The 72,089-nt window shown below is 41.9% G+C and overlaps 2 protein-coding genes across 2 annotated transcripts; one reads left to right on the top strand and one right to left on the bottom strand.

Annotated features, from left to right (window-relative positions):
* Positions 1-7,677: 7,677 nt before the first annotated feature.
* On the bottom strand, positions 7,678-16,774 carry LOC308302874 (OX-2 membrane glycoprotein-like; the record flags this gene model as incomplete). Its single annotated transcript, XM_080747192.1, has 4 exons — positions 16,703-16,774; positions 12,939-13,277; positions 8,895-9,179; positions 7,678-7,748 (listed from the first exon to the last, which is right to left on the bottom strand). Exons 1-4 carry the CDS (start codon positions 16,749-16,751, stop codon positions 7,678-7,680), a joined length of 744 nt encoding a protein of 247 aa, XP_080603318.1. The 5' UTR covers positions 16,752-16,774.
* A 29,622-nt stretch (positions 16,775-46,396) lies between these two features.
* LOC308302875 (uncharacterized protein) lies at positions 46,397-57,684 on the top strand (the record flags this gene model as incomplete). The annotated part of the gene is made up of 9 exons (XM_080747193.1): positions 46,397-46,508; positions 49,124-49,278; positions 49,791-49,929; positions 50,797-50,955; positions 51,380-51,548; positions 53,878-54,078; positions 54,504-54,633; positions 56,049-56,320; positions 57,332-57,684. Exons 3-9 carry the CDS (start codon positions 49,807-49,809, stop codon positions 57,682-57,684), a joined length of 1,407 nt encoding a protein of 468 aa, XP_080603319.1. The 5' UTR covers positions 46,397-46,508; positions 49,124-49,278; positions 49,791-49,806.
* Between the last annotated feature and the right edge of the window lie 14,405 nt (positions 57,685-72,089).

Consider the following 72,089-nt stretch of genomic DNA (forward strand, 5'->3'; position numbering starts at 1 on the left):
CTAACTTAAATTTACACCTATTTCCTGTTAATAATAACCTGTGAAAATGTGCATGGGGAGTTAAACGGAAGATAGTTACTGGCAAATCGTCGCATAGAGTAGAATTATTAGTTGGCATTTGAAATGCAAGTTTGCCGCATCTCAGGGAGAGAGAGCGAGATGTACACCTACAGGGGGTCCCTCTCTCTCCAACTCTTTAGTAAACTGAAAATCTATTTTTGGGTCAGGATACCACTTTAAATCAATACACACACGATAAACAAGTGCAATTGGAAGACACAAAGGAACTGGAATAATATGTTTTCTGTTTATTAATTAAAGGGCTACAGAAATGAGAGCCCTGTAAAACACTGTATAGCAATGATCATTCAGACTAATAGAGCTTTAGTTTTTTAACTATTTACAATGTAGGCATTTAGCAGACGCTCTTAAAGGAGTAGTTCACCCCCAAAATGACTTTTTCTTCTATTGATTAGTCACGCCATGGAGACTTGAGTTCAATAATATAGATATATAGATTCCAGATGGGGACCCAAATGCATTTGGGTCCCCATCCGGAATCATTGGCGGTAAATGTACTATAATCACATTTTTGTCTTAGGAATTCGACAAATACAAAAAAACATTATTGAACTCAAGTCTCCATGGCGTGAGTAAAGGGCTTTGCATACAGGACCGTTGCATTTCTTTCCGTTTGCTGCATGATTAAAACACACTGCGGATCCGAAAAGGGGTGATAAAAGACGACTGGGTTTGATCGGGAAAAAAACGCACAGCCGCAGCCACCTGCCGCATGGCAAATTCGGAGCCGGTGTGCATGAGGTCATAGAGAATCATTGTTTTCTTTAAAAAAATGAAATTGTCTGTTTTTTTCGTGCGAAAAAAAAAAAAAAACATGTCTGTGTGCAAAGGGCTTAATCAATAGAAAAAAAAAATTTGGGGGGTGAACTACTCCTTTAATCCAGAGCGATTTAGAATAATCAAGGATAGCACAAGGTAATACATCAAATGCATAGAAGTGGTTATTCAAATACATCACTTACTTTTCTTTAACACATTTATTTTTCAAAAATAAATGTGATTAATGGTAAATGGTGCATTTATAGAGTGCCTTTATCCAAGGCACTTTACATGGATTGTGCATTACATTCACCCATTCACACAGACACGTTCATACACCGATGGTGGAGGAAACCATGCAAGGCACCAACCTGCTCACTGGGAGCAGAGTCTTGCTTAAGGACTCTTGACACTAACTCTGGGTGAGCCCGGGATCGAACTGGGAACCCTCTGTGTTCTAAGGCGGAAATTCTACTACCCCTGAGCTACTGCTGCCCCCATCTATCTATGTATCCATAATGATAACAATGTTATGATCAAAATGATTTGCTGACACAGTCTTACGTCTCAATTAGATGCGGCGCCAGTGAATATTAAAGTCATCTATGAACCAGGACGCCCCCGGGACGCTGTCCTTCAGCGAAGATGATGACCACACTCCCCAAACCCCAGGGTTTCTTTTACTTCGATTTTCAGGCTTTATTGTTGTTACGAAAATATGAGTTTAAAGCCTTTTTAATGACAAGCTTCAAGGTATCACACATGTTTTAACTCCTCAGTCAAATAAAATACTATCATCATTTCCGCAGTCTTCCAGAACCAACATGGTATCATGTATAATGCAATTTAAAGCCACAACACATAAAGATATGCAGTTTTAATTAATCCACAAGTTGTCTCAATGTTTTAATAACAACTTGTTTTTAAGACCTTGAGATTTTTGCCAATGAGTTCCTCCGTACACACATTTCTATTGCAATCAATTTATACAGTCATTTTTCTTCTGGGCTGTATATGCTTTTGTAAATATAATAATATATCTACCAGGCAGGAACCAGCCATGTTCAAAAAAAATATTAACTTTTATAGGAACACAATGACACAATGCTGCCTCATCAAAATTGGTATGGTGACTTTATACATTGTCAGATACTTGAATGTGTCCTTATGTTATCATCACTTTCACCCAAATACATTTCAAGCAGAGTTTGCATTCTAATCAATGAAGGACAAAACAACTAACTCACAAGTTGGAGTTAGGTTAAATATATTGCGATTCCTCAAATTTCATTTGCTTTTTATATTCCAAACATCTTTAAACAATTATAAACAATATAAACCATGAAAAGTTAAACACTTCAATGCAGCCAGATAACGTCCGTCAGTCTTTCTGACAAAAAATAAATAATATATTTTGAACTTAGCGATTTGATTTTATCGTGGGATTAAAAATCATGAATATTTGAGTAAAAATCTTTGCCCACCTCTATTGGTTTGAACGACAGTTTTGAGGATACAATGGAGCTAGGTTTAGTCAGAAAAGTGCTTTTTAAGACTTACACACAGATGTAAAGGGTAAAGCACTGATTCATAAAAAATTAAGTTGAAAAATGGACATAGCTGGTTTCTGCCTTACAGTGAAGATATTTTTCTTCTAGCCTGTATTATTGAGCTCTTGTAAATGTTTTGAAAGAAAGGTATAATATATAATACAGTATTATAAATTGCTGAAAGTTCAATTGTCACACAGAGTTGCCACTGGTGTCAAGATTACACAAAATAACTTATATGTGGCGTGTGTTCACTGTTTCAGTTGAATGTAATGTTTTTCATTTGTACATTATTGTAGGGTGAGCTTAGCTTTATCTATTTATGAATTATTTAACTGTTACCTTTATTTTACGTCTTCTTTCTGTGCTTTATTTTGTAAATACTATTGAAGGAGACATTTTGTCTGAGTGCCTTGAACCAGATCCCTCTAAAAAAATATATATTTTGGCAAGGTAAATTTTCTTCTGTAATATAATTCTAAAATCGAACCTTTTGTGTATTATAGATACATTGCACTTGTGATGACGTATTCGTCACCTTTTTTGTTTTAATTTTTTATTTTATGGCAAACGGCTCCATATCTCAAGAGATCCACTCACCCAAATCAAGGATTTATAATACAGAAATGTCAACATGCTTGAAGTCCAATGTGTCCAGTTTCCGCAGTCTGATGATTATGGATGCTATGGTATCTGCTGCTTTTTTAGACAATATTCAAATGTTTTGAGAGGGATTTGTACATCAACAAAACCTTGCTGTGATTCATGTTACACATAATAAATGGCAACCTCTCCCGACAGCAATTACAGTTTGGACATTCAGTTATTTAACGAGTCAAAAACTTTTCCCTGTGGCTGTGCCCAGCCGACTGGCTAAAGGTTTGTTCAAGATGGTCACTGCAACTAAAGTTTACCTTGCAAAGTCATCTTTTTTTGTTATACCAAAATACATTTTGGCATTTGACAGAGTTAAACGTTACTTACCCTACCTTTTCAAACAGGCCTAGCTTTGCAGACAAAAAACAAAACAAAAAATCTAATATTTTTAACTTGGACAAAATGTCAGAACAATTGTCCACTAGATGGTGCACTTTTACCACATAATCACTTCTGTGTGCCTCAGCATTTTGCATGGGTACTTTGATAAGAGAGCAGACCATTGATGCATGATTCTGGGGGTATGATGTCCAATATGCCATGCCATGAGGCACAGTAAAATACTTTATGTATTTATTCTTTGCATCAGTCATTCACTGAGCCCTAATGAATTAACTAGTACAGTAGGTCTCAATGCCTCGCAATGCAGGTTTATTAATATGGCATGTTTTCTCCAGACATGTAGTGCAATTGAACACTACTTTAGTTCTGATTCTAGGGAAAGAAAGCAGACCTGTCCCAGATAACCTGACCATACTGTATATGGATGGTTCATGTAGTGCGAGATAAGACATTTATTTTGAAACCAACAGTATGTTTAAAGGGTCATTCCCACCGGGAAAGATAAAAATATATCGTTTTCAATTGAAGTGGATGGTAGTGTCCACACTGGATGCTACCATCCACTTCAATTGAGAAAGATATTTTTATCTTTATCTTGTGGTGGGAATGATGCTTAAAATAATTATTTGACAGATAAGAAGCCAGTGTAAAGATCTGAGAACAGGAGTGATAAGCTTTAACTCAGGGGTTTTCAGGCCAAGGACCCCTTAGTTGAGAGAGATGAAGCAGGGACCGCCACAACCTTTTCATAGATTCCATATAGGTTCATCGTTTGACAGCCCAATCATCAGTGTATTTTGGATTCATGTCAATTTGTGTTTTCAGATAATAAACTTGGACCTTTCACTCTGTACTTATTCTTTTCCCCCTCTACACCAAACCTCTTGCCGTTGTAGATCTGCTATTTTTGGCTAATGTTCTCAGAATATGGATGCTGGGGTTCAAGTGATTAATATAAAAAAAGGAGAAAAAAGGTTTCTATCACACAAAGATTTTGAGGACCCCCTGAGGTAACTGAGGACCCGGACCCCCTGTTGAAGACCCCTGCTTTACTTTAGAGCAGCAGTGTTCTGAATGAACTGCATTTAACAGTTCAATTGTTTGTGAGACCTGTCAAGACACTGCTCAAGTCAAGTCCACTGAAGATGAATGCATGGACACATTTTTTAACCTGCTGAGACATAAGTCATAGGACATTTAAAGTTGTTTTAATGCACAAATCAAAGTCATTTGGGTTAGTTTCCAGTACCAATCTCTGGTCACACACACACACACACACACACACACACACACACACACACACACACACACACACACACACACACAGTGTGATTGACTCATTGACCAGTATGTCACCAAATCAGCATGTGGCTGTCTCTTGTGGGCTTGCTGTACTTTTTAGCTGTCACCTAGCTATAGTGGCTATTACTTTCCATCTGATAATATTCAAACTGGAGGAGCAGTTCAAATCAGAAATCCACTTTTTCTACATCAATTTACTTGGTGAAATTGGTCAGGGATCTCTTCAACAACAACTGAAATCGACCTGTACAGCTGATTATTTTGGATTTATTTCACACTGCAATCATGGCCCTTGGCACACATTCTTTACTGTAAATGGACAGAAAACACACACATCACTTAATTTAACAACTGACACCAACTAAAGGTTTTTCTTTCTTTTTCTTGGTAGAAGTTAAAACAACTCTATTTTCAACTTCTCTTGTGTCCCAGTCACCTAAATCTGGTCAAATACTGTTCAATGTGTCTTGGTGTGAAGAGATAAGCAGCTGTTTCCTTCCATGGACATGATTCAAGTTCCTTGGAAAAAGGAGAGCAAATAATAAATGATGAATAAAAGTTATGTCGAGCCCAGATGCAAAAAGAGAGAAGACAAACGGCAGATCAAACTTGCCTTTTTAATGGGATGAATATTTATTAGATATTGGACAAAAAATCACACATAACGCATAACCACAGAAGATTTGGACGCATTTGACCATATCTTTCAAATCAGTCTCAATCAACTTCCAATCAATATTCAAGTATATTTGACATAACTGCATTCATAATCACCAACCTACCAAATATGGGACCTGGAATTCAGGTCTGGTCATCAAATGCAATGTTGCTAGAGACTAAATGCTCCTTTGTCCTAGAATAATTTGAAGAGGGGATTGATTGATTGAAGAATTTATTAGAAGTTTGCAATAGAAAAAAGTACAGTTTCATGACAGTACAAATCACTGGTACAAGGTAAACTAAAAGGAGATCCTAGAAAGCCGAGGCTTATTTCCACAGGAACCACACTTTAAGTATCTCATATAACATTGAAAGACAGACGGATAGAACATAGTACTTTATCTAGGATAATATCAATTTCAAAAGCAGAAAAAGCATAACATCAAATACAAAGGCAGAAAAAAAGGGTGGGGGGGGGGCATGGGGGCTTAGTCTATTTACAAGTCACGGGTAGCAGCCGCCTGAAGGTGACTTTTCATACCGATTTTGAAGGAGGCTAGGGATTTGCTCTCCTTTAAGGCTTGTGGGAGGGCGTTCCACATGTTGATGGTATAGCAGGAGAACGAGCTAGAGCCTTGTTTAGTGTTAAATCTACGTTGATGATGATTAGTGGAGCTGCCTCTGGTGTTGTGATCATGAACATCCTTGACCTTTAAGAAGTAGTTTGTCAGGTACTGTACATGGGTATCTTGGAGGTGTAGTGTATCTTGTACACCAGGCACATTGCAAGATGCTGTGCTCAGTCAGCTACTTTAAGCCACCCCACGCTTTCGTGGTGATGATCGGTAAGGTGGATTGAGATGGGCCGGTAGTTGCCAGGGTCAAGTTTACTGCCTTTTTTGTTCAGGGGGGTTGCCTTAGCTAATTTGAAGTCCAGGGGGACGTAACCCTGCTTAATAGATAGATTAATAATGTGGGTAATGATTGGGGCAATGGTGGCGGCTGAGTCTATGAGAAATTTGGGGGATATTTTGTCATGGCCAGCGGCTTTGTGTTGAGGTAGGGTGTGTAGTTTTTTAAACACTTCATCAGTTGTCACCGTGGCAAGTTTAAAGTTGTCTTTGCATACCCCAAGGTTCTTGTAGAATTTCAGATGTGCTTAACACCAAACGCCTCAGATGGAGCCGGCAGTTTTTGGACCAGATTTTTGCCATGGAGGTGAAGTAGATGTTAAGATTTTTGGCTACATCAAGACTGTCAGTGAGGAGGGCGATGGGAGTTTGGATGGATATGTTGCTGGTTAAGGATCTGAGTTTGGCGCCGCAGCCTAGTTGGTTTTTAAATAGTTTCCATAGGTCTCGTGGTTTGTGGATGTTTTCCTCGACTTTCTCATCCAAGTAGTTTTTTTTTTGGCAGAAAGGATTAAGGAGGTTGTCCGGTTTCTTAGTTTATTGGCCTTTAAACTGACTATTTTGAGATTGGCTTCAAGGCGTACATTGGGGCCTTTTTTGAGTTTGTAATTACATTTGCGTTTCTCAGAGTATTTTTGGTTTCTGAGTTTTATTGATTTGCAGATATCCGAATTCCACCATGGCTGTGAGCGGGCTTTAACCCTGATCTTGTGCAAAGGGGCCATTTCGCCTAGGGTAGCGTTGAAAACGGTTTTAAAGCCCAGCCAAGCTTCATCAACCTGAGTGCTAGCTAGTACTGGGGACCAGTTGTTATTCCCCAGTTTGAGATTAAAGGCTTCGCTAGAGTAGGTTTTGAGGTTTCTAGCTTCGACTGTTTTGTGGCCGTCGGCTTTAGACTTATGTATTTTTCGGGTGCAGTAAATGATATCATGATCGCTTAGCCCACATACGATAGTCCCACTCGAAGTGACTTAATCTTAATTCAAAATGGAGCTTGCCTAAGGTACACCAATGGACAGACAGACAGACAGACAGACAGAAAGACAGACAGAGTAGACTGGAGTTTAACTGTCTTACTCGTGGATGACTGTTTGGGGCATCTGTTTCATTTCACTGTCATTGTTTAGCCTATAGGAGAAGTTAAAACACAACAGTCAGTAATGTCATCCATCTATGTTCAGAGATCATCTCAGGTTCAGCTGAGCTGCAACTCAAATACTTTGTTTACACAACGTTACCTTATTTCACCTTTTCGATGTCTGAAGACTAATCCAACTGCGATGATGATTGTGATAATTACACCAACACCAGTGACACCAGCAGCAGCTAGAATAATCCTGATAGCTGTGAGGAGAGATGAGAAATAGTCATGTGCTCTTTGTATGTCCTACAATGAAAATTGAAAACACTCAGGATCAAATGGGCACATTGATGAACACGAACTTACTGCAACCACTGTGTTCTGCTTCACATTTCTCAAACACACCTGTGAAACAAAAGAATCACAACGTCCATCATCCATCAATCCATGCACCTACACATCCATGAAGGTCAATACACTTCAACCTGGTGGCAAAATGTACTCACATGTTTTACATAGGTAAAAGTATCAATAATGCAATACAGAAATACTCTGTTACAATCCAGACTTAAAAGATTACTTGAGTAAAAGTACTAAAGTATTGCCATCAACATTATGCCATCATTATGCAGAATGTCCCATTTCACGTCTTCAAATGAATAAAATATTGATAATAGCAGATCTACAAGCTCACAATGTGTCATTTTGTACATCACGGTTCTATTGTGAAAATAGCAGATCTACATGCTCATGCGAGGTGTTGTGAGCATGTAGAATTAGCTAATTTGGCCAATCTTTAATGTGACATTTTAGAGATATTAAAAAGTCCTTAAATTGTCACTTTAGAAATGTGCAGATACCCTCTATGTACTTATACTGTATGTTAGTTTGTTTACTTTTGAGTGAGAAGCTAATGATCTGGGGACACCCCAAAATAATTTGGGGACCCCCCATCTCTGGTTTTAATGTATGGATTGTGGACAGTTCAGAAAGCTGCCTACCAATCATCAATGTAAATTCCAAGCTAATAGACTTTTTCTTTTATCTTCCTGGAAGGTTAGCATGCTGAAATAGCAGTCATTGTTCTTGTGTTAATTTAGAAAAAAAAGGTTTTGAAAATACCAAACCTTCCTACAACTGATTAATGGTAGGCAAGTTTCTGAACTGCCCACAGCCCTACTCTGAGACACACAGCAGTGAGCAGACAGAAAAGGTGCCACCATATAATGACCTTTAGTGAGGAACAATTATACAGTATTACTTTAAAATGGAGAAAGTGGTAAGGCTGTAACTCGGCCCCCGAGCGACCGGGAGAGACGGGGCCGGCACCCAGGGGGTCCCCGGGGGCCCAGCCACCGCCCGGGCCCCCCAGCGGACCCCTGCGGACCCCTGTGCCACCGGGGGAAAAAAATATGGGAAAATAGTCAAAAGTAGCCGATCATACATGTGACCTGACCGTCGCTTATCTCCCGATTAGGGAAGTCTAACTGGTACAGTATGACTTTAAAATGGCGAAAGTGGTCTTTTAAATCATAATTGGAAATCTCTCACCAGAATCAATGACTCTGGACACCTCCTTCACAAGCCCAGAGGAGAGACGCAGCACACAGTGGACCTGTGTAGCGTTGCTGCAGAACCTTTGCAGTGTGACAGAGCTGCTCACTGTGACGGTACCGTCAGCGTTGGCTGAATGGACGCTGCTGTAGTTTGAAGAGCCTGGATGTGTGGGAACCTCCAGAGTGACCGTCAGAGCAGGACGGGACACAGCAGAGCAGGACACCACCACCAGCTCTGTGCCGCTGGGTTGTGTGACCAGTAATGTGGGCTCTGGTTGCTCTGGAAAACAAACAACAGTTTCATTATGGTGGATTTGCAGATGAAAGCGGACAAAATGAGTTTTCTCAGAGGGGTGGCTGGCATCTCCCTCATGCTGTAGGAACCCCGGGAGAGACCTGGAATAGAGCTGATCCTCTGAGCCGGTTAACCCATGAAGACCTGGAACGCATTGTTTTGTGTTTTAACTATTAAAAAAATAGCAGATATACAAGCTCACAGCACTGCAAGCTTGTAGATCTGAAGATTTGTGCAAATATTTGAATATTTTTGACCTGATTCTATAAATGTCTTCTAAATCCTTCTTCCAAATCAGTGGTTCTCAAACTTTTTCATGTCAAGGACACCCAAAATTACATGTATTTGGCCCCCGGACCCCCGGCCCCATCTCGAAATATATTGTATTTGAGTTACAAATGTGCGTGTGTGCACTGCACACACACACAACTAAAGGCACCACCGCTCACTTCAAACTTAGTTTTATTTTTCAATAGTTAAAGCATGAAATAAAGGTTAAAGTGGTTCCAGCCAGTGGTCCGGGCATCTACAGGAGAGGTCTGCAGAGCCCCCATCAAAGGGGGCTTGAGCCCCTGCTCTTTTATCCACCTGTAAAAAAATTGCCCTCTCCAGGCCATAAATGCAGATTTTACTATGGTGAAAGAAATGACAACACCCTCTTTCCAAGCCATACCTGAAGGAAGCATTCAAGAGAATTGCATCTTATGTTGAAAGATTGCCATCTCTGTGTAGAAATCTATGCCGTTACGCCAGTATCTCCAGTAGGACTATTCAGTTGATTATGCTTAGTATAGAGTGATATCAAGTACCGAAAATTGCCGAGCTTGGAGGTCTGCTATTTTTTGATATTTTCAACAAAATGCACTTTAAAGACATTTCAGCCCCTGCCTCTCTAACATTTTCTGCACGTCCCTGGCCGATATCATTGATATATAATGTATCTTTCCAAATGCGCTGTGCACACGCAGTGAATTCTACGCACAGACGTGCGTGAAAAGCCTTGGTGTAGTCCGGCCGTCAGACTTTCCACAGCAGGAAGGATTTAAAGAAAGAGAAAAGAAGAAGAAACAATCTTTCTCCTGTGGAAAGTCTGATGATGCGAGGTTAACAGCAGGAAGGAAAAGCCTGGTATTTGTTCCAAACCGAGCCGCGTGATCCGATTTAGATTTAAAAAACAAATGGTGGTTCGGTGGTTGGTTCCGATTGGCGTCACATTGTTTGTGTTCCCCACGTAATGCTTCATTCTTTCCGCGACCTCTGATCTTAAAACAAAGCCTCCTATTTTGTATTCAGGGCATTCAGACTATTTTCATGAAGGTTGATAAACTAAACTAAGCCCCACACACACACACACACACACATGCATGCACACACGCACGCAGGAGGGGTGCGTGTCGCTATTTCGACGTGTCATTTGTTCGACGGCCCGCAATTTCGACGCGCCGATAGTTCGACTTAGGGATCGCGAGATTTCGGCGCCGCTGTTTCGACGGCACCCTTTTTCGAAAAAAAGGACGCCAACAGTTCGACACGACAACTGTCCGACACGACAACAGTTCGACAACAAGACGGCACGGTATTTCGACAAGGCAGCACGCACAGACAGACTCACAATGCCAACTAACCCAGCCTTACCTCCCCGACTTTTTTGTTCTCTTTCTCGTCTCCCTCCCTCTCTCTTGTCTCGATCTCTTCTCTCTCTCTCTCTCTCTCTCTCTCTCTCTCTCACACACACACCACAGGGCGAACGGCGGACTGGTTACTGTCTTTCTCACAAGTCACAATGGCCCAAATGTAAACTTTTGTTCTGTGTCATAAGCCCGTGTTTGCCAATAAAGCTCATTTGAAGCCTATGTTGCGTTGTATTTTTGGCGAAGTGACCTGTATTCGATTTCGTGACATGCATGAACTGTAGGCAGGGGTGTTGTGGCAACTTGTGGGGGGAGTGGGTCTCCATTTAGAAGCCCTCTGCACGGATTTATTAGCTGGAGATGTCGCATGCATGCGCTCGCGCACGTGAGTGATCGCCGATTAGGCCTATAATAACCTCTTTAATATGCTCCAGACTGACCCGACAGAACTTATCACACCTACTAGATCAGTAGTGTTTTTGCGAGGTGTTAAAACAGCAAAGGGTGTTCGCGCATCTTCTGTCTGTCTGTCTCTCTCTCCCCTCCTCGCTTTCTCTCTCTCCTCCATGCTCTCCCCTCCCTCTCTCTGTGTGCATGCTTAAAAGAACAGATCTGCAAAACATCATGTAGGCTACTATCCGACGGTGTTGATAGCCTGTTATTTTTGCCTTGTACTGCCTTGTTTAAAAAAAACTCCATGCTCTGCAGCTTTCTATTGGACACAGACATGTTCATATGTGCATAGGCCTACTACAGCTAGGGAGGAGAGTATATTTTACGTTTATATGCACCCATATTACTGTCATGTCTTTATAATATGTTCCTTTTAACAAGTAAGATAAGTGATTGGCGGAGCCTGTTGCGCACTGACTGTGGTCATTCATTAGGCTACTCTTAAACAGGGCTGTGCAGTCCATACAGGCAAACTCCAATCTCATGAGGCTGGGGGCCTCATGAGATTTTGATTTTTTTAACCAATATGGGCATGGGCCCCAGTTGAGCTGTTGAACAGAGAACAGTTGAAGTGAGGGTTAACATGAAGCAATTGCTTTGGACATATTAGCTCATTAGAATATGAAAAGAGATTGGCTCTCAAAGGTGCAGGCCAGATAACAATGGCCCTAATTTACCCAAGCAGTTCCTTCATGTGTGTTCTGTAATGTCACATACATCTTTAAGAGGCCCCAATAAACCCTGTGAAAATGTTATCTCATCCTGGGGGGCCCACTTCAAACTGTCCAGGGCCCCCAAAAATATCAATTTGGGGGCCCTCAAAACTTTTTTAAATGTAAATATTTACACAGACTTTAGAAGAAATGTATCCATTCCGGATGCAGGGAATGGGGGCCCCCCAGGATGAGATTAATTAAAGTAGCTGTGGACTTAACATATATATGAGGGTTACCAAATTGAGGTACATATATTGATATATATGTATATATTCAATCTCATTTGGGGCCCCCCTGACAGTTTGAAGTGGGCCCATGATGATGTCAACATAATGAACGGTAAGCGACTTAACATAAATGTTATGTTTAACTTAATACTTTAAACAGGTTTACTGGGGCTTCTTAAAGATGGCACGCAGTGTTTGTTTTACTGGCAATGATTAACATGGACTTAAAATATATAATTTTGATGGTTACCAAATTGGGCCAGGGGCCTCAAACCGGGGTTTGCCTTGCCTGGGTCCCCCTAGGCCCTAAGCACGGCCCTGCTTTTCCCGTCCGTAAAGATTACTTTACCCCACGTCCTCAGGTAATGTTAATCCAGAGAGAGAGAGAGAGAGAGAGAGAGAGAGGGAGAGGGAGAGAGACGAGAAAGAGAACAAAAAAGTCGGGGAGGTAAGGCTGGGTTGGCATTGTGAGTCTGTCTGTGCGTGTGTGAGAGAGACTTGTTTTTTTCATTGTCGAAATACCGTGCTGCCTTGTCGAAAGAGCGTGCCGCCCAGTCGAAAGACCGGCGTCAGTTTTTTCGAAAAAACGTGCCGTCGAAACAGCGGCGCCGAAATCTCGCGATCCCTAAGTCGAACTATCGGCGCGTCGAAGTTGCGGCCCGTCGAACAATCGACACGTCGAAAAAGCGAGATTTCCCCCGCAGGACTACTCCTTACCATCCACTATGAGGCAGGTTTTGGTAAAGATGGCTCCTTCAGGATAAGCATTAAATAAACATCTAAAACAGCCCTGGTCTGCTCTGGTCACATTCCTGACCACTATGGTGCTGTTCTGCAGTCCTGTGTCTTCAAAGTCCACTTTCCCCTGAAAGGGAGGGTTGATCTTGATGCCAAAGCGTTTGTTGTAGCTGGCAACGTCCTCTGTTCCTCCTGGCAACTGTTTCTGCCAGGTAACCTGAAGGACGTTCTTGGGTTGTGTGAGTCGGCAGGTGAAACGGGCGTCCTCTCCCACCATGGTCCTAACTGGATCCTGTGTTTGGATCAACTCTGATGCACCTATAGGTGGAGGAGATGACTGTTATAAGTACATAACATCAGGGACATGCTGGCCATTGGGAAAAGCGGGACAACTCCCGAACAGCCGGTTCATTCCCGGCCATTCATTCCTGGTCCAGGCCGGCTATTAGGAAAATAATAAATATAAAATGTCTGCCTTCGTTCCATTTTGGGGGCTGGGCAGCCAACAAAGTAAATTGTCACTGTCGGGCAGAAACCTCATCGTATCTCCAAGTTTCAAATTTGTAGCTTTTTTCGCAAAGCAAAGCCCTGCTTCATCATACAAGGCCGTCGCACAAAAGTAGTGAAAACAGCCGATCTACAAGCAGGTGCGAGGCGTTGTGTGCTTGTAGATCTGCTTGTAGATCTGCTTGTAGATCTGCAGTTTAAATCATTTTTAAAATGATAAATGCAAAACAAACGGTTTTGGACATACAAGGTTTCCACCCGACAACAACGAAATATAACTCATGTAATTGGCCCATTGGCTTGTCACTTGTCATGATCTGAAATGGCAAATCTTTGAGTAGCAGCTGCGCTATAGAGAGAGATCTCTCTCTATAACGCGCAATGAGGGCCTCTCCAACTCTTTTTACCGGGCTGAATCAGGGGCCCAGCACGTCCCTGCATAACATTTACTGTATGAACATGTGCTAAGTGCAAATAACTAATTGTGTGTGTGTCGTGTGAGTTATTAGACTAGATTCTCAGGCCGCTACCTGGCCCTTCAAATCTAGTTCTACTGTACATTTTGCTCATCAGAGAAATGTTCACAGAATTATAGCCACTTGAAGTGTTAAACACAGCAGTAACACAGTGTGCCTCACAAGTCCGGATGTTTATGTTACATTTGTGAGGTCGACGAACCGTCCATCGTTAATATGCAGTAGGATACAGTATGCACTCACTGAAAGGCAAAGATATTTCAGTTTTGTATTTTTATTTATACAGTATATTAATCGTTTGTGGTACGGTGGTTGTTCTCAACTTGTTGATCTTATATTATTGACAGTAGGCTGTAGGGTTGGGTATCGTCGGCGATACTTTTAATGGTATCGATTCAATGACGTCGATACTATCGGTATCGGTTCACGTAAAAACGAACGATACCTTGTTTCGATACTTTTGAATGCACCCCTTGCCAGTCGCATCTGTAACAATTGGGCTACTTAGAGTTTAATGACTGCTTTAGTAGGCTACACTCGTTACTGTGAAAATAGCCGAGAATAGCCTATAATGTTTATTATTATGATAATGATCCAACGCCTATAAAATAGCCCATAGAAAAAGGCAAATAATAATTATAATAATACTAATAATAAATAAAAAGTATGGAAAATGGTATCGAAAAAGGTATCGTATCGATTCCCAGGTATCGAAAAAGGTATCGTATCGATTAAAAGGTGAACGATACCCATCCCTAGTAGGCTGTCACTTTAATGTGTTTAATTTGTCCATTATTTGTGGTGTTGAAATTCTTCAACACCAGTATAAGTATTAAAAAAAGAATGCCACACAGAGGTGAATTATTCACACATTAGCAAGGAATACATGTAGTAATAAACAATGTATGTAGGCATAATATCAGCCATATATGGCTGCATCAGCGCTAATGTTGACTGTTAAGTAAATATATTTTCACAATTCTATATTAGTAAAATGTAATTTTGGTGTATACCAGATAAGTAAAATGTAATTTTGGTGTATATCAGATTCCCCATCTTCAGACCCCTAGGCCTACACCAGAGCTTGTGTTAACTTGTGTTAAGTAAATATGTTTTCATAATTTTTAGATTCAAAATGTAATTTTGTATATTGTGTTGTTCTTTATTGACCAGTAAGGCTCCCTAATTCGGGAGATAAGTGACCGTAGGTCACTTATCTCCACAAATAGGGCAAAAATGTGTTTTGCCAAAATCTTCCTGATTCCTAAAATCACGAAAATCACTACATACTGTGTAGTGATTTTCGTGATTTTAGGGCAAAATCTGTAGGAGCAGTGTCCAAAAATGTGTTTTTAAAAATCGGCCTGGAGGTGGCGCTATATGGGAGAGATTCATGTTGATGGGATGACTGTAGACATACTGTGTACCGATTTGCGTGATTTTAGGGCAAACATTGTAGGAGCAGTGTCCAAAAATGTGTTTTGCAAGAATCGGCCTCATGGTGGCGCTAGAAGAGGGCCATGTGAGAAATGAGGGGTGGGGTCTCCGCGCCGGCAAGGCGGACGAATAGGTACCGGCCCCGGCTGTCCCGGTCGCTCCTAGCCGGAGTTACGGCATTTTATGTGAGCTGCAGTGTAGGGGGTCCTCCACTGGGGGCGCCACCACTTTTGCATCCGTTCTGGAGCACCAGGAGTCGGTGGTCCCCGGGAATTCCCCGTGAGCAGCCCCGTTGGGGTGGTCATTTGGTCAGTTTAGCACATTTGGTCATTTTTTACATCTGGGGGTCCCCCAGGGACCTGGGGGTCCCTGGAGCTCCGGGGGTCCTTGGAGGTTGTAGTTTGGCAGGCAAGGAAAGTGTGTGCAAAATTTGGCATGGATCGGGGCAACGGTTGCGGAGATATGAGCAGGGCAAGAGTGTGACGTGTGAGGTGTGACAGACAGACGGAGGGAGTTACTTACACTTTGTGGTGGTTTTGATAGTAAAGTGCGACCTACGGTCGCAATAAACACTAAGCATGAACGAGAAAATTGTGTGTGTGTGTGTGTGTGTGTGTGTGTGTGTGTGTGTGTGTGTGTGTGTGTGTGTGTGTGTGTGTGTGTGTGTGTTTCCCTTTTCTAATTTTAGTTCAGTTCATTCATGGTGAAACACACTTCTGCTTTTTAGTTTTAGCTTTGTTTGATGGTTGTTTACCTAATCACATGCATCACGAGTGGACACTGGGCTCTTGACACGTGAGAATCATGCCAAACAATTACCACCCCAGCTCAGCTGCTTCTAATTGCTCCAAATTTGATGTCAAACTGTGTAGGCTACCTGGCTGCATCGGATGTAAACAAAGTCGGCCCGACAATGGCCAAAATGATTATTTTATCATTATTTTATGCTTTTTGTGGTCATTTTTTGAATAGAAACACATACATGAAGCTTAATCTTTTTTATAAAATATTTTCATTTTTATTTTAGCGTCCGTTTTTCAAGAAAAAGTTGACTATGGCTCCTTTAATGGGACACACTTTTATCATTTTTTATGACGTTTTCCCCGGGAGTTGAATTTCAACCTTTTAGTACATATTATTACACACCTTTAGAAACACATTGGTATTTCTTGGTAACGATTTAGTTTGCAGATTTGTCAAATATCTGATAAAATCCCCTTATGTCATGAAACTGTACCTTTTCCTAAACAAAACTTCTAATTACACAACCCATGAATGAAGCCTTCCAAAAACACAATTCATTGCCAATTATAATTAACCTACCTTCTGCCACCAGTAGAAAAAACAGGAGTGTGTGAGGGAGAAGATCCATTTCTGTGTAATGGGTGAAAAATAAATAGCCTATGCCCAAATAATTCAGAGGCTTACACATATGGTATCTGAAGATTATGAACTGAACTTCAGATAAACTGTTTAATTTGCGAGGATGGTAAATAACACCATCTTTGGGTTCCATAAACCGATGATTCTCCAAACATTCAGCCAGTCAGACTGCTGTCAAAAGCCAATGCCTCCTCCTGGTCTGCCTGATTGATGCAGGGGGAAGGAATGTTGGTGGTTGGATAACGAGTACCTTGCCTTTCTCCTGTATCAAAACACCGTCTGGGTTAAGATAAGACCAGCCCGCGGAAGCTTGTGATTGGCTGAACCGGAGGTATGGAGCGCTCCACTTTAGCACACGGACGGGGGGGATGAAGATTTACTATTCTATTCTGGCCCCCTGGTTTACAACTTAACAGCGCTGAGTCGGCTCATGCGTTCCTTCCATGCGGTGGTCATTTGGTCAGTTTAGCACATTTGGTCATTTTTTACATCTGGGGGTCCCCCAGGGACCTGGGGGTCCCTGGAGCTCCGGGGGTCCTTGGAGGTTGTAGTTTGGCAGGCAAGGAAAGTGTGTGCAAAATTTGGCATGGATCGGGGCAACGGTTGCGGAGATATGAGCAGGGCAAGAGTGTGACGTGTGAGGTGTGACAGACAGACGGAGGGAGTTACTTACACTTTGTGGTGGTTTTGATAGTAAAGTGCGACCTACGGTCGCAATAAACACTAAGCATGAACGAGAAAATTGTGTGTGTGTGTGTGTGTGTGTGTGTGTGTGTGTGTGTGTGTGTGTGTGTGTGTGTGTGTGTGTGTGTGTGTGTGTGTGTGTTCCCTTTTCTAATTTTAGTTCAGTTCATTCATGGTGAAACACACTTCTGCTTTTTAGTTTTAGCTTTGTTTGATGGTTGTTTACCTAATCACATGCATCACGAGTGGACACTGGGCTCTTGACACGTGAGAATCATGCCAAACAATTACCACCCCAGCTCAGCTGCTTCTAATTGCTCCAAATTTGATGTCAAACTGTGTAGGCTACCTGGCTGCATCGGATGTAAACAAAGTCGGCCCGACAATGGCCAAAATGATTATTTTATCATTATTTTATGCTTTTTGTGGTCATTTTTTGAATAGAAACACATACATGAAGCTTAATCTTTTTTATAAAATATTTTCATTTTTATTTTAGCGTCCGTTTTTCAAGAAAAAGTTGACTATGGCTCCTTTAATGGGACACACTTTTATCATTTTTTATGACGTTTTCCCCGGGAGTTGAATTTCAACCTTTTAGTACATATTATTACACACCTTTAGAAACACATTGGTATTTCTTGGTAACGATTTAGTTTGCAGATTTGTCAAATATCTGATAAAATCCCCTTATGTCATGAAACTGTACCTTTTCCTAAACAAAACTTCTAATTACACAACCCATGAATGAAGCCTTCCAAAAACACAATTCATTGCCAATTATAATTAACCTACCTTCTGCCACCAGTAGAAAAAACAGGAGTGTGTGAGGGAGAAGATCCATTTCTGTGTAATGGGTGAAAAATAAATAGCCTATGCCCAAATAATTCAGAGGCTTACACATATGGTATCTGAAGATTATGAACTGAACTTCAGATAAACTGTTTAATTTGCGAGGATGGTAAATAACACCATCTTTGGGTTCCATAAACCGATGATTCTCCAAACATTCAGCCAGTCAGACTGCTGTCAAAAGCCAATGCCTCCTCCTGGTCTGCCTGATTGATGCAGGGGGAAGGAATGTTGGTGGTTGGATAACGAGTACCTTGCCTTTCTCCTGTATCAAAACACCGTCTGGGTTAAGATAAGACCAGCCCGCGGAAGCTTGTGATTGGCTGAACCGGAGGTATGGAGCGCTCCACTTTAGCACACGGACGGGGGGGATGAAGATTTACTATTCTATTCTGGCCCCCTGGTTTACAACTTAACAGCGCTGAGTCGGCTCATGCGTTCCTTCCATGCGCTACGTCCAACCGGGGAAACGGAACTCCCCCTTGTCGGGTGCAAAGAATGACTTGGACTCCTCACCTCATGCACAGAAGGAAGCATGAGGCTTACTTTCTGGTTTTTGACCATTTTTGTTCCATCATGACACGTTATTACAGATCTATTTTTAAATGTGACTTTTGAAATGTGAAATGGGAGTATGGGACTCATGCAAAATTAGGCTACTACATTTCCTTTTGGTAAATATATTTTGATACCAATACTTCTGTATTTCTACAACAATTTCTATAACATTTTGAATATAGGACCTTTGGCTTTAGCCTACAGTATTTCCACATTGTGATGTTGCTTTCTAGTTACATTTCACCCACTGTCTTTTATGATGCAAAAGACTTGAGTCATTATCTACCCAAACAAGAACACATAAAACAAAACAAAACAAAGAAACAACCCATAATTTGATTAGGATGCAAGGACGCCCAAAGTGGATTCCAGGGACTCTGTGGGTTCCTTTATGGGGGTCCATATTGACCCATACAAGTCTGTAACTCTGAGAGTGTACAAATGGACCCTAGCGGTCCATTAAGGGGAGACCTTGGCATTTGAAAGTTTGAGAAACAGTGTAATAGGCCACCAATCTGAAAAGATCTCTTAAACACGCACGTACGCGCACGCACGTACGCGCACACGCACACGCACACGCACACACACACACACACACACACACACACACACACACACACACACACACACACACACACACATACACACACACACACACCTTATTCTCTGATTTTTTGATGATATTGCATCTTAGATAATGGACAGTGAAACTTGTGTAGTGTATGCTATGAAGAAAGTCAGCCAAGGCAAAGGTCACAGCAGCTAATGAATAGAAACAGTGTGTGTGTCTTATCTGTGTGTGTGCGCTCCCCTGAGAGTATTGGTCCTCCCTTTTCAGCCTGCTGCAGCCATCCTCCAACTAACATGTGTCTTAAATCTCAGTGAATTCTCTATTTTGTATTCATATACAGTATTTTTGCATCTTGAACGGACCTGCAAGGGATCATAAATTAACAGACCAGAACACAATGCTTCCTCATTTTGTTTATTCCTCATTCAGTTTAGTATTAGAAAAACAGCCATAGACATGCTGTGTCAAGAGAATCACCACTCTTGATGCATGTGATTGTCATGTGCCACAATTGTGAGAATCATCACAAAACAATTACCACACACCAGCTGCTTATTAGTTGATGTCAGCAAACTGAGTAGGCCTAGTGCTTGCAGGGGTCATCTCCATGCTGGTTTTTGGTGAACATTTTTTTGTCAATGTCAAAATTAAAAATTTGCAATGGACATACAAAATGAGTGCTCAATAATATTACCAGAAACACAGCTTAGCCTACACATAGGATCTGAGTTCCACAAGGAAGCATACTTGGCCCTTCATTGTTCCTAATCTTTTGACAAAATGTCATCTGCTGTTGCTTGTGACTGCAATCTGTTCCTGTTCGCGGATGAGGAAAAAAAAAGAGGTGATTTCCATCATGATGCATTACTAGCTTGCTGATCTGCTATTTTTTTAAACTTGCAATATAAAATGGGACATTATGCACAATTATTATTATTTCCTTTTGGTAAATAACATTTTGAATACAGGACTTTTACTTGTAACATAGTGTGTCTACATTGTGTTAATGCTTTCTAGTTAGATTTCACCCAGTAACACTGCCTCTGCTAAAATGCCTTCAGAACTCTTACAAATAAACTCAAATAACGACAAGCTGGTTGAAGTCACTGTTCAGTTTGGGCTACTATCCCTTCTATGATGCATATAAAACCATATCCACCCAAACAAGAACATATAAAACAAAACAAACAAGAAACAAATAATCAATATTTTTGATTAGGATGCAAGGACATCCAAATTGATGTGTTCTAGTCCACCAATCTGAAAAGATCATGTGTCATGGACAACTAGAGAGGATTGTTGTTGACTGGATTCAGAACGGTATTGTGCAGCAGTACTGAGTGAAATAGAAACCTATGATTAGATAGACATTCTTGTACACATCCACTCCAACTCTTGGCAGAACTGGAATGTTATCATGTCTGAAAGCCAGCAGACAAGTGCAAAGAGTGGCTGGTATGCTGCTGACCAGGGTAGGGTGAACATTGCTGTTTTTGATCAGAAATTGACTGCACAAGACAACGCTGCTACTGTAGTTATGATACTGTAAGTTGCTGTGCCTGTTTAAAGCCTCTGACACATGTAGCAATTTCTTCATCAGCCAGCAACGACCAGAGGCGTCAATTGGGTATGGACATTGGCAGCGTCATTGGATTCATCTTTTTGTGCCTTCACCCGTGCAAGATACCAGTCATGTTGCCATACCATGGAAGTACATTTTATTTTTTTCCAAGGTATGGAAGTTGCCATACCCAATTGACGCCTCTGGTCGTTGCTGGTTGATATTGATGAAGAAATTGCTACGTGTATCAGGGGCTTAAGACAAGTCGGTACGTTGCTGTGCCATGTCCCTAAGTATTAGCCCTGGTTTCAGCCCGACTCTTCCCCACCCCTTGACACAGTGAGGAATCCGTACGAGCAACTCCTGGCTACCTACGTTTTAGTGTATGGCATATCGCTGTACATTTGTATATATTATTTATATATTATCTTATCGTTGTCATAGTTATTATTTTAATACATTTTTGCTACATGTGTTGAGCTTGTACGTATGCAACACAACATGTTGCTGCTTGTACCCAACTTGGATCTTGAACAGAAGGGGGGCCTAGCATAGAGGCCTTGGGAATCCGGTCATTTACGTTTGCACCTCAGACAAAATCAACTCCTTTCAACTATTCACGTGTACAGTAGCCTACTAAAGACTATCAGGGTTAAAACACACTAGACTGTGATTCCTAAAGAACCCAAACATGTTTTAACATTTGAAGCTACTAGGTCAAAGTAAGGAGGAGATGGGATCCAGGTTTCGGGGGAGAATAGTCTATAATAATGAATGTGAGTCAATCATTTAACCAAATATGTATTATGAGTTGAGAAATTGTCCAAATTCCATCTCTGTCTGTGCCAATCTCTTCACAACATAGAAGCCAGTTCTCTCATATTACCCATGACGACCAGTTCCCCCAAAACACAAATAGGGCCTAATAGCTGATCTATTTTATAATAGCAAATGTATTAACCTACCTTCTGAGAAGTCCACCAGTAGCAAAACCACAAGTGTGTGAGGGAAATTAGACATTTCTGTTTGACTTGAAAACAACACAGCAGTGAAGTGGAGAGGAGATAGATTCCAGGGACTTAGCTAACTAAGCTATAATCCAACCCATGCTGAGTTCAATCAGGGTCAATGGAGAAAGTTATGGCCCAAACACACACACACGCACGCACGCACGCACACACACACACACACACACACACACACACACACACACACACACACACACACACACACACACACACACACACACACACACACACACACACACACACACACACAGTACAAGGGCATGACATGGTAAAAGAGTACACAGGGACTATCAAGGATGACACAAAACAGACGACATGTGATTCCTAAAGAAGCTCATTTTAACATTTGTAGCTAGGTGAAAGTATGAAGGAGGAGATAGGATCCAGGTTATAATCTATATCACAACATTATTTGTTTCCCCCAATACTGTATTGAAATACAGGAGGAAAGTTTCTGTTTGACTGAAAAACAACAGAGCAGTGACGTGGAGGGACAATACATTTACCAGACCTTGGCCTTTGTGGAACACATTCTTTGTGGAAATGTTACTATTCCCTTGGTGAGGGAATAAAGAATTGCCACTAAATGTGTTTTAGTATAGGTTTATTGAGGCGACAGGAAACTAAATAAAATGTTAGGCTTACATAGTTCTAAGAGGATACTTAATTGTTTATGACATTTATTAGGACTGACATTTTATCTTTAGCTGATTCACTTGGCCATGGCCATGTAAGTAGCCTTGGGAACCAACAACAGGCTGTGTGGCAAATACACCAGGTGCTTATCTCCTGTTTATGTAGCAAGTAGTGTAGCTTGAAGTACATCCTCCTGGACATGACGCTGCTGTACCAGGGCTACTCAACTTAGGATGACTCAGGGGCCACTCAGCAAAAGGGCTGCAAGCTAAAAAGTACGGTCCTATTATAGATGTTTAGACAATGAAGTTGTAACTACGTGAGTAGTCAAAAAAGTAATGAAACACAAAAACAACATTTACATCTATAAGGCCAAACCTCATTGAACAAAAAGATTGTCATGATTCATTTTGGAACAAACACAATAGCAAAAAAGTCTTGTATACTGTAAAAGTAAATAGTTTTCTAGTGGTTTTGGACTGAAAACTGAATTATTACATCAGAAAGTATTTGTCCACACTGAAAGTAGACATAATATATTGGTCTTGGTATGATGATCATCACAGGCCACACACTGGCACACAGACATGCTGCAGGGCCACGGGCCATGGTTGAATAGCGCTGCGCAAGTACAATGTTTTTCAACTGCAATGCAGATGTTTAACAATAATTTAACTCTTGAGAGCGTAAAATTAAATGACCGTCCCCTCTGATCCATAGAGCACTGGTTCCCATGTAGCCTATCGCCAAAATAAAAGTCTGGGTTTCCGAGGCTACATGTAGCCTAATTAGTTACTTTCCAGCACTGCCTGCCTGGCTGCTACTGGAGCAGATGTGCATTTACTCAAGTTCTATACTTAAAGGGATATTTCACTAAAAAAGAAAAAAAAAGAAAAATGTAATTTTATCGTCTAATCAGGCTTTTGGGAACACCCAGGACAGTTTTAGAATTTCTTCATTATTTAGATATTTGATATTCATTTCCCCCCATTTTCCCCCTTCCTGGACCTTCCTATACAAACCCATAAAAAATGTCTTTTTTATAATCTTTTATTGTATTTAATAATTTTCATTTCCCCAAAAGATTAATAGAAATCAATGAAATATGTTATCGAAAAAACACGGCCTGCTCACGTATTCGGAGGGTGTCAGGAGTCACCAGAAAAAAAGGACAGTTGCTTTAATTGAATCTATCATGGTTAAAATGGAGTTTGTCCTGGGTGTTCCCAAAAGCCTGATTAGAAGATAAAATGATGAAAAGTTTTTTTGAAAGTGAAATATCCCTTTAACTAAAATATTTAAGTAATTTGACTATAGCCTACTGGAGTAATCCCAAATTTCAATACTTTTACTTCACTGCATCTTTGAGGAAAATGTTGTTGCCTACTTTTACTCCAATAGGCCTACAATTATTTGAAAACTTTAAAGTTACTTGTTACTTTTCAGATATCATCTACAAGCTCACGTCGCAACACGTTGTGAGCTTGTAGATCTGCTTTTTTCAAACATTTTAGTAGGCTAACTTTTGTACATAAAACAACATTTGAGTAGCTTACTTTTCAGACCACTGTTGAGAACCACTGCCTCTATGATAACAACTCCCTGTAACTTCCCTTGTGGTTAGAGTGCCCTCCTGTGGAACAACATGACACTGCAACTAATATGTCAAGAACTCGACTCAAGAGCACTTGTCTGTAATAATTCTGTTATTTTCTCCTTTATCAATTATATATGCGAGCCTTTAATATTGGACAGGTGTGCAGTGTGCTCCATTAACTGAATAATATATTCAGCTGGACATTACTTTGTGTCTGGCACACTCTAAATAATAATAATAATTTCTAAGCATCTACATAATAACAGTATAATGTTGCTCTATCACTTCAAACAAACATTAGCTACATTTTGAATGGTGAATTTGATACCTTCAAAAATTCAATAAACTTGCAGAAGTCCTTTGTTTCGTCGATTTGACTGAAATCCACTCATACAAAAGAAAATACAAGAATTTGGGTTGTTTTTTGTGGGTGTGTGTGTGTGTGTGTATGCATGCACACACACACACACCATTTTTGCAGGTCTGTAACTCTCCAAATAAAAGGTTTGAGAACTACTGGTAGCCTCTTAGTGGCCTCATAATGTGAAGACTAAAGTGTGGATCACAGCATCACAACCATTGCAACCCTAGTCGAGGGGGAAATAAATCACAAACATTAAATGTGATTTCCGTGACCAGGTGGTTTACCAGGCTATGAATAGGGCACAGCAGTGCTGGTAATGTTGGTAGTTCCACAGATAGAAAGCCCATTGATTTTTGTCCCATAAAGATTTCTGAAAATATTCATAATCATTATTTTAAGCATGGAACCAAGGCACCCAGACTCCAGGTGAATCACCATGACACATTTGTGTCAAAACACACATGTAAAACCTGCTCCCACTTCCCATTGAAATGAATTAGCAGAATCCGCTTATCAGCTGGCAACCATCCTGGACACTTTGGTGTGACCGAACCCTTAGGCAGGTGTCTTTCTTTCAAACAAGATTTCCAATTTTGTGTTGTATTCTTAATTAACACAAGAACAAGGGCTTCCATTATAGCACGCCAACTTTCCAGGAATAGAAAGCCTACCATTTGTATTAGCTTGGATTCTGCATGGAGAGGTCATTGGTAGGCTGCTCTCTGAACAGTCCACAGCCCTCCTTCTGAGACACAGAGTGAGTAGACACAAATGGTCATTGGTGAGGACAAATTATATGAAGATGGGTTGAAAGTGGATGAAGTATTCCTTTACCCATTTCAATTTGTTGTTGGCATTGAGCACTTGAACATAGAAATACAAATTCTGATTGGCTTTTAGTCTTCAAGTAGATTTTTAATAACAACTAATTTTAAGGGAGTGTTGGTCATTGAAAAAGAAAATTCTCAATAAATGAACATACATGTCTAGGTACAATTTTCAAACCTTTGAACATTTTTGCATATAACAAAATGCGAAAATTAGGGATGACATGTTAAAACTAAGTGATTCAAATTCCAACATATTTGGCTGAATATTGCAGACACTGATGCTATAAAAGAGGGAAAAAAAAGAAATGGCTCAGTGAATATGGGATGGTGTTTTTTACTGGTGTTTCAGTCCGAGTGTGGGGAAAGGGTGCGTTCGGAAATGCGCACCGGACTGCGCGGGCGTTTATCGTGGGCTTGCCCAGGCCATAAATATAACGATTGCATTCACCACGGCTTCGCGGCCACTCGCGCCTGCGGCGCTCGGGAACGAAGAGCAGGACCAAGGTCCGCTGGCCTTCGCGCCGCTTGCAATGTCGTGGACAATAAAACGAGCGCACCCTTTCATACACTCTGACTGAATCACCAGTAAAAAACACTCTCTCCAGTGAATATGGAGATACTAACACATGTCTCCACTGAAAACTCCACACAATTCACAGTATGTTAGCTTCCCAACCATTGCTGTTCCGGCAAATACAGACAAATATGAATAAGATATTGATGATTTTCATCACTATTCAGGTAGCCTGGTAAACCACCCTGGTCGAGGGGGAAATAAATCACAAACATTAAATGTAATTTCCGTGACATGGGTGGCTTACCAGGCTATGAATAGGGCACAGCAGTGCTGGTAATGTTGGTAGTTCCACAGATAGAAAGCCCATTGATTTTTGTCCCATAAAGATTTCTGAAAATATTCATATTCATTATTTAACATTCAGGCTGGGAACACATTTTGCTGTTTGCAGAATTTAGCAGAATCCGCTTATCAGCTGGCAACCATCCTGGACACTTTGGTGTGACCCAACCCTTAGGCAGGTTTCTCTCTTTCAAACAAGATTTCCAATTTTATGTTTTATTTTTCATTAACACAAGAACAAGGGCTTCCATTATAGCACGCCAACTTTCCAGGAATAGAAAGCCTACCATTTGTTGCGACCGTGAGGTCGCATTTACTATCAAAACCTCCACCGGCTGTCCGTCCGTCAGTCAGTCAGCCCGTCAGTCAGTCACACGTCACACTTTTACCCTGCTCATATCTCCGCAACCGTTGCCCCGATCCATGCCAAATTTTGCACACACACTCCTTGCCTGTCAAACCACAACCTCCACCCATCAATTCTCACATGACCCTCTTCTAGCGCCACCATGAGGCTGATTCTTGCAAAATACATTTTTGGACACTGCTCCTACAATCTTTGCACTAAAATCACGCAAATCGGTACACAGTATGTCTACACTCATTTCATCAACATGGATCTGTCCCATATAGCGCTACCATCAGGCCGAATTTTTCAAACACATTTTTGGACACTGCTCCTACAGATTCTGCACTAAAATCACGCAAATCGGTACACAGTATGTCTACACTCATCTCATCAACATGGATCTGTCCCATATAGCGCCACCATCAGGCCGACTTTCTCAAACACATTTTTGGACACTGCTCCGACAGATTTTGCCCTAAAATCACGCTGCGACCATCTCCCGATTAGGGAGTCTTACTGGTATTAGCTTGGATTCTGCATGAAGAGGTCATTGGTAGGTGGCTTTCTGAACAGTCCACAGCCCTCCTTCTGAGACACAGAGTGAGTAGACACAAATGGTACAATAGTGTAATGATCATTGGTGAGGACAAATTATATGAAGATGGGTTGAAAGTGGATGAAGTCTTCCTTTACCCATTTCAATTTGTTGTTGGCATTGAGCACTTGAACATAGAAATACAAATTCTAATGGCTTTTAGTCTTTAAGTAGATTTTTAATAACAATAACTAATTTTAAGGGAGTGTTGGTCATTGAAAAAGAAAATGCTCAATAAATGAACATACATGTCTAGGTACAATTTTCAAACCTTTGAACATTTTTGCATGCACCTGCTTGCATATAACAAAATGCGAAAATTAGGGATGACATGTTTAAACTAAGTGATTCAAATTCCAACATATTTGGCTGAATATTGCAGACACTTATGCTATAAAAGAGGGAAAAAAAAGAAAGAAATGGCTCAGTGAATATGGAGATACTAACATATGTCTCCACTGAAAACTCCACACAATTCACAGTATGTTAGCTTTCCTACAGTGGAAAGGCTCTAGTGGTTCACAACTTTAAGAGCCTCATACCGTATGGATTAAAACCCTTCTCCGCTTCATTCGGTATGAATAGCTTGGATGTGCCTCTTTAAGTGACAGCGGCGTTTGAACCGTTTCTCACACTGGTCACAGAAGAAATAGTTTTCAGAATGAATCTTCTCGTGAGCTCTGAGGCCTTCATCAGTGCTGAACCATTTCTCACACTTGTCACAGTGGTACGGTTTCTCTCCTGTGTGAATCTTCTGGTGACGGCTGAGAGCATTTCTTTGGCGAAACTTTTTCCCACACTGCTGACAGTGGTAGGGCTTCTCTCCTGTGTGGATTCTCTGGTGTTCTTTGAGATTGGGCATTTGGCTGAACTTTTTCCCACACTGGAGACATTGATAGGGTTTCTCTCCTGTGTGGATTCTCTGGTGCTCTCTAAGAGTTTTTCCATCGCTGAACTTTGTCCCACACTGCTCACAGTAGTATGGCTTCTCTCCTGTATGAACGGCCTGGTGCTGTTTGAGATTACCTTTCCGGCTGAATGTTTTCCCACACAGGTCACAGTGGTGGGACTTTTCTCCAGTATGAACGGCCTGGTGTTGTTTGAGATGACCCCTCTGGCTGAACGTTTTCCCACACAGGTCACAGTGGTGGGACTTTTCTCCAGTATGAACGGTCTGGTGTTGTTTGAGATCACCTCTCTGGCTGAACGTTTTCCCACACAGGTCACAGTGGTGGGACTTTTCTCCAGTATGGATGCTCTGGTGTCGTTTGAGATGACCTCTCTGGCTGAATGTTTTCCCACACTGGTCACAAACATGTTTCTTGGCTGGTAGTGGGGAAGGAAGGAAATCTGTGATGGAGAATGAGGAGAGATGAAGAAACCACAAAATGATTAGAGATAACATGCGTTGTGTTACCATGTGATGAACTCACTTTAAAAGCATCTCTCACTATTTCCTTCCAATTGATACAATAGGCATTGAGTCTGTTGAATGCACCATTTAACCAGTTAAGGGATATTTAACTTTCAAAAAGTGTTCGGTCATTTTATCGTCAATTCTATTTTGGCTTTTGGGAGAAGAAAAAAAAGAAGTAATACAGTATTATTAGGAGGGCAGTATGAGTCCCCAGAAACCAGGACTAGGGCTGTCACAATTATTACATTTGACAATTATTATTATTTGACATAATCGTTTCCATGTCAAAAATAGTGGAAATAGCAGATCTACAAGCTCACAACGCGTCGCACCGCAACGTGTTGTGAGCTTGTTCTTTTTTAAGTATAAAGTTGTCAAATATGTCTGTAATTTCTTTGTATATTTAGGTTATGTGTCATATCTACCATGTGCAACTTCAAAGCCTAAAAGCCAAACAGAAATGTAATCATCAACGACAAAAACACAATTAAATCGTTAAATCGCCAATTATTTGGCAATTAATCGTCATGTAAAATGTCATATCGTGACAGCCCTAACCAGGACAGGTGTTTGAGGAATCTATCATGGTTAAAATTGAGTATGAGTTTGAAGAGGGGTGTGTCTGATGAATATAAAGAATATATTTATCTAAATACTGAAATAAGGCAACTTAAAACTGTCTGGGGGGTTCACAAAGGCCTTATGGCAAACGATAAAATTACCCCAAAATGTTTTGAAAGTGAAATATCCCTTTTTAGAAAATGGAAAAATATAGCCTGTATTCAATTGGATCCAATGTAGATATTTAGTCACAAGCTTGTGTTAATAATTAATCGGTTCAAAACTTCAATATGTACAAAGTCAGACAAACTTTCAATTATACTTGAGAATGTGTCTATACTAGGCAACCTTTTTAACAGTAACTACAAGGATAATATCAGACCCCGGAACCAATCTTTTCAATGAGTCTAACAAGGCTAAAATTAGCTTGAGAATGGGTTTACAGTATAGGATGGGGCATATCTGATCAAATGCATATCAAGTACTGAATCAAGCTTTTTAAAAACTGTCTAAAAATGTCTGTGATCATCTTGCATATAAAAAACGTTGTTTAATATTCCAAATACACAGCCATAGATCAGTCCTATGCCTCCGGACTCCGGTTAGCAGACTGACTGCGTGGCACTTTAATTAAGCATCTGCACTACTTGTGTACTACCCCAATGATTAGTTCCTAAAACATGGAGTCAGATATTGTCATCTAGTTTCATTTCCCTTTTAAAAGTCTGCCAGAAAACATGCGTTTAGTCAAAAATCTCAACTTTTCCACGAGCTTCAAACAGAAGACATTCGCTGTCAGCGACGGGGCTGGACCTGAAATGACTGCAGGGCTGAACATATGAAAACCTCCTTTGAGAACACAAGCACAAACGTATACACAACGGACAGGTGCGGTTAGATTGGTGTGGGGTAATTAAATCACACCCCCTGCCAATTGTGTGCCCCATACGTTTGTGCTTCCCAAAGGAAGTTTTGATATGTTCAGTCCTGCAGTCATTACGGGGCCCCTCGCCCACAGAGAATTTCGTCCATGTGAAGCTTGTGGAAAAGTGGAGATGTTTGACTAAAAACGCACCTTTTCTGACAGAACTTTCAAAGAGATATGAAGAGCAGGAGTCTTCAACAGGGGGTCCGGGACCCGGGTCATCAGAGTTACTATAGGGGGTCCTTTAAATCATAGAAACCTTTTTCTCCTTTTTTATATTAACCACTTGAACCCTCGTGTCCTTATTCTGAGAACTTTAGACAAAAATAGCAGATCTACCAGCTCACAACGCTGTAGACCGGCTATTTTTGTCAAAGAGGTTTGGTGTAGAGGGGGAAAAGAGCAGACTAAGTACATAGTGAAAGGTCAAATTTATTAAGTATTGACGGTTCAAGTGGTTAAATATCTGAAAACACAAAATGACATGAATTCGGGTGATATTGTGAAACTATATGGAATCTATGAAAATATTGTGGGGGTCCCTGATTCATCTCTCTCAACTAAGGGGTTCTTGGCCTGAAAACGTTGAAGACCCCTGAACTAGAGGACAATATCTGACTCCAAGTATTAGGAATTAATCATTGTGTGAGTACACACGCAATGCAGAGCACTTTATTGCTGTGGAGACCGATCTATGGCTGTGTATTTGGAAATTAATATTACACAAAGTGTAAGAGCCATTTGAGGCATCTTGTCATTTAGGCCTAATTGATGATGTCATGGCAGGGCTGGGTCAAGGCCTTGGTTACCATGGTTACAGCCAGGTATTCATTACTCTGTCCCTAATCAGCCTCAGGTGTTGCCAGTGGCAGAGGCAATGCCATGCTGTATGACAGTGGTTCTCAACCTTTTCAGGCCAGCGACCCCCAAAATAATCATATTTTAACTGGGGACCAGTATACATTTTGTATAACACAGTTCTATTTTCACAATATCTGCCTCTAATATTTGACAATTTGGCCAATGTTTGATTTGACATTTTAGAGGTATCAAAAAGTCCTTAAATTGACACTTTATGTCTGCAGATAACCCCTATACACTTAAACTTTATGTTGGTTCGTTTACGGTTGAGTGAGAAAACAATGTTGCACATTAAGTTAATCTGGGGACCCCCCACATCATTTGTGGACCACCCTGAGGGTCCTGATCCACATGTTGAGAAACAATGCCGTATGACATGTACTGTTAGGCCTATATGAAGGATATAACACGAAAAGCAACCTGTGACACTTTTTCCTCAGGCCGGGAACACTATTTAGTGTATTACAGTACATGTACAGTATGTAGCAACATATTTGTTTTTGTAGGCACATTTTTGAATATTATATCAGAAAATTTAGGTCAGGCCTAAATGGGTTAATATGAAACTCTCTGGTATAAAGGATTGGTAACCAGGGGTCCTTGAGAGGGCTCCAGGGGGTCCCCAGACAAATGATTGATAGTTAGGAAACAAGTAGATTATTTTGGGTCTGTAACTCTTTACTGTGTTCAAATGAAACCAAACAGATCCTATTAACACTGATGACAGTGTAGATTGGTGGGTGTCTGAGAGATGAAAATGTTATCAAATGGGGGTCCGTGGTCTAACTCTAATGCATATCAAACTGGGGTTCCTTGAAATTAAAATGGATGAGAATCACTGCTAAAGACATAAACATCTTTTCTAATAGTGGTCCGTGGACAAATATGTGTCAATTTGGGGGTCCTTGACATGATATGGTTTGAGAAACACTGGTATAAAGTATTCTCTGTCTGACTGGAATTATTTCCATAGTATAGCAAGTTCGCCCCAACAGAAGCTAAAACTCGCCTAATTCTCCCTTCAATTGTTCATTATCTCTCCTGTTCAAACAGGGCTTATTGAAGATGAAAGAAAGGCTACAAAACAAACATCAGTAGATACCTGTTCTGTTTAACTTTAACTGCGGTTTCAGCATGGCCTCCATTATCATGCATCCATCCTCCTCTGACAAAGATGAACAGCTTTTAGACACCATCACCATCTTCTCTCTTGCTTGGAAAACCCTAAACAGCTCACATTCAGTCCATGTGGACAATCCACATTTGAGGACTGGTGTTACCTGCGACCTGAATCTACTCAACATTTTATCCAGTGAAGCAGTAAGGTAATGACTGTCACTTGACAAATGATCTGTGACAAATGATCTGTAAACTAGTCCACCTTGAGTTGACCAAGACCTCCAACTGAGAACCACACACTGTTGGAAATAAACTAGTCTAGGCTTCCTTGTCAGTAGCACGCATGCGCAGAGGGCCTTTGATTTGGTTAATGAGAGCTAATAAGACACACCTGTGGCTGCAGTGGTGGAAAAAGTACTAAATGTCTTTACTTGAGTAAAAGTATCACTATTGCAATGTAGGCCCACATGCAGTGCTGTCTGTTAATCAAAATGTACTTGAGTGAAAGCTGCAAAAGTATCAAGGTATCAAGTACCAAAAGTAAAAGTACTCATTATGCAGAATGTTTCACAAGGTATCATTATGTATAAAATCATTTATTAAAATCTTTTGAAAATAGCAGATCTCCAAGCTCACAACGCCTCGCTGCGATGTATTCTCAGCTTGTAGATTGGCTATTTTCAAATTGCCAGAGTTTAAATAGGGCTGAAGTGGTAATCAAAATCTACAACGTAGACGTAGTAACTAGTAGGCTAACTAAAGTTTTATTTAAAATACCGGTAATTGTAGTGCTATTCAAGGTTATAATAGTTTTGGATTTTTCCATTAGTTTTTATTTTTATTAGTTTTGAGGTTTTGTTTTCAATTACAGTTTAGTTTTAATTCGTTTTTAAATTGAGGTTGCTAGTTTCGTTTCGTTTTTATTTTTTGAAAATGCTTAGTTTTAGTTTAGTTTTTATTAGTTTTAGTGTTAGTTTTAGTCTTTTACGTAATATGGGGTATTTGTCAGGGGTGAGATTAAAAAAGCTCCGGAAAAAGTATTGTCTAATAAACAAAATCAACAAAACATCATATTGTTGAGAGTGGCAGGAATGTTGAGACATACAACTTCTCTCTTTGACATCACCGACTGGTGTTTTTTATTTTTTATTTCCACAAAAGACGAAAACTAAGGAGATTTTCTCTATAATTTTAGTTTATTTTAGTTAGTTTTGTAAACCCACAATACAGTTTCAGTTAGTTTTCGTTTTTTTTAAAAGCTTAGTTTTTATTTTTATTTCAGTTAACTGAAATGTTTTTCCATTCTAGTTTTCGTTTTTTAGTTAGTTTTCGTTTACTATAATAACCTTGGTGCTATTTGCCTCTCTGAGATATAGTAGAGTAGAAGAACAAGTATTGAAAATTGGAAAGAATAGTAAAATTGTACTCAAGTACAGTACTTGAGTAAATGTAATTAGTTACTTCCCAGCACTGCCTGGCTGCTACTGCTAGTGTAATTATCAGTGGTAGAAGCAGCTGTGTTATCCAGTTAGTCTTCAGTCCTGACTCCCTGGACCACACTTTGAGTAGTGAAGTAAAGTGTATTTACTCAAATATTGTACTTTACTCCAATACAATTATTTGAAGACTTTACTTGTCACTTTTCAGATATAAATTATTATATTGTAAAACAAACATTAACCACTTCAGCCTTTTATGAATAGGCTATTTGAAAATAGACAATCTACAAGCTCACACCACCTCTCATCGCGACGCGTTGTGAGCTTGTAGATCTGCTATTTTGATGTTTTCTTTTTATGGCTACTCTAAGTAGATATACCTATATTTTTGATGCCAATACTTTTGTACTTTTACTCAAGTAACATTTTGAACACAGGCCTTTTACTCTTTATATTGTGGTATTGCTATCTAGTACTTTTTATATTGTGGTATTGCTATCTAGTACTTTTTATATTGTGGTATTGCTATCTAGTACTTTTTATATTGTGGTATTGCTATCTAGTACTTTTTATATTGTGGTATTGCTATCTAGTACTTTTTATATTGTGGTATTGCTATCTAGTACTTTTTATATTGTGGTATTGCTATCTAGTACTTTTTATATTGTGGTATTGCTATCTAGTACCTTTTATATTGTGGTATTGCTATCTAGTACTTTTTATATTGTGGTATTGCTATCTAGTACTTTTTATATTGTGGTATTGCTATCTAGTACTTTTTATATTGTGGTATTGCTATCTAGTACCTTTTATATTGTGGTATTGCTATCTAGTACTTTTTATATTGTGGTATTGCTATCTAGTACTTTTTATATTGTGGTATTGCTATCTAGTACCTTTTATATTGTGGTATTGCTATCTAGTACCTTTTATATTGTGGTATTGCTATCTAGTACCTTTTATATTGCTATCTAGTACCTTTTATATTGTGGTATTGCTATCTAGTACTTTTTATATTGTGGTATTGCTATCTAGTACTTTTTATATTGTGGTATTGCTATCTAGTACCTTTTATATTGTGGTATTGCTATCTAGTACTTTTACTCTTTATATTGTGGTATTGCTATCTAGTACTTTTACTCTTTATATTGTGGTATTGCTATCTAGTACTTTTTATATTGTGGTATTGCTATCTAGTACTTTTACTCTTTATATTGTGGTATTGCTATCTAGTACTCTTTATATTGTGGTATTGCTATCTAGTACCTTTTATATTGTGGTATTGCTATCTAGTACTTTTACTCTTTATATTGTGGTATTGCTATCTAGTACTTTTCCCACCACTGACAACTACCCTCCCCTGCCCCTTCTTTGTATATACTGTTTGTTTAGACTTACTGTTTTCTTTTTTGTTTTTCTTTACATATCTACTGCATAGTACTGTGTTCTATTTGTCTGTCATTCAATGTTACTAGCCCTTACCCGTTCAAAGATATGAGCTCTGAAATGATGTGCAGTGTGTGGGTTATGGGATGTGCACTGTGCACACAGTATATGAGGGATGGAAAGTAACTTTAACTGGTGCTTGCATGATAATATGTAGGAGCATCAATGTAAGAAATACCCGTTTCGTTTAATGGCTACAGAGATACTGTGTACCGATCTGCATGATTTTTGGACAAAATCTGTAACAGGGCCAGACAACAGACCCCCCCACCCACCCACACACACACACCCACACACACACACACACACACACACACACACACACACACACACACACACACACACACACACACACACACACACACACACACACACACACACACACACACACACACACACACACACACACACACACACACACACAGCTGGTTAAACATGTTGCCTCATGCTAGATGCAGAATAGATATGTCTCAAGCTAGATGCAGAATAGATATAGATACACCATAAAAATGCTAATATACAGCATATGATTTGTGAAAGTGACAAACGGGCTTCACAGTTATGTTAGGTGTGTTCATAATATGCTAATGGTGATGCGATTTCAGATCAATTGCTCCAGCCACTGAGGAGAAACGCTGTGACAGACACTCACTCAGACAGACAGACACTCAGACACTCAGACAGACAGACAGGCAGGCAGACAGACAGACAGACAGACAGACAGACAGACAGACAGACAGACAGACAGACAGACAGACATTTGGAAAATTATATGTTTGATATGAGATACTTTAATGGTTTCCAGTGGAAATAAGCTTAGTCTTTTCATGGATCTCCTTTTAGTAGACCTTGTACCAGTGAACTGTACCGTCATGAAACTGTACCTTTTCCTATGCAATCATCTAATAAAGTCTTCAATCAATCAATCAATCAATCAATGACTCTATGATAGTAAATCCCTGTAACTTCCCTTGTGGTTAGACTGCCCTCCTGTGGAACAGAATGACACTGCACTAATATGACAAGTGAACTCAACTCAAGAGCACTTGTCTGTAAATAATTCTGTTCCTATTTTTGCCAGACCCATGAAATGGGTAGGCCTACATAAGCAAATGTCGGTCTGTCCGGGTTTTCTATATAAAGGGTATATATGATGATGACATGATGATGACATGCCTACAAAAGGCATGATGTCATAAATGATGATGACAGACAGTGGGTCTGGCACAACCAGGTTGACCTGGTCTAATTTCCTTTATCAACTATCATGCAAGCCTTTAAAATTGGACAGGTGTGCAGTGTGCTCCGTTAACTGAATAATCAGCTGGACATTCCTTTGTGTCTGGCACATTCTAAATAATAACAATAATAATTTCTAAGCATCTACAATCTACATAAAAACAGTAGGCCTATAATGTTGGTAAATGACTTCAAACACTAGCTGCATTTTCAATGGTGAATTTGATACCTTCAAAAAGGAGATTTACGTTCCGAAATTCAATATACTAGCAGAAGTCCTTTGTTCAGTCGATTTGACTGAAATACACGAATTTTGGATGTTTTGTGTGTGTGTGTGTGTGTGTGTGTGTGTGTGTGTGTGTGTGTGTGTGTGTGTGTGTGTGTGTGTGTATAATTTCTGCAGGTCTGTAACACTCCAAATTAAAGGTTTGAGAACTACTGGTAGCCTACTAGTGGCCTCTTAATGTGAAGACTAAAGCCCCTGATACACGTAGCAATGTTTTCATATCAACCAGCAACGACCAGAGGTGTCAATTGGGTATGGCAACTTCCATACCTTGGCTAAAGGGTGTCTTGCACAGGTGAAGGCACAAAAAGATAAATCCAATGAGGATCAGTCAAGTTGCCATACCTTATCAAATGGCATTAATTTATTTTAAGAAGTACATTTTATTTTTTCCCATTTAGCCAAGGTATGGGAGTTGCCATACCCAATTGACGCCTCTAGTCATTGCTGGTTGATATTGATGAAAACAATTGCTACGTGTATCATGGGCTTAAAGTGTGGATCACAGCATCACAACCATTGCTGTTCTGGCGAATACAGACAAATATGAATACGTTATTGATGATTTTCATCACTATTCAGGTAGCCTGGTAAACCACCCTGGTCGAGGGGGAAATAAATCACAAACATTAAATGTGATTTCCGTGACCAGGGTGGCTTACCAGGCTATGAATAGGGCACAGCAGTGCTGGTAATGTTGGTGGTTCCATAGATAGAAAGCCCATTGATTTTTGTCCCATAAAGATTTCTGAAAATATTCATATTCATTATTTAACATTCAGGCCGGGAACACATTTTGCTGTTTGGGAGGAGCTTACAGTATGTACAGTATGTAGCAACATATTTGTTTTTGTAGGCTAATTTCTGATTTAGCCCCAACTATAGGTTAGGCCTAAATGGGTTAAAGCCTGGAACCAAGCCACCAGACTCCTGGTCAATCACTGTGACACATTTCCGTGTCAAAACATGTAATGTAAATACTGCTCCCACTTCCCATTGAAATGAATTAGCAGAATCCGCTTATCAGCTGGCAACCATCCTGGACACTTTGGTGTGACCGAACCCTTAGGCAGGTTTCTCTCTTTCAAAAAAGATTTCCAATTTTATGTTTTATTTTTCATTAACGCAAGAACAAGGGCTTCCATTATAGCACGCCAACTTTCCAGGAATAGAAAGCCTACCATTTGTTGCGACCGTCAGGTCGCATTTACTATCAAAACCTCCACCGGCTGTCCGTCCGTCAGTCAGTCAGTCCGTCAGTCAGTCACACGTCACACTTTTACCCTGCTCATATCTCCGCAACCGTTGCCCCGATCCATGCCAAATTTTGCACACACACTCCTTGCCTGCCAAACCACAACCTCCACCCATCAATTCTCACATGACCCTCTTCTAGCGCCACCATGAGGCTGATTCTTGCAAAATACATTTTTGGACACTGCTCCTACAATTTTTGCCCTAAAATCACGCAAATCGGTACACAGTATGTCTACACTCATGTCATCAACATGGATCTGTCCCATATACGCTACCATCAGGCCGAATTTTTCAAACACATTTTTTGACACTGCTCCTACAGATTCTGCACTAAAATCACGCAAATCGGTACACAGTATGTCTACACTCATCTCATCAACATGGATCTGTCCCATATAGCGCCACCATCAGGCCGACTTTCTCACAACACATTTTTGGACACTGCTCCTACAGATTTTGCCCTAAAATCACGCTGCGACCTGACGGTCGCTTATCTCCCGATTAGGGAGTCTTACTGGTATTAGCTTGGATTCTGCATGAAGAGGTCATTGGTAGGCGGCTTTCTGAACAGTCCACAGCCCTCCTTCTGAGACACAGAGTGAGTAGACACAAATGGTACAATAGTGTAATGATCATTGGTGAGGACAAATTATATGAAGATGGGTTGAAAGTGGATGAAGTCTTCCTTTACCCATTTCAATTTGTTGTTGGCATTGAGCACTTGAACATAGAAATACAAATTCTGATTGGCTTTTAGTCTTTAAGTTGATTTTTAATAACAATAACTAATTTTAAGGGAGTGTTGGTCATTGAAAAAGAAAATGCTCAATAAATGAACATACATGTCTAGGTACAATTTTCAAACCTTTGAACATTTTTGCATGCACCTGCTTGCATATAACAAAATGTGAAAATTAGGGATGACATGTTTAAACTAAGTGATTCAAATTCCAACACATTTGGCTGAATATTGCAGACACTGATGCTATAAAAGAAAATAAAAAATGGCTCAGTGATTTGGAGATACTAACAATTTTGTCTCCACTGAAAACCCTTTTCAGTTCCACACAATTCACAGTATGAGAGCTTCCCTACAGTGTGAAGGCTCTTGAGGTTCACATCTTTAAGAGCATCATACCGTATCGGTTAAAACCCTTCTTCGCTTCATTCGGTATGAATAGCTTGGATGTGACTCTTTAAGTTACTGTGACGTCTGAACCGTTTCTCACACTGGTCACAGAAGAAATAGTCTTCAGAATGAATCCTCTGGTGAGCTGTGAGGCCTGCGTCATTGCTGAAACATTTCTCACACTTGTCACAGTGGTATGGTTTCTCTCCTGTGTGAATCTTCTGGTGACGGTTGAGCTCAGTCCTGCGACGAAACCTTTTCCCACACTGCTGACAGTTGTAGGGCTTCTCCCCTGTGTGGATTCTCTGGTGCTGTTTGAGACTGGACTTTAGGCTGAACTTTTTCCCACACTGGAGACATTGGTACGGCTTCTCTCCTGTATGGATTCTCTGGTGCTCTCTGAGAGTTTTTCCATGGCTGAACTTTGTCCCACACTGCTCACAGTGATAGGGTTTCTCTCCTGTGTGGATTCTCTGGTGTCGTTTGAGACTACCTCTCTGGCTGAATGTTTTACCACACAGGTCACAGTGGTGGGACTTTTCTCCAGTATGAACGGTCTGGTGTCGTTTGAGATTACCTCTCTGGCTGAACGTTTTCCCACACTGGTCACAGTGGTGGGACCTTTCTCCAGTGTGGATGCTCTGGTGTCGTTTGAGATGACCTCTCTGGCTGAACGTTTTCCCACACTGGTCACAAACATGTTTCTTGGCTGGTAGTGGGGAAGGAAGGAAATCTGGGATGGAGAATGAGGAGAGATGAAGAAACCACAAAAAGATTAGAGATAACGTGTTGTGTTGCCATGTGATGACGTTCTCACTTTAAAAGCATCTCAAACTATTTCCTTCCAATTGATACAATAGGCATTGAGTCTGTTGAATGCACCATTTAAGCAGTTAAGGGATATTTAACTTTCAAAAAGTGTTTGGTAATTTTATCGTCAATTCTATTTTGGCTTTTGGGAGCATTTTCCTGATCAAAAGGACCAGCAGTCCTAGTGCATGCTGTCAAAAAATTCGAAAAAATAAATGTAGCTTTAAAGCTTCATTTCCTTAGAGAATAATTCTTTGGGAAAATAAAAATAATGAAATACAATAACAAATTAATGAAAAGAAGTAATTGAAAAACATGTCTCCTCACATACAGTATTAGGAGGGCAGTATGAGTCCCCAGAAACCAGGACAGGTGTTTGAGGAATCTATCATCATGGTTAAAATAGAGTTTGAGTTTGAAGAGGGGGTGTGTCTGATGAATATAAAGAATATATTTATCTAAATACTGAAATAAGGCAACTTAAAACTGTCTGGGGGGTTCACAAAGGCCTTATGGCAAATGATAAAATTACCCTGTGTGGTCTCTAACCAGCTTTCTCTCCATCTCTCACAGAACAACCTGCTGGATCCCAACCAGTCAGGTTTTAAACCGGCCCATTCTACAGAAACGGCACTCCTAGCAGTCACAGAAGCACTCCATGTTGCCCAGGCTGCATCCCACTCTGCAGTCCTGATTCTTCTGGATCTATCAGCGGCATTCGACACAGTGAATCACCAGCTACTCCTGGACACCCTTGCTGACCTAGGCATCACCGGGACGGCACTAAAGTGGTTCTCCTCCTACCTGTCGGACCGGACCTATCAGGTCTCATGGAAAGGTTTGCTTTCATCCCCCCGAACCCTCCAAACGGGAGTCCCCCAGGGATCCGTACTTGGCCCTCTGCTTTTCTCCCTGTACACCAAATCCCTTGGTGCTGTAATCTCTGCTCACAATCTATCCTATCACTGCTATGCTGATGACACTCAACTGTTTTTGTCCTTCCCCCCTTCTGCCACCCAGGTGGAAGAATGCATTGCTGCATGTCTGGCCGACATCTCACAGTGGATGTCAGCCCACCACCTTAAGCTGAACCCGGACAAGACGGAGCTACTCTTCTTCCCAGCTAAGTCTTGCCCCATGCAAGATCTCACTATTTCCATAGATAATGCATTTGTGACTTCAGTTCCTACTGCTAGAAACCTTGGTGTGGTCCTGGACAGCCAGCTATCATTCAAGGCACACATTGCATCAGTCACCCGGTCATGTAGGTTCACACTCTATAACATCCGTAAAATCAGACCCTTCCTCACCCAGGAGGCAGCCCAGCTCCTCATTCAGACATCTGTGATATCAAAGCTTGACTATTGTAACTCTCTCCTCACTGGTCTCCCGGCATGTGCACTTAAACCTCTCCAACTGATCCAAAATGCCGCGGCACGACAGGTCTTCAACCAGCCTAAGTTCTCACATGTCTCTCCCCTTCTCCGCAGCCTCCACTGGCTCCCGGTTGCGGCCCGCACTGAATACAAAACACTGATGCTGACCTTCAAAGCAGCCAAAGGTATGGCTCCTCCATACCTCCAGAAGCTGATCAACCCCTACACCCCCACCCGGTCACTTAGATCAGCCAACACAGGGATGCTGACAGAACCCTCGCTAAAAACTCCAGGGCAAAAATCCACTCGTCCGAGACAGTTTGCCCTCCTGGCCCCCAAGTTGTGGAATAAACTCCCTGTCGCACTTAGAACAACGGACTCACTCGCTAGCTTTCGCCGTGGACTGAAGACTCACCTTTTCAGACTCCACCTAAACCCTTAGCACTACAGAAAAATCAATGAATACATGAAGCTAGTTAGCATTTGTTTTGTTTTTTATGTTTTTTAGAACTTTGATTATATGGTGTTTTTCTAGATAGATATCCTTTTGCATTTGTTATATTGTTGATGATGTACTGACATATTATCTTGTTTATTATTGTGATGTTATCTGCTGATTGTAAGTCGCTTTGGATTAAAAGCGTCTGCTAAATGCCTAAACTGTAAACTGTAAACTGTAAACCCCAAAATGTTTTGAAAAGTGAAATATCCCTTTTTAGAAAATGAAAAAAAAAAAAAAAAAATAGCCTGTATTCAATTGGATCCAACGTAGATATTTAGTCACAAGCTTATGTTAATAATTCATCGGTTCAAAACTTCAATATTTATAAAGTCAGACAAACTTCCAATTATACTTGAGAATGTGTCTATACTAGGCAACCTTTAGTAATTACAGGGATAATATCAGACCCCAGAACCAATCTTTTCAATGAGTCTAACAAGGCTAAAATGAGCTTGGGGTTACAATGGGTTTACAGTATAGGATGGGGCATATCTGATCAAATGCATATCAAGTACTGAATCAAGCTTTTTAAAAACCGTCTAAAAATGTCTGTGATCATCTTGCATATAAAAAAAAAAAACTGTGTTTAATATTCCAAATACACAGCCATAAATCAGTCCTATGCCTCCGGACTCCGGTTAGCAGACTGACTGCGTGGCACTTTAAGCATCTGCACTACTTGTGTACTACCCCAATGATTAGTTCCTAAAACATGGAGTCAGATATTGTCATCTAGTTTCATTTCCCTTTTAAAAGTCTGCCAGAAAACATGCGTTTAGTCAAATATCTCAACTTTTCTACAAGCTTCAAACAGAAGACATTCGCTGTCAGCGACGGGCCGTACCTGAAATGACTGCAGGGCTGAACATATGAAAACCTGCTTAGAGAACACAAGCACAAACGTATACACAACTGACAGGTGCGTTTAGATTGGTGTGGGGTAATTAAATCACACCCCCTGCCAATTGTTTGCCCCATACGTTTATGCTTCCCAAAGGAAGTTTTGATATGTTCAGTCCTGCACTCATTACGGGGCCTCTCGCCCACAGAGAATTTCGTCCATGTGAAGCTTGTGGAGAAGTGGAGATGTTTGACTAAAAACGCACCTTTTCTGCCAGAACTTTCAAAGAGATATGAAGAGCAGGAGTCTTCAACAGGGGGTCCGGGACCCCTAGGGGGTCATCAGAGTTTCTATAGGGGGTCCTCCAAATCATAGAAACTTTTTTCTCCTTTCTTATATTAACCACTTGAACACTAGTGTCCTTATTCTTTTTTAACTCTAAATTTTTATCCCACGATTTTTGTAACCCATTTTTTCACCCGGTGCCAATTGCCTAAGCTGTAATCCTGGGCTCTACTCTCCCTCTGCCAACCTGGGGAGGGCCCCGAACTGAGCTCATGCTTCCTTCAATGCATGAGGAGTGAGCAGGTCGCTTCTTATCACCTGACAGGGGGAGCTTCCCCGGTTGGACGTAGCGCGTGGAAGGAACACGTTATTCCAACCAGTTCCATTCCCCTCCATCAGGCGCCCCGCTGGCCAGGGGGAGGCATTATAGAGACCAGGATTACTGCATGTTTTTGTGAGGCTATCTACCCTAGGAGACACGGGGAGAACATGCAAACTCCACACAGAAAGGCCCTTTTGCCAACCCCACCTAGGGTGTGGGCACTGATGACGCGGAGGAGGGAACACGCCCCCAGCACCCACAGTGTCCCCCGGCGGGAATCGAACCCAGGACCTTCTAGCTGTGAGGCGACAGCACTACTGACTGCGCCACCGTGCCCCCTTAGTGTCCTTATTCTGAGAACTTTAGACAAAAATAGCAGATCTACAAGCTCACAACGCTGTAGATCGGCTATTTTTGTCAAAGTGGTTTGGTGTAGAGGGAGAAAAGAGCAGACTAAGTACATAGTGAAAGGTCAAATTTATTAAGTATTGACGGTTCAAGTGGTTAAATATCTGAAAACACACATTGACATGAATTCGGTTGATATTGTGCTGTCAAACAATGAAACTATATGGAATCTATGAAAATATTGTGGGGGTCCCTGATTCATCTCTCTCAACTAAGGGGTGCTTGGCCTGAAAATGTTCAAGACCCCTGAACTAGAGGACAATATCGGACTCCAAGTATTAGGAATTAATCATTGTGTGAGTACTCATGCAATGCAGAGCACTTTATTGCTGCGCGGAGACCGATCTATGGCTGTGTATTTGGAAATTAATATTACACAAAGTGTAAGAGCCATTTGAGGCATCTTGTCATTTAGGCCTAATTGATGATGTCATGGCAGGGCTGGGTCAAGGCCTTGGTTGCCATGGTTACACTCAGGTATTCATTACTCTGTATTCACTCAGGTATTCATTACTCAGGTATTCATTACTCCTAATCAGCCTCAGGTGTTGCCAGAGGCAGAGGCAATGCCATGCTGTATGACAGTGGTTCTCAACCTTTTCAGGCCAGCGACCCCCAAAATAATCATATTTTAACTGGGGACCAGTATACATTTTGTATAACACAGTTCTATTTTCACAATATCTGCCTCTAATATTTGACAATTTGGCCAATGTTTGATTTGACATTTTAGAGGTATCAAAAAGTCCTTAAATTGACTCTTTAGAAATCTGCAGATACCCTCTATACACTTAAACTTTGGTTAGTTTACGGTTGAGTGAGAAAACAATGTTGCACTTTAAGATAATCTGGGAACGCCCACATAATTTGTGGACCACCCTGAGGGTCCTGACCCACAGGTTGAGAAACAATTCCATTATGACATGTACTGTTAGGCCTATATGAAGGATAGAACACGAAAAGCAACCTGACACCTTTTCCTTTAATATGAAACTCTCTGGTATAAAGGATTGGTAACCAGGGGTCCTTGAGAGGGCTCCAGGGGGTCCCCAGACAAATGATTGATAGTTAGGAAACAAGCATAGTATAGCAAGTTAGCTGCAAACAGGGCTTATTGAAGATGAAAGAAAGGCTACAAAACAAACATCAGTAGATACCTGTTCTGTTTAACTTTAACTGCGGTTTCAGCATGGCCTCCATTATTCTGCATCCATCCTCCTCTGACAAAGATGAACAGCTTTTGGAAACCATCACCATCTTCTCTCTTGCTTGGAAAACCCTAAACAGCTCACATTCAGTCCATGTGGACAATCCACATTTGAGGACTGGTGTTACCTGAGATTTGAATCTACTCAGCATTGTATCCACTAGTGAAGCAGTAAAGTAATGACTTGACAGTTGACAAATGATCTGTAAACTAGTCCACCTTGAGTTGACCAACACCTCCAACTGAGAACCACACACTGTTGGAAATAAACTAGGCTTCCATCCATCTCAGCACTCAGCAGCAGGCATGCGCAGAGGGCCTTTGATTTGGTTAATTAGAGCTAATAAGACACACCTGTGGCTGCAGTGCTGGAAAAAGTTAACCTCGCCTACCAGGCTTTCTCCGGAGAGAGAGCCTGGTGTTCGTTCACAACAGACCGTTTGGTTTCCGCCTAAAGCGCGGAAACCACTATAGAAGCGGCGTCGCTTTGATTTGGTCCCCTCCGTTTGTTTCCCCAATCCCTTTTAAAATGCTGGAGTAGCCTACGCAGTCTTGCCAGTCGCTACGAGTTGGATTAAAAGATGCACATACCAAACTAATTTTTTGAAGGCAAAACTACGCCTCATCAAGGTGTTTATTAGGTCGGCCCTAAAAGTATGTCCTTGGGTGCAGGGGAATGTTTTGGGTTAAAACTGAATCCGGTTGATAGTTCCGGCCAAAGTGTAGTCCGTCTAGGACTACAACATGACGTAAAGTGGTTTCCGCTCCCGACCGGATCAAACCCCGTAAAGTGAACTGATCCCAGACTAGGAAAAAGTAGGCTACTAAATGTCTTTACTTGAGTAAAAGTATCACTACTGCAATGTAGGCCTACAGTGCTGTCTGTTAAACAAAATGTAGGCCTACTTGAGTGAAAGCTACAAAAGTATTGGTATCATCAACGTACCAAAAGTAAAAGTACTCATTATGCAGAATGTTTCACAAGGTATCATATATAAAAGCATTTATTAAAATCTTTTGAAAATAGCAGATCTCCAAGCTCACACCGCGTCGCTGCGATGCATTGTCAGCTTGTAGATTGGCTATTTTCAAATTGCCAGAGTTTAAATAGGGCTGAAGTGGATATGCTTTGTAATAGAAATCTACAAAGTAGTAACTAAAGTTTACAAATAATCGTAGTACTATTTGCCTCTGAGTTGTAGTGTATTAGAAGAACAAGTAAGATTCGCTTTAATATCAGCTGGAAACCATACTTTGGTGTGACCGACGCCGTACCCTTATTGTATTTTTATTTATTTTTTCAAGGTGATGTGATACAATTTTAATAATTCAAATTCAATGGGATTTTGTATGAGAAAATGTCTTTGTGACCCCGCCTCCTCCGTGACGGACGCCCTTTCCGTCCAATGACAACACGTGCGGGGCCGGGAAGGAACCAATGAGCGGCGGGGATTACGTTACACTCACCTCTCGCGGTAGTCCACGGGATCATCGCGTCGATCCCCTCATTTGCATTGTAGTCTCCATTCACCGCTCAGTGCTCGGTGTCCGGTCCGGAGCCCGCCTACCATATCCGGCCAAATTCCTGCTCTCGTCCACATCAACTCGCCGCTATTTCCGTATCCGTTGCAGACCGGATGGGGTGGAGCAATCTCCAAAACGGACCCCGGTATGGAGAGTTCCTGCGATGCGGGCAGCAGCTGATTTGCAACCCGCCTGGGCCACGGCGGAGACGGAGAGAAAATGTCGTTTGGCCGCGGACGGACTGTTCCAGGATCAGTCTCTCTTTTTATAAGCGAAGGAAAAAACTACTAAACACCAGCCGCCGTGAGGTGAGTAGTAGGAACCAGCCGACACACAGGGAAGGTGGAAAGAAACGCTCCACGACATAAACCGAAACAGAACTATCTTCTTATAAACAAACACATTTAAAAGAAAATGTGGATGTTGGTTCGAGGCCTGTAACATGGTGGTGTTGTTGAAAGAAACCCCGCCGCCATGATGTTTGTCAGTAATTTAAACCGTGAAGAAGTGGTGATATTTTTAATGTTCATACAAAGTGTTATTATGGAGACTCTTTACGGTGTTTATAAAGAGCTGGGGTTTGACACTAAATGGGTCAGAATGAGGCCGTGTTTGTGACTCTTGTGTGTTTTAAACATTCAAGTAAGAACAAAGTTGTATAGTTTAGAGTTTGTAGAGAAAGAGAGTCTCTCCTCCTGTTGTTGGCTGTGGAGGAGATTAGAGAGATAGAGAGAGAGACTCAACCAAACCAACCACAACCTGCCGAAAATAGCAGATCTGCAAGCTCACAACGCGTCGCGTCTGCGTCGCGTTGTGAGCTTGTAGGTCTGCTATTTTCGGCACTTGACAGGAGGACCACTAATTGCGACCGTAGGTCGCATTTACTACCAAAACCTCCACGGGCTGTCTGTGAGTGAGTCAGTGAGTCCGTCACACTTTTGCCCTGCTCATATCTCCACAACCGTTGCCCCCATCCATGCCAAATTTTGCACACACACTCCTTGACTGCCAAACTACAACCTCCAAGGACCCCCGGAGCCCCAGGGACCCCCAGATGTAAAAAATGACATTATGTGCAAAGATGACCAAATGACCACCCCAACGGGGCTGCTCACGGGGAATTCCCGGGGACCACCGACTCCTGGTGCTCCAGAACGGATGCAAAAGTGGTGGCGCCCCCAGTGGAGGACCCCCTGCCACTGCAGCGCACATAAAATGCCGTAACTCGGGCTAGGAGCGTCCGGGAGAGCCGGGGCCGGTACCTATTCGTCCGCCAAGGCAACGCGGAGACCCCACCCCTCATTTCTCACATGGCCCTATTCTAGCGCCACCTTCAGGCCGATTTTTAAAACACATTTTTGGACACTGCTCCTACAGTTTTTGCCCTAAAATCACGAATATCACTACACAGCATGTCTACACTCATGTCATCAACATGGATCAGGAAGATTTGGGAAAAACACATTTTTGCCCTATTTGTGGAGATAAGCCACCTACGGTCGCTTATCTCCCGATTAGGGAGTCTTACTGGTGTCTCTCTCTCTCACTCACTCACTCTCTGGCACACGCGCGCACACGCACAGTCACACACACACACACACACACACACACACACACACACACACACACACATCTAGGCTACAATAGTGGTAGAATGAATGTACTATAGGTCTACTATTAAATAATATCGTACAGTGCACACCATTTTGCCTTTTAAAATGGGGGCCGTGGTCAAATCCGTATCGATTTAGGTTCCTTGACCTAGGCCTACATCCTTTTTGAATCAGAAGGACTACTTTTTTATTGTATTGACTATACTTGTACTGTTCTTATTTTTTGTCTAACTAGCCCTTACCCGTTCAAAGATATGAGCTCCAAAATGATGTGCAGTGTGTGGGTTATGGGATGTGCACTGTGCACACAGTATATGAGGGATGGAAAGTAACTTTAACTGGTGCTTGCATGATGTAGGAGCATCAATGTAAGAAACCCGTTTCGTTTAATGGCTACAGAGATACTGTCCCCCCACATCACGCTGTGATGCGTTTTGAGCTTGTAGATCGGCTATTTTTGCCTCTTTTGAATTGGAATCCTGAAATGTAACATTTTGATTCAATTTCAAACGCATTTAGTTATATACTCATGTTAACTTTATGAACCTAAATACAAATACATTGGACATAAAAAAATACATTTTAATACTACTATAACTATACTAATATTGACTGACGTAATTAAAGCAGGTCATGTTTGGAATTGTAACAGCTGAAATCAATAATATATATCAGTATTCCGATATTAACCTGCGGGCCACATTAAGTGAAGGTGGGGGCGGGCCGCCAGTTGCCAATGTATGACGTAGAGTGTGCTGTATATGCAAGACCACCTAAAAAAAACAGACCACAATACTCTTTCAACCACAAGTGTCCATATTTAGATTGTAATTATAGAGAAAAGAAAAAATGAGTGTTAAAATGTTTTCATTTACTGCTTTCTATCGTTTTAGCAATTTTGATTTCAGTGGGTGAGGGGCATGCGTACAAGTGGCTAAATATGTATTTTTAGATACATTTTCAAGCATTTCAAACACCTTACCAATGCTGTTGATGATGATATGATTAGTTCTACTAGCCATATTGTATAGAATGTTTAAATACATCACACCACTGTAGTATGAAATAGGCTTGGACAATAAGACAATTGTGTGTCATGAGTATCCTGCTCAAAATAATTTTGATTAAAATGCATAATATAATGCTTAAAAGCACAATAACATTCTGGATTCACTTTACCTTACATAATGACTTCTCTCCCTATTATTACAGAATAGGTATGCTATGTCCAAGTTGTTTTTGAAGCTGGCATTTGTATTGCGTCATTGTAAACATTTGTGCTATATTTTCTTGTTTCCTGTTTCTTCCAGAAATAAAAGAACTGGAATGTTGCCATGACTGAACGCCATCAGAGAAGTGCAAAGAGTGAAGAGTTGCACAAGATTCAGATATAAACACCCTAAGCCTAATCATAGAGGAGAAGCCCATATACTGTAACTATTCAGTATATCAACCTATATATCAGGTTAGTCTCAAAGAGATATTTCACTTTCAAAAAATCTTTTGGTAATTGTATCGTCTAATCAGGATTTTCATGAACACCCTGATCCGATTTGAATTAGCTTGATTCAATATTTAGATATTTGATGTAATTGTAATAAGTCTTAAAAAAAAGTAAATATTAGAAATAAAGGGAGGGTAGTATGAGTCACCAGAAGAAAAAAACTGACTGGTCTATTTATTTTGTAATTCTTTTCCCGACCAGCGCTAGTACCCTACCATTTCCCATTTTGCTGTCAGATCGTTGTTGTGTATTGGCCGCATGCTTGCCTTTCGCTGCAATACACAACAAATCGTTGATCTCCGTATGCAGGCTGTGGGTGTGAAATAAGCTCAGGCTGCTAGAATTAAATAAGTGCTGCAGCGCAATATATGGGGGAAGGGTCGTCTAAAACAGGGCCAGAGGGCTGTACTGTAGTTGCTTATTTTGGTGCTGGTTTTCTTTCACAGTGGCCTGGTTTGCATATTTCGTCTCAGGGCAGACGCAGCAGCGATGGACCCGTCCAACGGGGTGATGGGTCTGGACGCCCAGGGCAACATGGTGTTCAGGCTGGTCAAGCCCGTCATGGGCATCTTCCACCACACCTCCCAACAGGAGCAGAACAACATGGGCCAGGTGGGCAAAGCTGTGACTATTCATGATCTGTTGAGTTGATTATTCCATCAGTTACTTTCTCTTTTGATTAACCGTAAAAAATCTGGGGTGCTTAAAGTTTACAATGTCAAGGACCCCCAGAATTTCTCAACCAGTGGTCCGGGTACCACCTGTGGCAGGGGTTGACAGTGACACTAAGGTCTCAGAGGCACTTGCCCGTCGGGGAACTACCGGTGAACCGGTCATGTTCTACTTGCCCAAAGGTCATGCCCACTTGCCCGAAAAGTAAATTACCTATCATTATAAAATGATAGGTAGAATATTCTACGTCTGGGGTCTGAGAGGTTGAATCTCATTAAATGGTGGATCGTGGCTCAAATGCCAAATAAATAATTGGCCTTGATATGAAAAAGGTTGAATACCTCTGGATTAAATGGATTTGTTCGATAACTAACTCAGGGGTCCGGTCTTCAACAGGGGGTCCGGCAAATCTTTGTAATAGGATATTTATTTCAAATTAACAACTTTAACTCTCAAGTCCCTATTCTGAGAACTTAAGACAAAAATAGCAGATCTACAAGCTCTCAACGCCAAATAGGTTTGGTGTAGAGGTTAAAAAACGATTTAAGTGGTTAAATGTCTGAGAAAGAAAAAGAAAACACACACATTAACACAAATCCAACATTGACTGATGACAGTGCTGTCAAACAAGTCTATGAATCTATCTATGAAATCTATGAAAATCTGCGACACAATTTCATACAATGTGTAGTGGGGGTCCCTGCTTCATCTCACTCTCAACTAAAGTGTCCTTGGCCTGAAAACGCTGAAGACCCCTGAACTAACTGATGACTTGTGCCCCCCCCCCCCCCCCCCCCCCTCCTGCAGGTGGGCATGGCGCTGCAGGGGTTGTCTGACAACACCCTGGTACAACTGCCCCATGGAGGACAGGTGCAGCAGGATCAGATGGTGGGGTCGGAGGTCGTGACCCAGACTCACTCTCATGTCCAGGGCCACATGCCTGCTCACATGGAGTCACACATGCAGGTTAGTGACAGGACTGGCACTATTAGGGCATTCACGAATAGTGATTTTTAGTATTTGAATTATTCGACCTCAAAGTATTCGAATAGTTGAATATTCGACAGGACTGGCCAAACTGTCAAATATTAAGTAAGCAAGAGGCGAACATTGTGAAAATAGCCGATCTACTTGCTCACAACGCCTCGCATTGCGAGGCGTTGTGAGCCATAGTCCATGGCTCACAACGGCCTAGAATTATTGAATGCTTTAACCAGTGAAAAATAGCAGATATACAAGCTCACAGCGCGGCACCGAGTGCCACGCTGCAAGCTTGTAGATCTGCTATTTTTCAATAGTCTAAGTATAAAATAATGATACACAATAATGTGTACCCGTTTTAATTTCGACTCCCCCTAATGTCTTTCTGAAATTCTGCCTCTGCATGCAGGTGTCTGACTCGGGCCCTGCAGTGCCTCAGACGGCAGAGATGACGGAGGAGGTGGAGGAGGACATGATGGCAGCCTCCCTGAGCCCTGCACACCCGCTGCAGGTCACACACATGCCCTTCGCCGAGGTCTCCTCCCTGCTGGACCCCAACATGAAAGGCTCCAAGGCTCGTAAGTGTTGAGGAGGGCCGTCAGTCGGTCAGTGGTGTAAAGCAGTGGTTCACAACCTTTTCAGGCCGCGACCCCCAATATAATCATATTTTAACTGGGGACCCCCCCCCCCCCCACCCTGACGAGCACTAAGAGTTGAGGCATTACATTTTGTATAACACGGTTCTATTGTGAAAATAGCAGATCTACATGCTCACAACGCCTAGTGTTTGCGAGGCGTTGTGAGCATGTAGATTGGCTATTTTCACACTTTCTGCCTCTAATATTTGACAATTTGGCCAGTTTATCTTCATTTTAGAGGTATTAAAAGTCCTTAACTTGTCTCTTTAGAAATGTGCATAAACCCTCTATACACTTAAACGTTATGTTGGTTTGTTTACTGTAGAGTGAGAAAACAATGTTGCACATTAAGTTAATCATCTGGGGACCCCCTTCAAAAAAATTATAATAATTTGGGGACCCCCGGGGATCACGACCCGCAGGTTGAGAACCACTGGTGTAAAGGAGAATTCCGGACTAGGAGGTTTTCTCACCTTTTGTTGGTGTTGTTCCCAAAAGAGTGGTCCAAGTGTTTTTTTCCCCTCCCTTCTTAACACTTATGTTGCAATGATTTTTTCTCTTCAATGTCTCGCGTTGCCATGGTTACCATAGACTTCCATGTAATTGTGCAATTGTGTAAAAAGTGCACGCCCATGCCTAGATGATGCACCACGTGTGTAGATGCTGTTCACAGCTTTCAAACAAAGAAATCCGCTTGGAAATCCGTTCAGGCATTCATGATTTATGGGCCATTATGTTTTCTTCAGATGTAAACAAACATGGCTGCCATGTTTGAAAGAATGGGTTGGTATGGGGGTTAAACATGCAATTTCGCGATCGCGATCATGCCTAACACATTTCTGGAGGTCCAAAAAATTTTTTTGAAAAAAAAAACTTTGAAAAATGTTTTTTTTTTTTTTTTTCAAAAACGGCCCAAACTCGGGAAACTCGGGGTTGGCACAGCGTTGGTATCAATACAAACTCGGGAAACTCGGGGTTGGCACCAGATGTGTTAATAGGCAATCTTGTCCATTCATTCGCCTGACCCGACCACAGCTCCAAACAGGAGCGGTGGGATACTCTGCTTATCCCTCGAAAATCAGTTGTTTCGGTAAAGGTTTGTCCTACACAGTGAGAGTAGTCCTTCCACAGCAGGGCTTGACACCTTTTGAGGCACTTGTCCTCTGGAAAAGTACATTTCCCGACTTGACTTGTCCAGGCACAAAAGTCACTTGTCCAGATTTAAATTTGCCACATTTATTTTTCCGTTTTTTTTTTTCCTTCTTTTTTTTCTTTGGCCCCCCTCCACTCCATGGTCCATAGTCTGCATACAGCACAAAGCTGCTATGTATCACAGAAAAAGTGAAACCAAGTGCCACTTGTCCAAAGGACTAGTACATTTTTAATGAACTTAATTGTCCGTAAAGATGTATTAGTTGTCCCGGACAACAGGACAATCCATAATGTCATGGCCTGCTCCACGGTGTCATTTCTTGCCCTGATGATGAACTTAACCGGTCAAAACATGTTGGTTTTATAGAATACATTTGGTTTTACTTTACTCTTCCACATATTTGAGTGCTCAGAGTGCTTTTTTAATATCTCAAAGACTTCTGAATGGGCACACCCAATGCACATTCAGAAGTCTTGCGAGACGAGATTTCGAGAAGAGAGTTCAAAGATCTGCATCCTGTAACAATTTACGGGACAGAACTGCTTTAGCTATTGAAAAATAGCAGATATACAAGCTCACAGCGCGCGCTGCGAGCTTGTAGATCTGCTATTTTTGAAAAATCGTGAAAATTAGAGCATTTCATTCTATAAGTGTCCTTTGAATCCTTTTAAGACTTTTTGAAAAACCTATGTTTCTATGTCAGCAATCTGGCTAGCCATCGTCAAAGAAAAGGTCCTTTTCACTTAAATGGAGCTCAGCTAGCCTGTTCTTGAGAGACTACTAGTATGTCAGTGGTTCTCAAACCTTTTCATGTGAAGGACCCCCACAATGATATGTATTTGGCCACGGACCCCCATCTCAAAATATTTAGTTCCAGGGACCACCCAGAAGCAAAACTTGAGTTACAAACGTTCGCTTTGAAAACACACATACTGTATTCAAAGATTTGCACACATTTTCACAACTTTTTCCAAAAAATAGCAGATCTACAAGCTCGCAGCGCGGCACTCTGTGAGCTTGTATATCTGCTATTTTTCACTGGTTAAAGCATTCAATAATTCTAGGCCTAAATGGGTTAAAAAATAAAACAAATCTTTCACGCTCTCACCCTCATAGGGAAGTACCTGATCTCGTACGAGGAGATCAAACGGCGGCTGCAGAGCCCGGAGAAGATGTCGCTGCGCTCGCTGGCTGCCTACACACGCGTCAGCCGGGGTCCGGCCAGCAAGAAGACCCTGCTGGAGTCCCTCAACGTGCTGGGCCTGACGCCCAGCACCACCACCGCAGTGTCCTCCTCCTTCTCCAAGCTCACTGAAGGTACACTATACAGGGTTCCCACGGTCATGAAATTCCTGGAAATATTTTGAAATTAGACAACACCTCGCAACGCGAGGCGTTCTGAGCATGTAGATCAGCTTTCACAATAGAACCGTGTTATACAAAATTACTCAACTCTTAGTGCTCGTCAGGGTGGGGGGGGGGGGGGGGGGGGTCCCCAGTTAAAACATGATTATTCCGGGTGGGGGGGTCCCCAGTTAAAACATGATTATTTCGGGGGTCACGGCCTGTAAAGGTTGAGAACCACTGGCACACACTACATGTCTTTGGGCATTGCACATAGGAGTAAGCGACCTGTTATTGAGCTGAATTATCGTTATATAGTCCTGGAAATTGGGTTAAATATTCTGGAAAAGTTTGGGAAAAGCTTTAGAAATGAATTGGTAAAAATGTGTGTGTTGTAGGAGACACCAAGGCGCTGTGTGCTGACATGAAGGACTTTGCTCAGGACTACGTGGACTACGGCACCATGGCCAAGCAGCTCATCCCAGAGACTAACACCGTCCAACACTGGTCCAAGATCATTGAAACCAAGTATGTCTGACTGATAATATTAGTCCTGTTGCTTTTAAAGGACAACTTCATATTTCATATTTTAGATTGTAAATAGAGAAAAGAATAGAGAGCTCTGTCGTTGAAAAGAATAGAGACATAGAGAAAAGAAGCAATGAGTGTTAAAATGTTTTCATTTACTTCTTTCTATTGTTTTATCCATTTCAGTGATTGGGGGCATGCGTACAAGTGGCTAAATATGTATTTTTAGACACAATGAGCCCTCAAAACATGCACTGCACGGTTTTCTTTCATGGTTAGGTGTGACTTATGGGGGCTAGTACAGTAGTGTTGCTGTAAATAATACATAATTTGTCGGCTTATTGTGTCTAAAAAGACACATTTAGCCACTTTGCACGCATGCCCCCAAACGATAGAAAGAAGTTCAATGAAAAATATTAACACTCATCTTTTCTTTACTCTAATTACAATCTAGAAATATGAACCCTTGTTTAAAGCCGTTTTATATGCGGCCTACACAATAATTCACCACATGTTATGCCCTGACTCTGCAAAGAGTCCGGAACTGATCTACTGACCATTTCTCGGGAGATGCCTCCAGTAATTTCTTTACCTCGTTAATAACTTTTGAAAGATTTAACTTTCATTTCATAATGGAAGTCAGCATGGCTATCTCTTGTTCACTTGTTGACCTGTCATCCTATAGTTTGTATGGATTTAATGTACAGATTATAAATCACCTTCGATTAAAGCCATACTATGTCACTTTTTTAATAAAACTAATCTTAAAATTGTCCTAACTATTAAATCGCTAAAGTTTTAGAACCCCTACTCTGTTAATTTCAGCCCCAAAAGCCTTTACTTTATGTTTTCTTCTTTGCCGTGACAGGGGCGGGATTTCCCGTCATCTGCATCATCCGTATACGTTGTGTATACGTTGGCCAATCACATCGCGGATAATACACACATGATACACTACCGGCCAATGGGTGACACTATTTACGCTTATACAAATACCATTTTTCCCATCGCTTTTCGTATGTCTCTGCTTTGGTCCTCAGGTTATACGTAATTTTTGCCATGAGGCTGATTTCTTCCACAATGTCCAAACAATGATCCTCGCTAGGAGGAGCCTCTTTCAACCACCTTCTTGTGATTGCTTTTTTAGCCGCCAGTGTCAGGATTTTGAACAGATGAATGTCCTCTTGTCCAACTGTGTCTTCGGGTATCAAGCCAAGATATAATACCCTCGGGTCATTAATGATCTTATAACCCATGATTTCCTCTAATATCCTTAGAACACTGTCCCAGAATGTCTGTATTTTCTTACACATCCAGCCTTGTACCAGTGAACTGTACCGTCATGAAACTGTACTTTTTTTCTATGCAAACTTCTAATAAAGTCTTCAATCAATCAATCAATCCAACCACCACAGGAACCACCTGGAGGACATGCGGCGGTGCTTCAGGGACCCGGCCATCGGCGGTCAGTTCCACAGCGTGACCCACGGCCTGGGCCTGGGCATGCTGGACGTGTGCCTGGACATGGTGGGCATGGCCATCGACCGGCAGATCCGCATCCTGTCGGGGGCCGCCGCCTCCGACCCCGTCCAGCCCGGACCGCCCATGAGGCGCGTCCGCCGGCGACACCGCAAGCCCCGCCCCCTCGGCGGCGGCGGCAGCCCCGCCGCCTGCGACAACAACGGCGGTAAGGCCTGTCCGCAATTATTGCCGTGTTCGAATTTGCAGAAGGTTTCGCAACTAGGGCTGCACGATATTCAGTTCATATAGTTCATATCTCGATATTTATGCCAAATATTTCGATGTCGATACCATATACAATATTAACATACACATGTCATATTCAATATTATAAGTGTTGCAAAACGAAGCATTATTCAGAAAACAGCATACTAATAAGTCAGTATCACACTTGATTTTAACACACCGGATGCCCACGTGGTGTCTACAAGTCAATTTCTTTGATGTCGCTGGAGGCCCACGACGCGTTTGACGCGTTGTACAGTAAACTATACTGTACTGTATAGCTACTGCACTTGGCTACCGCGGTGATGAAACAAACTCCATTTCCCAACATGCAGCGCGCAATTACGCCACCCGGACGTGCTGTGTGTCTCGTTGACTTCCTGTTTAGCGGCTGCACAAAAATGCTGTTTTCTCCTAATCTAGCTTTTAAATCACTTTCATTTCAAAACGGCAGCCTCTTCTACATGCCGTAACACAAACACTGTGGCTTAGAAATGATAAAAAACGGTCCTGACTGAAAGAAAAGATTTTCGCGAAATAAACAGGACATACTCGGATTACATTTACTCTGATTACTTTTCTCGCCAGTACTCTCGCCGGTAGGTAAAATGGTGCGTTTGACGCGTTGCCATGGGCACCAGCAAATTAAGACATCAAAACCACGTGGGCGTCCGATGTGTTAAGTGCTATTGGGTTCCCACTCTTGTTATTTTGATATTCAAAGTGTAGCAAAAGGTAACGATATGGGCAACGATATGGATGATATATTGCCCAAGGCGATTTAGCGCGATATCGTTGCCTTTCACGATACTGATTTCGCGCATGGTCATATCTCCTCAATACGATACGATAACGATATATTGTGCTGCCCTGTTTGCAACCAAGGGGCAAAGTTGAGGCGATATACAGTAAAGTAGGTTGAAAAAAATAAATGTTTTTGTAATCGTGACAGCCCTAGATGGCGGCGGTGGCAGAGACGGCAAGCTGCACAGAACGACCTCCTCCTCCTCTGGTGGCGTTGGCGGGAAGATGGCGTCCAACAAGGGCAAAGGGCGAGGTGGGAGGAACCGGAAGAAATCGCGGCTGGACGGCGCGGGCGGAAGCGTAGTCGGCGCCGGACCGGCGGGAACGGCGGGCGGCGGATCCCAGGCGACAACGACGGAGGAGACGAGCAACAAAGCGGAGGAGACGATAGAGAACAGCGTGCTCACGCTGGTGTCCGTGGGCTACGAGGCCATCTCCACTGGCCTCAGCCTCACAGGACAGACCGCCGCTCTGCCACAGGATAACAATGCTGCTACATAGCAGTGGTGGGGCGGGCGGGGGGAGACCTGGAGATCCCAGGGCCATCATGTCTGTGTTGTTTCGGAAGGTAGTACAACATTCTGTGGTACAAAATCATCAACTCCCATTTTTCAGGGTCATTTGTGTCCAAAGTAGTCAAAATGAGTTTAAGTTTAAGTTTTTCTTTTTTTAATGGTAAAGAAAATCAAGATCTGTAAGCTTACAGCGGGCACATCATGACGTGTTGTCAGCTTGAAGATCTGCTCTGATCTGATCCAGCGTGTGCATATATGTGCACATATGGAGGACGGGGAGTGTCTCCGTTTTCTAAGAAGGGAAAATAAAAGGTTTGGGAACCCGTGCTCTCTAACCACTCCCCTTAGAGTGGCACAAAAGGAAGCCGTCATCCTTTGTCATTGCCATATATTTTGAATATACAGTATATTTCTGCTAAGCAGCAACCCGAGATGTACTTCTAGTTCCAGTACAACCTAGATGTACTTAGATGTTCAGAGCTCTGGCTGTTTTGATTTACCATACAGGACACATTTACGAGACTGCAAAGACTAAACAGAAGTGGGGGTGAGAGGCGGACATCCAAAGCACAGATCGAGAGACTAAGCCCTTGTCAGGGTCGCACCGGGACTGCTGGAACTTTTACAATGACAGAGCTCTTGGTTGGAACTTTAGTGATAATGAGATGATGCTGCTCAGGACTGATCCATCCGACAAATGTCAGGCATTTATGAGCAGTTCTGAAGGCGTCAGCATTAGAGCTCTTCACGGGCCCCCCGATTCCGAAATTACCGGAGAGGACCCGAGACGTATGGTTTCAGTCCGTGTTTTATCATAATCACTCTAGGCTGGGACGGAATCGGTCGATTTGCCTCGGAACTCAGGGCTGTCTTATCATTATGTGTACGGTAATACCCCAGTGGATCCGAGAAGACCCGTACTGCTGTGCGAGTCTGTGTGTGCGGCGCGCTGCACTGATGAGGAGAGAAACACAATGAAGTGCTGTTTAACTTGTGTGATGTATTAGGCTGGTTTAGGATTAAATTACTGTAGATAAACCAACTGCAGTGCAATCATGAAAACAAACCGAAAATGACTTGGAATAGCCTAAAGCGATCCTTTCTCCCTTTTAATATGGCTTTTGTTTTGATGAGCAGCAACATTGGACAATAATAAGCCTTGATTTATTCAACGCGATAAAGTTCGCACCTTCTGTCCTGACTTGGGACGCCGCACCGCAGCAGTGAGTGAGGGGACCTCGGCAGAGGCACACACAGGGAGCTTTAATAATCATAAAATGGTCGGGTCTCTCGGAATCTCTGAGATAATCGGATATCGGGACAAAGTTTATGAGTTAAGGATCCGTATAAAAAAGAAAGACGGAACTGGAACGGAATTGGACAACTCCACTCGGGTTTGGTTTGGTCATTTTATTTTTTTCCTAGAACGGGTTAAAATTGGAACAAATTTGACAGTTCCATTTCGATTTTGTTAATTATTTTGGGACGCGAGAAGAGCCCACTCAGAACCGAGATGTGTGAATGGAGAACGAATGTCCAGCGCACTCTCACTGCTAAGTCGTCATGTATATTGATGCCCTGCGGATGTGATGGGTTGATTGATTGATTGAATACTTTATTGACAGTTTGAAAAAGCTACAGAGGTACAGTTATACAATAATGCTAAACAAGATAACACATAAAATCCCCTAAGGGCTTGTTTCCATTGTGGTCCTGTGTGTATTCAATTCATCAATACATATAAGACATACAATGCTATACAAGAAATCTTTATGACTCCTAGAAGCAGTAAAAGTATATTTACAGAAAAAGAAAATGTGGGGAGTCATTTATTTTGGCAGGCTAGAAATAGCCTGCCAAAAGTTTCACTTACCGTATTGAAGAAGGGAGATCATAGGGCTGGGCAATGTATCAATATTATATCAATATCATGATGTGATGATGTATAGATTTAGGATATTATCAGATATCAGAAGTTATTCTTTCAAATCCTTTCTAAAAATAATGAAAACAGCAGAAACTACAAGCTCACAACAACACATCATGTTGGGACGTGTTGTGAGCTTGTAGACCAGCTACTTTTATTTTTTAGATGTACCGGCTCTCCCCAGTGCTGGAAAAAGTACTAAAATTTGCATAAACATGCAAAAAGCATATATTTTGAATGAAGCCTGGATAACTGAAAATACAAACATTTCGAAAACCTCATTGATTCATTTATATTTACGCCAATGTTGGGAATAGATTCAGTAGACAGTTTGAAATACTTCTAGATGTTTGCCGGTTATGTTTGATTACAGGGCTCCCTGTGCAAGTGTAAAAAGTATAGTAAATACATAGAATTAACATTTCTTGGAACAGTTGCATAAGGGTCTGGGGGTGACACTGTGGGTGGCATTGACCAGTGGTTCTCAAACTTCAAAGTCAAGGACCCCCAAATTGAGAGGGAGATTTATGTGATGCTATATTAAAGGGCAAGTTCACCTCTGGGACAACCAGATCTTATTTTATTGTTGTTTGGGACAAGATCAACACAATCCTGAGTTATTTTTTGTGTTCAATCTGTATTTTGAGATATTTTAGTATTTCAGCATGAATGATGATGCATGATGCAAAATGCATCATCATGTGTGGACCGCCTGGAACATCCCCTAGGACCCCTGGGGGGGTCCCTGGACCCCCATTTTGAGAATCACTGGCATAGACTGCAATTTACAATGTAGGCATTTAGCAGTGGTGTGAAGTGGTGTGAACTCGAGGGTTGTGCCTTATCGTGGTTATTGGCACTTCAGCCCTGCATGCATACAGTATGATACGGAACTCGCCTGTCGGCTTGTTCCCTGCAACAACCTGGCATGCCGATAACCACGATAATGCACAACCTCTCGTGTAATATTGCTTAAAGGACAACTTTTTTTTACAAGGGTTCATATTTTAGATTGTAATTAAAGAATATAAAAGATGAGAGTTCAAATGTTTTAATTTACTCCTTTCTATCATTTTATAGATTTTAATGATTTAGATTTCAGTGGCTGAGGGCATGCGTACAAGTGGCTAAATATGCCTTTTTACACAGAATAAGCCCATTCCCAAGACGCACTGCAATCTTTCATGGACGGATGTGACATTTGGGGTTACTGTAAATAGAAATAAAGAAATTACAGGCTTATTGTGTCTAAAAAGACATATTTAGTACACATGCCCCCATGCGTACGCATGCCCCACGTTTTAGCACGCTAAAAATGCTAAAACGATAGAACGAAGTAAATGAAAACATTTTAACGCTCACTTTTTCTTTTCTAGAATTACAATCTAAAATATGAACCCCTGTTGTAAAAAAACCCAAAGTTGTCCTTTAATTAAACACTGCCACAAGTTCCACTACACTGTTCTGTCTGCACTCTACTTATGTGAATATATTGGTTTTGCTGTTTAAAACGGGTATACCTATGCAGCCAGGTATGCTGCTCTTTGACAGTCAGGGCCTTCCAAACTCTTCGGGAGGCTGGCGCGTGATGGAGTATCTAGGGACAAGCTGAAATGCATTGTGGGGGATCTTCTTCAGTGCTCACGGCTGAGTCCTAACTAAGTCCCGTACTACACCTGTTGTTGAACTTGTTACCGTGCAGGAGCAGAGATGAGAGCGAGGCAACAGCTTGAGAGAGGCTTTTAATCTGCACAAAGCCTACTACAGAAGTAGCCAGGCAGCCAGCTGGACTGCTGGTAAACCCCAGCAGTCTGATGTGTAAACAGAAAGAAAACACATCGTTGTACGCTAATACAGCCAGCCAGGCTATGGTGCTGCGCCTGCTTAGCTGAAGGACCTCCGGTGTTGACCAGTACTGCCCAGGTAAGGACGGCATTCATGGTTAAAGGCCCATTCCCACTGTGCCAGATAACAGATAAAAAAAATCTCTTTCTCCAGATATTTTTCCATTCAAGTGGATGGTAGATACAGATAAAAAAATATCTTATTCTTTTTATCTGTGGCAGATATTTTTTTTTATCTGTATCTACCATCCACTTGAATGAAAAAATATCTGGAGAAAGAGATTTTTTTATCTGTTATCTGGCCCAGTGGGAATGGGCCTTTAGATTGATTGATTCATTGTTCAGACATACAGTATAGGTGCTTGATGTTCAGAAATGATGGTGCTGCCTGCCTGTGAGAAACACATGTCTTAGTGTTTAGATGCAATATGCATTATGCCAGACCATAATGCAGAATACACTGTTTTAAAATGTTTTTTATTGTATTACTAATCCTAACCCTAGCTAGCCCTTAATTCAATTTTGAGATTGAAATGTGATATTTGAGTTGAAATTGAGCCAACACTGTAGGTCAGGGTTCCCCAATTAGTTTTCCCCAAGGGCCGAATTATGTCTAGGGTACCAAGCCGAGGGCCACGACATTGCAGGGGGCGACGGTGGCGTTCCCGGCTACTCCAGCGACAGTTCAGATATCGTCGTTGTCGGGGGAAAATCTTGTATGTCCAAAACCGTTCGTTTTGCATTTGTCATTTAAACTAGTGAAAACAGACGATCTACAAGCACACAACGTGCGAGGCGTTGTGTGCTTGTAGATCTGCTGTTTTCACTACTTTTGTGCGATGGCCTTGTATGATTTGCAAAAGAACGTACACATTTGGAGATACAAGCTTTCCACCCGACAAAGACGATATACTAGTGTTGTTGCTGCTCTTATACCACCATTATTACTGGGGTTGGTGTGGGCCAGACAGTAGCCTCCCGCGGGCCACAAATGGCCCACGGGCCGCCTATTGGGGAACCCTGCTGTAGGCTGATAAATGCATGTGCATCAGGTTCCATATACTGGTCTGGAGGCCAGCGGCTATATAGCCTATATAAAAGAAATAGATCACAAAAAATGATTAAACTTAAAAAAAGAAAAGGAAAAACGAATGTGGTTTTGTGTCAACAACACTTTGTTTGCCTGCTACCAGACCGGACAAGATGGGACACCCTGACACGCCCGTCACCCCCACTGCCCTGCGCGTGGACAGACGCAAGGGCAGCCGCCTGGAGCCCTACATCCCAGATGGTAGGATGGACGGACACCACTGTGACTGATACTTGTAGATCAGTGTTTATAACACCTTTTTCATCTGTGGTGTTCAAAAGTTTTTTATGTCAAAGACCCCTAGAATTATATGTATTTGACCACAGACCCCCCATCTCAAAATATTTTGTTCCACAGACTCCCCACAGAAGAGAAGATTTGAGTTAAAAATGTTCGCTTTAAATAATGTATATTCAAAGATTTGCTCTAATTTTCACTGTATCTCAAAAATAGCACATCTACAAGCTCACAGCGCGGCACTCTGTGCTGCGCTATGAGCTTGTATATCTGCTATTTTTTAATAGCCAAAATGAATTGTTAAAGTGTTACGTGACACAGATGCGTTCCCGGGCTTGGGTTAACTTAGCCCTGAAATATGATGGTCGCTGATGACATGTAGGCCTACGTCATTTTATCACATAGCCTTTGTGTAGACTGGGGGAAAAGTGCTTCATGTCCCCTACCATACGGGGTCCTCAGAGATGGGCTACTGCAAGTGGTGCCAAAACTTTGTGTGATAGGGATAGATTTGTTTTAAAATGTTTACATTCAGGGTTTCCACGGTCGTGAAATTCCTGGAAATATTTTGAAATCAGAAAAATATTTTTCCAGTACTGGGAAGGTTTTGGAATTGATCAAGGGTCCTGTACGGTCCTGGAAAAAATAGCTGTGCATTGTCTTTGGTTTATTGATTTAGTTAATACCTCTGAAATGACAAATTAAACATTGGCAGAAATTGTGAAAATAGCCGATCTACATGCTCACAACGCCTCGAGACGTTGTGAGCATGTAGATCGGCTATTTTCACAATAAAACCGTGTTATACAAAATTCCTCTACTCTTAGTGCTCGTCAGGGTGCCAGGTCCCCAGTTAAAATATGATTAATTAAAAATGTAGATGATTATGCTGAATCAATAGCATTTAGTAGGCACTTGCCAAGCAATCTTTTAGCTGTGCTTTCACCAGTTAAACAGTACAAGTGTGCCACCATGTGGAGTGGACATTATGTGTATGAACAGTGTGAGGTCTCTTCCTCTCCACAGATGACCTGAACAATGCATTGGGTTCCATCAGAGTCCTGGGCCTGGATCTCATCGAACATGAACTCAAACCCCACCTCAACACAGTGCTGGCCGCCATGCAGGAGAGAAGTAAGTCACACTGCATTCAATTCACTTTAGTATTATCACGTTCAGTGTAATCTCTCGAGACAGCCTCAGAGTCGCTACGCTTCAAAGGAAGAGAGACAGACCGAGTGGGTGTCGCCCTTTCTTTGATCTGGGTTCCCAGATTGCATTCAGTGTGATTCACATGCAGTGATTCTCAAACCTTTTCATGTCAAGGACCCCCAAATTGACACTTGTTATCCTGCAGACCCCATTTGAAAAGATAAGCCAGGGCCCCCCTCATAAGAGATGTTTTAATGGCTTTATATTGTAAAATAAATGTTAATTGAGTGTACAAATGGAACCAAATGGACCCTATTTGGTTCCATTTGTTATCAGGTCGCAGTTATTATCAAAACCTCCACCGGCTGTTGGTCCGTCAGTCTGTCTGTCCGCCGCCAAGTGTCACGTCACACGTTTGCCCTACTCATATCTCCACCGTTGCCATCCATACCAAATTTTGCACACACACTCCTTGGCTGCCAAACCACAACCTCCACTCATTTCTCACATGGCCCTCTTCTAGCGCGACCCTGAGGCCGATTCTTGCAAAATACATTTTTGGACACTGCTCCTACAGAGTTTGCCCTAAAATCATGCAAAGCGGTACACAGTATGTCTAGACTCATGTGATCAAGATGGATCTGTCCCATGTAGTACCACCATCAGGAAAAAAAATCAACACACATTTTTGGACACTGCTCCTACAGATTTTGCCCTAAAATCACGCAAAGCGGTACACAGTATGTCTACAGTCATGTCATCAACATGGATCTGTCTCATTTAGCGCCACCAACACATTTTTGTGCCCTGATGGTCGCTTATCTCCCGATAAGGGAGTCTTACTGGTTAGATTTAATTGATTCAATTGATCAGACATGCAGTGCTTCAAACTCTATGAGGGTTAATTTTGTCATAACATTTATTTATTTATTTTTTGTAATTTACATTTTTGAGATCAACAAAAAAATTTAAAGAAGTAATTCTTATAAAAAGGTAGTTCATACTTTTAACTAAGGTATTCTAGTTACCTTGTTTTTCTCCCTGCTCTTCTGTTGAGTCATTGGTTGGTTCTGATATGATTCTTTTTAAGATTAGATTTATCCCCAGAGAGAGGGGGGAGATGAGGAAAGCCGTAAAGCAGGGGTCTTCAACAGGGGGTCTGGGACCCCAAGGGGGTCCTAAGAGTTACTACAGGGGGTCCTCCAAATCATTGTGTGACAGGAACGTTTTCCCCTGTTTACATTAACCACTTGAACCATAGCATCTATTCTAGGCAGAACATTTGCCAAAACATTGCAGATCTACAAGGCGTTGTGAGCTTGTGGATCTGCTATTTTCGGCAAATAGCTTGGTGTAGAGGGGGAAAAGAGCAGACAAAGACATCAAATTATTGGCTTGGGAATGCAACAAAAACTAAAGAATCTCTATGAATTCTAGGATTAAATTGGCCTCCTGTGTGCGTAGTTAGGATGGGGTCTATGTTTGTTGTATTTTAACATCGGTTATGGTGGTACTTGGAGACATAGATATTTTCTGAGGTGGTAGGCCTACTTGGTGTAAAAAGGTTGAGAACCACTCAAACAAACAAAAGAACATTAATTTAGACAACGCTGATGATAGTGCTGAAGAACAAGGTAAATACTCTCATTAGAAATCTAGCATCTGTCTAAACCAGGGGTCTTCAACGTTTTCAGGCCAGGGACCCCCAAACTTATGGGGAGATGGAGCAGGGACCCCCTAACTCATAGGGTGGGGGTAGGGCTACAACATATATTGTATATTTATATATAAAATTGTGTTTCATGTGTATAAACATACCATGTTATTATTGTGCATTCAATACTATGCTATGAAAATAATAGATTAATATATTCATGCTTGCATGCATGTACAAGTGGCCGTACCACTGCCATTTATAAACATACCTTATTAACTGAGAACCAATGTCAATGCTATCAACTATCGCTAACTGGTGGATAGTGAGAATATTGCAAATGAGCCCACCCAAAAACACCCAAGATATTACAGGTAATGATAATGTAACACTGAAATTAAAATTCATAATGTAAAACAAAAATATATATTATATATAGTACTTTTTCATTTACAGATAAATAGGATAAGTTAGTTGATTGTTCCTAAGCGCGCTCTGAATACACTCTCCCACTGTCCACTGTCTGGCCTTTGCCTTCACCTTTGTGAAGGCTTAAGGTAGCTCCTCACCGCACAGTCGGCAAGTGTTGGAAAGTGTCTGTTTTTAGCTGCTAGTAGCCGACCTTCGATGTCGGCTCTCAGGTGCATTCAGCAACCTTTTCTCCTAACTTAATTTGACTGCCAGTCCGGCCGCTTGGGAAACGTCGTCAGAATGTTCTTGAGCCAGACACTAAATCCCTAATTGCTCCCGATGACCAGGTTGGTGCCTTGCAAGGTTTCCTCTGCCATCGGTGTATGAATGTGGGTGTGAGTGGATGAACGTAATGCGCAGTCATTGTTCAAACTATATCCTCAATTCAGCTTTTGACATGGTCGCACATACTAACCTCCTGAACCGAATTACCAACTACCTAGGCCTTACTAGCACAGCTCTCTCCTGGTTCCAGTCGCATCTCTCCTGCGGGAAAACTGATGGTCAATTACCATCAGTGGCTCTAGTCTCCTTCCCCAGCTCTAGTCAATCATGGCATGCCTCAAGGCTCTGTTTCCATCTGTCTGTCCTCTATTCTCTATATATATCTAGTATCTCCCTGTCTCTAGAAATCTACCACCTAAAAAAAACCTATCCGGACTCCGGCCCTCACTCTCAGACCCTCAAATGTTTGGCAGTTGGGCAGTCGCAGCCCCCCATCCTCGGGAACCTTTTTCACAATACTGGACTAATTTTAAGTCTGCCATGAAAAGGCATCTGTTCGCCTTTGGGCTTTGAACCGCTAGTTTTGTTTTGTTTTCTTTGTTTTGGTGTAAAGTGTCTTCTTACATTTTTATTATGATATTTATTTTATTATGATTATTAGTATTTTCATTATTATTACCCGTATTAGTATTTTTAGGAGTAATATTAATGTTAATGGTATTGTCCACTTTAGGGGTGTCTGCAATGGTATTACTTCAATGCATGGATATGGGAAATATATATTTTTTATATTATTATTACAGGTAGGAAAGATCTATGAATACTTAAACCCCGACCTGTTGTTTTGAACTCTTTTGGTGCGATCCAAGTGTTAATTAGGAGTGTTAAACAGGAGGTCAGAACTCCCCTACCCCGCCCAGGATTGGAACCATGCCCGGGGGCGACGCCATACTCGACGCCATACTCGACGCGATACTCGACGCCATGCTCGCCCGGCCTCCCGTCTTGACCGAGCCGCTCAGACACAAGACCTTCTGCATCTCCTGGATGGCCTGGTTGTACTTCTTGTCCAGCTCCGCTTTCTCCACCTTGGTCACGTTGTACACCTGCAGCAGCTCCTGGTGCGACGCCTCCATCCGCTTGGCGTCCTTGGCGCCGGCCTTTATGCGCGCTCGCAGGTTGGCCATCTTGGCCATCTCGTTCTCGTAGTTGTGCACCTGCCTCTGGAACTTGACGTCCTCCTCGTCGGCCTTCGCCTGCAGCTTCCTGAGCTCCGCCAGGAGGCCCTTGTTCTGCTCGGCCACTCCCGCCATGGTCTCCTCTCTCTCCCTGGCCACCTTCCTCAGGTGCTCCAGCTGCTCCCTCAGCTCGAACACCGTCTGGTGCTTGACGATGTTGTACTGGTCCCTGATCGCCCTGAAGTCCGCCTGCAGGGCGGCGATGCGCAGGTTGAACTGCTCCTCCAGCCACCGGACCTCCCTCCTCCGGCGCAGGTCCTGCCCGAACTCCCTCTCCAGCTCCTTCTTCTTGCACCAGTCGTCCGTGTCCTGGACCTGCTCCGCGAACGTGCGGCCCAGTCTCGTCCTCTCGTCGTCGTGCTTGCGCTGGAGCTCCTTCTCCAGCGCCTCGCAGGTGCGGTGCTGCTCCTTGCGCAGCTCCTTGATCTCCAGGAGGTAGCTCCGCAGCCGCGCCTCCAGCTCGTCGTGCTCGCGCCGCATGCGCTCCATGGTCTGCTCGCACGTGGCCCGCTCCGCGCGGATGGTGGCCTGGTGGTCGACGTTCAGCTGGTCGATCCGGCGGTTGTAGTCGTCGATCAGCTCTTGGTGGTGCAACTCCGCCTGCTCGATCTGCGCCTCCTTGCTCCTCAGGCCATCTTTGGAAACCTGTTTCAGGGCCTTCTCCCACTCGGAAGACATTGCGTCTCGCTTCAGCTGCGTGAGGTTCCTCTCTTTCTTTGTCTTGCGCAGCTCAGCTTTGAGGTGCGCAATCTGCTCCGTCACCGGAGGCTTCTTTTCTTTATCTTTCTTTTTGGGTGCCATTGTGAAATATAGCTTAAAACTATTATTACTATTATTATACTATATTATTATCATCATATTGTTATTGGAGCCTGGTTCTGCCCAATGGTTTTCCTTGCCACCGTCGATAGAAATACTCACGAGAGGCGACATCAGATCCCTCTGTCTTCGTTAAACGTCTCGGGACCGCTTGGCGCTATAAGAACGTTGATCGAAATTGAAGTTTATTATACATCTTGGGCGTGACGTCACGTAGAGAACAAACCCAAATATGGCCCGGAGACTATAATGGTGGAGGAGTGGAAAGCAAAGCGGGGGCCGCCGGAACGTGGAGTGCCCTGATATTATGACACTAAGTGAATGAATCAATTGAAAGGAGATTTATTGGCATGATAAAACATGTGTTTACGTTGCCAAATCAAGAGTCAAAATATGATAAAAATCAGACCTGGTGTGAAGTGAGCGGTGCTATTTATGAGTTAATTCCATTAAGCTTGAGGTCACTCAATGGTTTGTAGTGCTTAGGGTTGTTGTTGTATTCAATTTGACTTCTTTTATCGCAACATTTCTAATGCTCATTGTAATAGTACTATTTAAGGTAGTCTCAGAGGAGGGCTGTGGTCTGTTCAGGATCCCCCCCTACCAGTGACAACATCGATTGGGGGAATTCCCAAGCTAACAGAAACTGCAGGCTTGCTATTCCTGGAAAGTTAATCGTGCTATAATAAGAAGCAATTGTTCTGGTGTTAATAAAATATTTAAAATAAAGGTATAGGCTGACACAAGTGGGCGGTGTGGAGTGGAGTGTTGTGGTGTCGGGCCATGTCAGTGGAAAATGGGCTTTTCTGTACACTTTTTTTGAAAAAATCGACCTCCTAGTACGTATAATCATAATACCTGATCATCATGTTTTAGGGGATGAAAGAATCATGGCACTGCATATTTAAATGCTCGTCAACATGCAGTGGGGTGCGTTACAGTGTTGATTTTCTCGACTAAAACTATGACGAAAAATGTTTGTCGACCTTGTTTTTTTTCACTGACGAAAACTAAATAAAAACTAAGCTGTGATGACTAAAACTAAGACTAAATATATTGAGAATTTCGTCAACAAAATAAAAGCTAGACAAAAACGTTAGGGAGGGACTAGTGGAGAAGAGAGTCATTTTATGTTTGGTTGCTCTCAAGTGTTGCGTGCTGAAATAGCCGATCTACAAGCTCACAACGCGTTGCGCTGCAACGTGTTGTGAGCTTGTAGATCCGCTATTTTCAGCAAGTGTAAAATCAGTCATTACGATGCCATCAAGGCATGCCAAAATACATTTCAGTCGACTAAATCAACTGTAGATTTAGTCGACTAAAATTAGACTAAAACTAATACTTTTCAGGTGACTAAATTATGACTAAAACGAAATTACATTTTATTCAAAAGGCTATGACTAAAACTAAATCAAAATTTGCTGTCAAAAACAACACTGGTGCGTGGTTCCTCCTGTGTCCAGGGAAAGGCGCTGCTGAGCAGGTGGTGTTGAGTGGTATTCTGCCCATCCTGGCTCTGCCTCTGAGGAGGAGAGGTCCTCTCACGCTGCTGACAGCCACCCTGGTGGCGGAGCTCGCCAAGGAGCGTAAGTTACACAATTATATAGTTCCATTCCTTGATTCTGAATGGCTGGTTTCCCTTTAATTGCTGTGGTATGTGAGACTATAACCCACACCTTTAATCAGTTTATATCAAACCCAGGTGTGTTCATTCTTTCCACAGTGTTGTGAAGCTAGACTAGAGAACTTGATTGCAAGTAACAGGTGTGTTGTTTCTGCAGCCTAGCCGGGAACTACTTTCTTGTAGCTGGGGACTACTTTCTTGCAGAGCAGACCTTATAGTGAATTATTAGTGACATAGAACAGTTTTAATTGGTACATGTCTATGATTTTTCATGTTACCATATTGTAACCGTTTTAGAAAAGCAATAAGCCACACGAGGCTTGTGGTTACCTTTATTTTACACCAGCTGAGAGGGTTGGAGGCACTCTACGTGTCTCCCTACGCCTCTCAGCCGGTGTAAAATACCAGGTAACCTTATGGCTTATTGCTTCAATTAACACCAGATCAGAGGCACTAGTGTTAACCCAGGGGTGTCCAAAGCGACCTGATGAAAATGTGTATACTATACAGCCCGCAGCTTCATTCCTAAAATGTACTCTAAATGGCCCACCAGCGCCGTCAAACAAGAATATGTTATAGTATAATGTGTCAGGATTCCTTGTTGTCTCATTCTGAAGGGGTCAAAGAAAGGCTATTTTATTGTATTTGGTAATGTGAGTTATTTGTGTTTTTGTTCAGAGCACACACCTGACAAAAGACCCTTGATATTAAATATTGATGATGGTAGTTAAAATTGTAATTGCAATGATAATGTAACTTTGTTATGGTCCGACCAAAATTACATTTTGTCAGGAGTCATAGTCGGCCCTTGGGTGTTTTAATATGTTCTAATGTGGCCCCCCTTTGCAAAAGGTTTGAACATACCTTGTTTAACCCCGTTGTTTTCAACCCTTTTTCATATCAAGGCCCATTATTTATTGGGCGTTTGAGCCATAGACCATATGAGATTTATCCTCTCATACCCAAAACGTGGAAGGTTTTGCTATCGTTGGATAGGGTTTTGTCCACAACTCCACACTGTATTGATGTGGTGCCATAGACGAGATAAAAGCCAAACGTTGATCAAATTAACACTTCTTTCTTTCTGTATGTGTGTGTGTACAGCGGTGGTGTGTAAGGGCTTTGGCGAGGCGGGCCTGGTGCCTGCTCTCATCTCCGTGCTGACCAACACAGACCAGGAGCTGCTGCTGCACGCAGCCCGGGCCATCTCACGCATGTCCTATGAGAGCTGTGAGTTTATACCACCTTACAAAGTCCCTTTGACAGGGGTGGGCAACTTATATATAGCAACACTATATATTTCCACACTCACTCCAGAGGGCCACTCTATTTCCACACTCACTCCAGAGGGCCACTATATTTCCGCACTCACTCCAGAGCGTTCGGCTGCGTATGTGGGTAGGTATGTAGGTAGGTAGGTAGGTAGCTGTGGGTGTTTAAGCCCGTAGCCCAATCAGGGACCAGATTTCTGGCAACATCATCATTAACAGCCAATGAGGGACCAGCATTCCTGGTGATGCCAGTGGTGATGTCACTGGCATCGCCAGTGGTGAACGCACCTCATGACGCGCTCTGCTGGCGCACAAGTAGTATGCCATATATGGAATGCAAGTTGGCACCTCGACAAAGTGCAGTTCTAGTTCCACATGCACTCCAGAGTGCATGGGCCACATTGCATAACCTCCATATTCTTAACTTGTTGTTTGTTGTATGGACACCATACTACCACAGCGTCACTCAAAAGAGACGCTGTGAAGAGGTTTCAACATGACAAAAGACACTATTATGATGACATGAATGAATAATACACTGTTCCTCTCTCAACTCTTTATCTATCTGCCATTCTGTCTGAACATCTGCTAACCCAGTGTGTGTGTGTGTGTGTGTGTGTGTGTGTGTGTGTGTGTGTGTGTGTGTGTGTGTGTGTGTGTGTGTGTGTGTGTGTGTGCGCACGCGCGCATGTGCGACTGTGCGTGTGTGTGTACATGTGTGCGCACACATGCACCTTTTGAGACAAATGGCTTTGTGTTTTTTCTTTTTTTTTTCTGTTCAAAGCCTTTTCTTTCACGCGGAGAAGAAAAAATACAACCGCGATTATCTGTGTTTAAGA

This window comes from Nannobrachium achirus, assembly GCF_963921795.1.
Source record: "Nannobrachium achirus genome assembly, chromosome: 18".
In the NCBI taxonomy this organism is placed as follows: domain Eukaryota; kingdom Metazoa; phylum Chordata; class Actinopteri; order Myctophiformes; family Myctophidae; genus Nannobrachium; species Nannobrachium achirus.